At 38.8% G+C, this 65,316-nt stretch overlaps 1 protein-coding gene and 1 long non-coding RNA gene across 10 annotated transcripts; one reads left to right on the top strand and one right to left on the bottom strand.

Moving 5' to 3' along the window:
* Nucleotides 1-8,129: 8,129 nt before the first annotated feature.
* Nucleotides 8,130-33,855, bottom strand: PRP4K (pre-mRNA processing factor kinase PRP4K). Of its 4 annotated transcripts, XR_015705862.1 has the most exons (20): nucleotides 33,698-33,855; nucleotides 28,646-29,839; nucleotides 25,454-25,627; nucleotides 25,035-25,190; nucleotides 24,222-24,303; nucleotides 22,601-22,811; nucleotides 20,055-20,128; nucleotides 18,510-18,600; nucleotides 17,983-18,130; nucleotides 16,599-16,736; nucleotides 15,255-15,408; nucleotides 14,156-14,270; nucleotides 13,493-13,644; nucleotides 12,932-13,018; nucleotides 12,100-12,195; nucleotides 11,421-11,555; nucleotides 10,862-10,907; nucleotides 10,252-10,337; nucleotides 9,384-9,429; nucleotides 8,130-8,314 (listed from the first exon to the last, which is right to left on the bottom strand). XR_015705862.1 is itself a non-coding variant. In XM_087762601.1 (15 exons), the coding sequence occupies exons 1-15, from the start codon at nucleotides 33,733-33,735 to the stop codon at nucleotides 11,992-11,994; spliced, it is 3,018 nt and encodes a 1,005-aa protein (XP_087618727.1). In that variant the 5' UTR covers nucleotides 33,736-33,855; the 3' UTR covers nucleotides 8,130-11,991. The 4 variants fall into 4 exon arrangements, 1 of the variants encoding a protein (XP_087618727.1); XR_015705858.1 differs by having other exon boundaries at nucleotides 10,862-11,555; nucleotides 11,918-12,195; XR_015705851.1 differs by having other exon boundaries at nucleotides 10,862-12,195.
* A 41-nt stretch (nucleotides 33,856-33,896) lies between these two features.
* Nucleotides 33,897-58,610, top strand: LOC148057474 (uncharacterized). Of its 6 annotated transcripts, none has more exons than XR_015705878.1 (8): nucleotides 33,897-34,221; nucleotides 34,694-35,710; nucleotides 38,944-39,049; nucleotides 42,101-42,240; nucleotides 42,370-42,474; nucleotides 43,998-44,240; nucleotides 52,665-52,830; nucleotides 57,824-58,610. It is a non-coding gene; the product is annotated as an uncharacterized LOC148057474 (long non-coding RNA). The 6 variants fall into 6 exon arrangements; XR_015705875.1 differs by having other exon boundaries at nucleotides 43,998-44,244; nucleotides 52,707-52,830; XR_015705872.1 differs by having other exon boundaries at nucleotides 33,898-34,221; nucleotides 52,707-52,830.
* The last annotated feature ends 6,706 nt before the right edge of the window (nucleotides 58,611-65,316 follow it).

Raw genomic sequence — 65,316 nt, 5'->3', positions numbered from 1 at the left:
AGTATCGTTACACCCTGAGGATTCTTGTAGATACCGAAGTATACAGTCCATTAACCCCATTACCAGTGTAATTTCTTGAGTAGGTTCCCTGTATACTCTGTCTGATGCTGGTTTTCATTATTAAAGGAGTAGTATACAGCAGAGGAGATTTTTGTTTGGTTGTTTTTCTTTTATTGGTACTAGGCTTTCTCTTCCAATTTAGTTAAGACCCTAGAACTGTAACAACCACATCAGTACTTTTGATTACAAACAACATTTCTTATGAACCACATGTTCTAATGTATAGGAAATGTTTATGCAGATTGAAAACTTCAAACTGAATATTTCACTTACCTTGTTTTCCCTAAATGCATATGTAAATAAACTGGTGGTATCTCCAGTTTGTGTCCTTCGTGATAGTATACGTTCGCCTTAACCTTTTGCGATGGGTAGGGTTTCATATTTTTCAGCCAGTAAAATATCTGTTGCAAATATATTTTTCATCTGGGATTTTGGATAAAAAGTAGTATAACTAATCTTACAGATATGAAATAAGGAATTCTTTACCTATTGACATGAAGATTAATTTAAAAATCTGGAAAAGATTTGCATAGATAAAAAAAATTTAGAAATTACTTACAGAAATTCTGTAGAGTTTGTAACAACGTACCTAAAAGAAGATAATGAAACAATCTGTAAGTTGTTACAATTTGGATGGATTGAAGGGATATTTTTGCTGTCTCACAGCACTGCTGAATATTGTTCTATTTCTTTTTGACATTTAAAGTCATTAGATATGAGTAACTTTTAAAACTTAAAAAAAAAAGTATCTGAGCAACAAAAGGGCAGAAGCTAACTTCTGATCATATTGTTCTGTTAGCCCTGATCTTCTAAATATGTGTGACTTTACCTTTCTTTTGTGATACGAGGACAGAATGCTAAGGTTTTTTATCAAGGTCTACTATTGTATAAGGAGAAGAAGCAGAAGGTACAGTTAGTGGAGAGAGTTTCTTGGAAATTTCCTCCCTACTCTGCAGTAATAGAACAAAACATAGTCTGTATTTATCAAGGACAAACAATATCAAACTGATCTAATTTCCTTCATTACTGTGACTGGCTTGGTGTATAAGCAAAGAGCAGTGAATGTAATTTAAAGTTTAGAAAGCTTTTTGTGGTGTTCTGCTATGCAGCTGCCGTAAACAATTCCAGAAAATGTAATCTAGATTAAATCAGAATTGTAGAGTTGTAGAATTGGCTGGAGCACTCTACTAAGCAGTAGCCATCAGGTTATCACAGTGAGAGGGCATAGACCAGGATCTGACAGGAGCTTATTCTGGTGTTGCTTTTGCTCAGTGTGTTCATGAATGAGTTGGATGTGAGAAGAAAGCATTATATTATAAAATACTATAATGTGGCTAACAGCAAGTTTTAAGATCATCTTGGTGAGTTGGATTGTTCATAATCGACGGGATGAATTTCAATAAAGTAGTATGAGTGAGGAATTGTCCCAAGTTTTGCTATTCTGTGCTGTAGCTAGCAGAGAGCACACTGCTAAGTTTTTGAAGGGTTTTTTACACGCTTTTGCAAGCTTTTTATAAACGATATATTTCAAAAGATTGAGGAAGATTGCACTTCTTATTACAGGACATTCCTGTAGCAGTTGTGCCGTCTGCTTCTGTAGGAAATCAGGCAAGCCATGAAAATATGCTTGATTATCTCCACTGGGAGTCAACTGGAAACTAGGAGAACCATGATGGTGGCTTCTGCCAATCTCTCCTTCGCTACTCCGTAAAACCTTGTGGAAGCCTGGTGACTTAAGCAGTGCTCAGTAAAGGCAGATAATATTTCCCTTCTGTGATGGGCAGTAAACCGAGAAATGACTTCAACTTTTTTGAACTCCTTTCACTCGCGTTTGGTGCAAAATCAGCTTAAAACAAACCGCAGTTTCCCTCCTGCCTTTCAGGCTTCGTTTCCTTTTGCCATTCCTGTTGCAGATAAACACCTTGATATCACTTTATTTTCTGGACAGTATCTTAACACAGGTATTCATCGCAGGGCACTAGGCTTCTCCTTGTTATTGGAACAAAGGAGATTGGAGCTAGAATACTTCTTAAACCCAAACCAGACTGCTCTGGTATTTGTTATTTTTGACCAGTACCTAGCTGTGTTACGGCGGTTTGGATAGTTTTTAATTCATAACGTTGCAACGCATACTCTGAACAAGACAGTGGTTTGCCACAGTAAAATTTCTTTCACGGAGGGTCAGCTGGAAAGAAGCAGGGAAACCTGGAAGGCGATACATTGGCTGTAGTTTCTAACCTGTGTTTTGATGTCTTAGCCTATGCTAGTGTTTGCTTTGTTCTGTGGTTGGTGTATTAGAAAAGCAAAAATACGTATTGGGTTGTGAGTCCAGTGGGAACAGTACAGAAAAGGCCCTCTGCCTCCCCCTTCCCCCTGGCCCTAGGAGCATGAGAAGCTAAACTGGGCGTACACCTTCTTGTGGGAGTCCAGAAGAAACTTGGAATTCTGCTACACAGGATTGCTTTCAGTCTTTGGAGCTGAATATGGCTCGTGTAGACTACAGGAGTGAATGTTCCTTTTGGGAACACCCCTTTTCATGTAGGAGACAAAGAACACAGGATTATATTTTTTAAAAGAAAAGTCACATTACATTTTTTGACAAGAGAGTGGATGAGTTGCAAGTTGAATATGTAATACCCTGAAGAGAAAAACAGAAGACAGGCAACTCAGCATGACATTCAGCTTTTGATATTTTGATAAAAATAGCGATCTTGCATTTGTACTTGAGTGAGGGAAGTAGAGTTGGGGTTTAGTTGCTTGTAGGCATTTAAAAACAGTTTGAGCAGTTAGTCCACATTTATTACATGCTTAAACCAAAATAGCAGCAAATTCCAAATACATCTAGTGTAGTGCTGCTTTCCGTCTTCTATCAACATCTGCACCCTTAGCATACAGAGCATAACGAAGGTCAGGACCTTCACTGGATTCAGCGGGGAGTATTTCACCTCTAGTACATTTTCTTCCTCTGAATGGAATCTCCAGCTTATTTCTGTCTTTTTTCCTTCCTCAGACACACCAGTAAGCCTCCAGCGGAAACTCCAGCTCACATCATTCTTCAACTTCTTTGCTGCTGATCATGCACGGGGAGGTAATGTGAATGAATATTAAACAGCATGTTGTACCAATCTTCAGCAGACACCAACAGTAATCTGCTGGACAAAAGGAAACTGGGATATTTTTTTAATACTAGAACTGAAGTCTTTATCTCTAACTTTGAGCCTGCTACTGAATGTAGTACTGAAGATACCCTCTCTGTTTCCAAATGTAGTTTTGGGTTACAAAATGGTAACACAGAGGACAGTCTGTTCCATTAAAAAATGGAAGAAGGTAATGCATCTGAGAATGAAAAGATAAGTGATGGTTTGCCTAAATATTTCAACAGCATGGATTTGAAGTTAAAGCCAATAGAAAACAACAGAGGAACTAGTATCCAGACATGAAAACAAAATATTCCTCTCTCGTCCCTCCCCCACCATTCATTAATCTTTACAAAAGGTAGTCTTTTCAAAATAGGATAACCACAAGTTAGGTTTTGATCTGTCCCCAGAAAGGCTCTGATGTGAAACTGTTCTCTCCTCTACTGGAAACGGAAGGAAAGAAGCATCTAACCCCGTTCCAGGAGAAGGCCAGCACCTCACAGCTTCTCCCCTGACGGTTGTCAGCAATCGACATATTTCTTCAAAGTCCACGCATCAGTCAGCCAGGGCTATCTCGTTCTCCCTGTCTTCAGGCAGCTTTTAATCAAGAAAAAGATTCCAGCTGCTGTGCACACAAGCAGAGCTGTTCGAAACGTGTTTGCCAGCGCTGTGGGACAGGCAGGGGCGTAGCGGAACGCCCACCGCTGGCGGTTCAGTTGCGAGGGAAGTCGGGGCATCGCGCGGTGCTCCAGAGAGCTCCGAGATGCCCACAACGTTAAACTCAAACCGTACGCCCGTGAGGAGATCTTCCTCTTGCTCTGTTGCTGAACCGAGCTCTCCGTCGGCTGTTGTAGCAACTTCAAAGTTACAGTCACCAAATACAGCTGCCACCTACTCTTTCTATACCAGCGTGTATCAACAATACAGGACCCAAACCTCTTCAGAAAGAGCTCAGTAGTGAGTAAGCTTTTGTCTTGTCAAAAAGGTAGAATCTCTCTCTTGCCATGGCAAAGCTGAAACACTATTAATTTCTTGAATTCCTCCTGCTTGTTGTGAGTGAGTCTCATTCAGCACTGCTGGTTTAGTGTAGTTTGTAAGTTAAGTCAGTAAGTGTTCTCTTACCATTTAGAAGTAGAATCATAGAATCGTTTAGGTTGGAAAAGACCTTTAAGATCATCAAGTCCAACCATTAACCCAGCACTGCCAAGTCCACTGGAACTGAATACAACTGCGTTATTAAAAAAAAAAAAAAAAAAAAAAAAATCAAATTTCATTCATTTTACGTGCCAGGATCTTGAGACATTTGTAAGACCTCTTTATAAGACTAGCTGGCACATAACTGTCTTCCAAAGGGCTTATCCTTGCTACAATTACAGCTTTTTTCAAATCTTTGTAAAACAGTACCAAAATGTAGCATACAGACCGCTTGTTAATGTCAGCGGTATTACTTAGCATAAATACATTGAAACAGCGTAAAAGTGCTGGTATGACTCCGATACAGTCTCTGGACCACATTCCAGCTGCCTAAAACTGGTGTGGGCTGAAAGCTTTTCAGGCTCCAGTGGAATTTCTCGTGTTTACCTTGGTATAAATAGAATAATCTGTAAAATAGCTTACTGGTAGCTTGACTGTTGCCCGAGACCAAATAATGGCTGGCCTTGTAAATCAAATACATATGTGATTTAAGTAAATACATTTACCCCTCTCTCAGAATGTAGGACTAGAACATGTTCCTGTGGACTCTTGGATTTTGGAGGATGATGACTATTCCAAGAAAACCTCCTTAAACTTTTCTGTGTAAATTACATGGTTGATTTAATCTTTTTGGCTATAAGAGGGTTGTTTCCATTAAGGATGTGTTTAGACTGCATTCGTTTCTCTGTCTGTGTACAGGAGCTTCCCACACATGAATTTTGCTAGTTTTGTCACTTCAAAATTCATCCATTGCTTCAGGTATGCAAGTCTTCCGTGAGATGTCTTAAATTGCTCTTAATTCCATATATGCAATTACGGCGTAATTTACCACAAGAATTCCTGGATTATTTTTAAAGAAGAAAAACCTTAAGAAAAAAGCATGTTGGTCTAGGAGTTATTTGGGATCCTCATGTAAACATAGCTGAATTTTTTAGTAAGCCTTTCTGAATATAAATGGATTAATTACTTGTAAATAGGAACGGAGTTGGCATATTAGCTTTAATGAGCTAGCAGAGCAATTTGGGTCAGGTTGTGAAATCACCCATTTCCTATCCTGTCAGAGCGCTTGGACGTTCTATAAAAGAGGCAGGGAACGCCACGCCTAAATTTGCTCTGCCAGATTTATTTAACGTAAGCCTCCTAGAGGAAGAAAATGGATCGGCATTGTGCGTGTTTCCCATTTAGCTTACAAACTCCCAGACAGAGCGACGGAACTGCCATCTTCCTGCGCGTAGGAGACCATTCAAAGGAAGAGTGACCGCAGGCAGTCCTCTTCTTCAGCCGCGATGAGACCTCTCCATTCAAGAGGCTGAAGGGAACGGGGCCCTAACCGGGCTCAGCCAGCTGGCTTAATGTCTGTCTGGATCTCAAATCCAGACTAAATTTTGTAAAAAAGCCTATGGAATTCTGCGTGTTACCTTTCCAGATGTCTAGTAGATACACAAGTAAGCACGGAAGGAAGGTCAGCTTGGCTTTAGTTGAGCAGAACATTGCTCCTTCCCGTGGAAGGACTGCAGCCCGGGTGTAGGGCTGTTCTATCCCGAGTATCTCATCCGGATAACATTTTTAGGGTGAGCTTTGTTTTAACATAGGAGACAGACAGGTTTGTAGAATGTCTGAGCTTTAGGTGTATTTAGATAAGGTGTAAAGCTCCTTTTGTACGTAGCATGTGAAGTTCAGCTTCCTCATTTGAGAACAGGGTTTAGGAGCAGAAAGAATACAGCTGAATTCACAGATTGGCGAGGGTGACAGCTCAAAGCCACTGTCAAGAGTATTTGCAGGAGAAACTTGTTTTTCTCAAAAATCGTGAATATTAGTTCTGCTGCTCCTGCTTGTAATGTGTTCAGCACCATTCTTACTCTTTGCTAGAGTTCAGCTCGAATTCAATAAATTGCAGGAGGAATATTCTCCCATTTATTCTAACCGATCCGTTTTGAGACCCTTATACTACAGTCAGGATGCAAGTGGCTGTATTTCCAGCTTGTGCCGTAAAACCCCCACACGTAGCCAGGGAGTTTTGCAAGCGGCAGAGTTAAGAGTGGCTCCGGTACAGTTGGAAGAGTGGATATGCAGAATATCAGAACCAGACTACTACCATTTCTTCCGCTTAGGCAGCGGGTGGCTTTAAGGTGGTTGCCAGTCTTTCCATCAATGCAGAAATTCACCTGCGTCCTCTCTCTAAGAAACTGTACTTCTGCCTGACAGTCTATCAGGTTCTATGACAAATCCGCCCCTCCAAAGGGACAGGCCTGCTGCAGCTGCAGGTGTAAACAGGCTTTCAAAGACTCGTAGGACATGTCAAAGAGGCAGTTTACCTAACAGTCCGCGAGAAGATCCTTTTCCTGTAACAGGACAGGATTAGGGGTTTTGACAGGTTACTGGAAGCCAGAGTGCTTTCTTTTCTGAGGAGGAGGAGTGGCTTGCCCCGTGTGAGCGCAGAGAGGCGGCTTGGTCTGGGGGCACCACGTGCTGCAGGTGCGGGCATTCTGTCCTTGCTCCTAATGGGAGCCCCTGGGGAGAAGCAGCCCCCCACAAACATGCGGCACCTCGCGCGCGTGGCTGCTGGCAGGGCAGAAAGAGTTTTCTTCGCTCCCGGGTGGCTGCAGATGCCTTCTTGTGCCCAGTAACCTCCTTTACCAACTCCATGTTTCTTTCTAAAGCCATACAGGTTTTCTTTCCTTATCGTTCTTGATAGCAACTATCCGTCCCACTCCCTTAATAGCGTGTACTGTAGTCGTCCTCAGTTACCCCTCCTCGGTTTTTTGCAAGAACACAAAGCCACAGGTGTCGCATTCTCAGGTGAAAAGCAGCGCTTTTGAGGCTGAACCATGAACAGTTATAAAGCAGACGGTGACTGTGTCAGTATCTACTTTCCGGGTCAGGACCTATTTATTTCTACCTGCCCAGAAGTAGCTTTACATTATTTCTCCTTAACTTAAACTGAACACTGAATCTTTGTAAATATTCTCCCTGTGTTTTCGCTATTCTGTGAATAATTAGCTCATACCTACGTTATAGAAAGATCTGGGCCACAATCATCAAAACCAGTGTTTATGAGGAAATAATTGAGACAATGAAGCATTCAAAAGGTGCATCATGGGAGGAAGAGCCCAGTTTTTCATTTAGAGAAAAGAATTATTTGTCACAAGTTTAAATTAACTTTTGGTTATTTAAGTATTTTAAGATGTGAAAGTCTAGGAGACGTGTTTTGTAGTTTTGCTTCTGTACCCACACAAAGAGTATAATGAATTTACTTAGATTAATAATTTGATACATAATTCACAAGTTAAGAAATGAAAAGACGCGCTCCACCCCAGTTTACCATGCCGCTTCTCCCATTTGACCAGCCTCCAGTTTTTTCTTATAATCTATAAATACATCTGGCTTCCCTTCGCTGTAATACAACGTAATTCCTTCATCCCCTAACTCACACAGGCTAGTACCTCCCTGCAAAAGATAAAAACAGGCACGGGGAAAATCAAAGTGAAATCCACGTGAATTCTCCGGCACTCACAGGGCTTCCAAAATCAGCAGAGTGGCAACTTAACAAAAGCCCACAGCTCCATTTTACACGCATTCAGTGACTTTTTCACAGATTCTTTAGTACCTCTGATACCTAAGCAGACAACTCCATTCAAAGAACTATACTTTGTTTTCAGTGTATTTAAAAATCGTTCATTTATTTAGCAGCTTTGCGGCATGACGTTTGTAAACGCACAACAGAAGACGGGACGCAACTAAGTTTTAAGCGCACTTTATTAATTTCAAGCAACTGCCACTTCCCAACATCCTCCGCCCGAGTTACAATTTTGCACATACTGTAGAAGATCGCTCTATCTCCAGTAGTATCACAGACTGGTCTGCCTTCTGTGCACGGGTCAATATACACATAAAGGTTCTTCCGAGGTTTAATGCCACTTACCCTATGCATGGAGATAAAGTATTATTAAAAAGGTTTTAAAGGAGTCATTATATTCTATCAAAGATTCTTAAACAGTTTTTAGTTTTTAAATTAAAGTAGTATACACCAAGGTAATAAAACCACATTCTAACTGCATAGGGCCGGTATCTTGTTCTTTCTGAATGCTTGGCAAACTAAGTACGTTAAATGTGAAGCTCCTTGTCACCATGAGGGAGAAGGAAACAGAAATTAGCACACATTTAGCCAAACTTTCTGTATGTATGACCTCAGGTGAAGGTTCAAGTTAACATCTTCATGTACAGGAGGAAAAGATAACTTGGCCTCCCTCTTAGCTCAGCTGAGAAATAGTTCCAACACAGAAACTCTGTTGCACAGCCGTTCTGTTCGCACCGAGCTGCAGCCACTGGAGTTCAGCCGGCTGCAGTGGCACCAGCGGCTGCTCTGCTCTCCTCAGAGCACAGGCTACGGGGGCAGGTGTCGCCTAAAACTGGAGAGGCTCCTGAACAGCGTCAAAAAGTCCTCAATTCCAGAAGCTTCTGCAGCCAGAACCAGAGATGTTCTGTTGCTGCCAACAAGCAGCATCAGCTCAAGCTGAGACTGGGTGGGGGACTGAAATCCACTTGTCTCGAATAACCCCTGCCAGCTAGTCTCTGTCTCAACAAGGAAGCTTGACAGAATTAAAATAAATAATGAACCTGCTGAAGTTAAAGAAAAAAGTGCATCATCCGCTTAAATATTTACTAGTTAAAACACATGTATTTTAACCAAATATAATGGCAGACTTTATCCTGAATTTTATAGGTTTTGCACGGATCATTCTATCATCTTAAGAAAACTGCATTTAAACAGCAATGCTTATTTACCTACATTTAATCACAACAAAAAAATCTCTTCAATCAGAAATGAAACACACACATATCTACGTAACAAATTCTAATACAGGAAGTATGTTTCGGGAATTATCAGTACGGCAGCAGTGTTAACCAATTCTAAATTGGAATGCTGGAAACCAAAAGATTAAGACAGAACTACACGAAGAGTAGTTTTCATATCTTTTATAGGACAGAAACCTTTGTTCATGTCTTCTGGTAGCCATCATCTTCTTTTGAGCTGCACCTACAACACAAAGAACAAGTAAACGAGCAACTTTATGCTTCTCCAGAATAGCTTAAAACAGTTCTGTAGGCATTAAGGGGCATCTTTTCTACTGCTTTGTTTCTGTATCACCAACTCATTTCACTGTTTTATATTCCTATCGTAAGAATAAAGTACAAAGCAACAGAAAGAATAAGCTATTACTACATCTGTGTAAAATTGCCCTCCAAAGCGCTGCCTATGTTCTAAGAGTGCAAGTCACTTTCTGTATTTAACTAGCAAGCAGCTAGTACTTCGTTAAACGTGAAAGCTAATTTTTTTTAATTTCCTGTATGAACAAGATACCTTAATATGTGGAAATAAGGAGAGATTATTTTTTATTAAGAATTTTACGATATAAATTGAGAAGAGACAGGTTGAAGGTTCCAAATAGGCATACAAAACCACCCATCTCCTGCTTGTTTTCGTAGTTAGTTCATTACACCTCCTTGGTGGGGTATTCCCCACCAGCAGAATGACTGCTTTGTGTCATTTTTCCATTCTTGAGTGCACTGAGAGTGCATGATTGTTGCCATTATGTACCTAGATGGATACAAAAACCCTTCTTAGTTCAAAGAAGTATTACAAAGTACGTGAAACCAGTGGGGTTTTCACAGCTTTTCAGAATAGATTAATAAAAATGAAAAGATGAACTTCTCAATATTGTCAGAGAGAACATTACAACAGCAGTATGGACCTGAAAAGTTTGATTCTCGTTTCCTCACCCTGCATAACCGACTCAAATGCTTCAAGCTGTTTTAACTTGTTGCTAAATGTTTATCTACACATGCTGTCAGAAATAACCTTGTTAGGAAGGTGAAGTTGGTGTCTCAGCAAATCAGACCCATGGAGTAGGCGTTGAGTGGCCTGTGACTCGCTTTCCTTTTTCTCTTTCAGCACCATCAAAAGGAAAAGTGAGAAAAACAGCACAAACATTAGTTAAAGCCTGAACTTAATTCCATGTCCTACAGGAATAATTTCATTACAATGAAAGCAGACAGACACTATCTGTAGGGTTTTTTTGCTTTGCTTTTGTTTAAGCAGCGATAATTATATATCTAATTAACATAGCCTATAGCTCTCCCAAAGATCATAACGTTTAATAATCCCTTTCATTAAACGATTAATAGGAAAAGCAGGGGTGGTTCTTACGAATTACCTGATTTACCATCACTGAAGACAGATTCTTTTAAAAAGGGCTACAAATGCCTTGTTCACAAAAGACTTTATTATCTAATGATGCATACTGAAAACATACAGAAATCTGCATGGTCCACTTTACATGCAGCAGAACAATCTTCACTTTACAATAAGTAAGTGTCAACTGTTTTATGCAAGAGACAACACTTTAAAGTCACATTTCTTAAAGAAAAGCTTCATTTACAAAAGAAATAAAAGGTAAAGAAGCAATTACCGCTTTTAAAAAGCAGCTGCTTTGTTCAAGAGTGGAAGGTTTATGCCTGTATTGAAAGACAACATGATCACAAATAATGAAAACAATGAACAAATGAAACACTTTTAGCATAAAGCAGTACACTTTCAAAATGACATACAAATAGTTAAAAATTTCATTATGTTGTCTATCTATGCTTTAGATATAAGGTCTTTCGAATGAGATCCCAACATATGTAATTACTAAATGAAAACTCGTCTGTAAGTATTGGTTCTATGTCATAGTGAACTGTATTTAACAAAATGTATACAAAGTCTATAGCAAGTTGATTAAAAAAATTAAAGTAATAAGAAACAGTACACTGAAGGCGCTCTATCCATCAAGTGCGCACTCTCAAAATTTTAAATGTGATGAACAGAACAGAAGCTGTAACTATGCCACGGTTGCAATGCCAGAAAATAAAACAAGATCATTTATCAAACATGCAGGGAATTCTGCCACAATGCTATTGTCTCTCATTTGTCAGTTGTTCCAGTAAAATAACAGCTTAAACACCGGTGATGTTGATGGGTTAGCTTACCTTCAGTGTACTGAAAGTTGTACACAACCTGCTTTAAAAGAGGAGACCATCCCTGCGGGCAGGCTCAAGAAGGAACAGACCCCCTTCGGCACTGACTACACCAAGGGCATGCTGCTGTGGCCTGCACACACACACCTAGGAAAATGTGAATATAAACAGCATTTATGCTGGCCATTTTTTAAAGACAAAAATGAAGCCAAGTCTGCTAAAAACAAATCAACCACCCAGTATTACTGCTCTTTTTTTTTTTTCTTTCTTTTTTTTTTTATAACAGATGCTTTTTTTCTTTTTATAATATATACGAACTGCAACCATATACATTAGCATTGTACTTCTGTGCAGTCTTGGCAATTAAAACAGTTCTACAGTGAAAATTTTCACATAAGACACAAAACAGAATTACTCTAACATTTCTAAAAGAAATATCAGCCTTGATGTTAATTCAAATGTATCATTTCTTCCTCAACTTTGCAGGGGAAATATTTATGTTTATATACATTAATAACTGCTGTGAAATTTCTTCAGTCTTTGTATCTTAATTACTCAAACCCTTTGAACTTCTTCATCTGGTTTAAATTTTTTCCTGGATGAAGGCGTGCTGCAGAGCCTGGTTGATGCTAATCCGTTTAGCTGGGTCTAACATTAGAATCTGGTCCAACAAGTCCTTTAGCTGGTGTACTTTTTTACGCTGGTCTTCAGGGAGTCGCTGGCACCCAATCAAGTCTGCTAACAGGTCCTTGGTTGGATTAATGGTGCTCATAACAGTAACTTTCTCCTACAAATACAAAAATGGCAACCTTGTAGAACAGAAGTAACGCACAAACCCCCTCTCCCTTTTACAGAGCTTCAGCAGCAACTTTTCTGCAGGGTTCTCGTATCGGATCAGCGATGCCCTTCGTCATTGTATGGCCTCATAAATCCTCACGTGGGCAAAGGAAAAGAGCGGAAATAATGCTGTCGGGGGTAGGCCTGGCTGCATCTTTCGCCAACAGCAGCTGCATACACGAACCTAACATCCCAGTTCACTGAGACCATCGAAGTTCCACGCGGAAAGTTCCCGTATCTGACCGCTAATTCTGCGGTTCTTGACAAATATGCTATGTTAAAATGATACCGAAAGTAACAGTGACCTCCTACAACATAAGCACGTCATACTGAAGTTGGACATCCTTCTCTAAAATGAAGGCAGAATTTTTTTTATTAGTAATGTATGGATAGATTACGTGGAGATACCCTGTGTACCTACCAAGATTAAACTTAGGTTTCTCTTAAACACGTTCCCAAATCGTAGGAAACATCTCTGTTGCCAGTTTATAACTATGTAACCCGTCCATACTGCTGCAAAAGGACATTCTCATAGTTTATAAAATCTTATTTTTAGCTGCAAAAGGACATTCTAATAGTCTATAAAATCTTATTTTTAGTTAAGATGTCAAGATACGTTTGAAAGACCGTAATAGTAGGAAAGCTTGGAAAAAAGCAATAGGTTAGTCGACACGTTGAGGACTTACCCTTTCTGTCACTTTATCTACTTCTATATACATAAAGTTGAGATTTTGATCAAAGTGCTGATCTTTGAACACACCTTTTCGAATCATCTGAAAAACAAGGGAGAGGCAAAAGTTTCAGGCAAGTTCCGTGTCTTACAAATGCCACAATTAGCATCAATGTCTACTATTTATCGCAACATGGATAATTTAATACTAATGAAAAATATATCAAAAGGACAGTAAGAAATGTCTAGATTGAATAAAAAAAACACAGTTCAAACCAGCTGAAAAAGGACACAGTATCTTCCATTGACTTACGTATTTTTTTTCAGGTCAGTGCTTAGAAGGTTTCTGCTTTCACTTTATACTTAGTCTACGAAAAAGAAGCTGTATACTTTCACTTCATAAGATTTTAAATCAATATAAACTATACAGTCAGAGCGATGCCTGATATTTACTCGCTGTTAAGAGAAGATGTATATGATAAGAAACAGAATTCAGGGAGAAAAAAGAAAGTATGTTCTACTGTTCATTACAGTAGTTTCAGGTATTAATTAAAAATCATATACTTATTTTTCTTACCTTGTTCGGCATCTTTCCTTTGAGATCCATGGCTAGTTTCAACATATGGTTATTGGTTTTGCCAGGAAAGAGTATTTTTCCTGTATAAAGTTCATATAATGTGCAGCCTACAGACCACATATCTATACCATAGTCATAGATTTTTCCTATAACTGAAACAGAGCAAGTCCAGTTAATTCCATAAAGGCAGCCTTTGAACGATATAATATCGCAAAACCAGACAGATGAAAAAATTCTCATTCGTAAACTGTATGGGTGCTCCTCCTCTTAGGAATAAGAAGTCACCATAAAAGAAGGATGCAAGCCTTTTAACTTTTACAGTATCCCTGTTTCAGAAAGGGAGATTTTTACCTAACACCCAAACGAATCAGCATGAATAAAGCTAGTAAAAAAACAAGGAGTCGGAACAATAGCTCTAAATTAAAACATAACTATAACCAACCAGAATGACTTCTCCCTGACCTCACTGAGCTGACCACCAACATACAGGAAGAGTCACACAAGCATGCTTTCAAAGTCTGAATTTTTGACTGCCATCATATTTCCAGAGTGATGTTTTGCCAAGACCAAACAGACAGTAAATTCAAGTCAAATTCTCATTTGCTAGTACCGGTATATCCAGCTACTCCTGAAGATACATGTAGCCAATCCAAATGTACTTACTGATTTCTGGAGCTCGATAAAATCTACTAACTAGATATGGTGTGATGTCATTGTCTGCAACATGCGAAGCTGATCCAAAATCGCAAAGCTTTAATATCGTTTTAGACTCATTCACCTGGAAGTTAAACACAAGTATCCCTTAGCACTATTTGTAGACAGAATTACCAACAGCACTGTGAAAGTGACAACATATTTAAGTCAGAGATAAGAAAAACATTCAGCCTTTAAACTGGAAGTTCTTCCCATATTTCAATCCTTTCTCTCTGTGCTCTAAGGAAACTGTAAAACCTTCTTAAATTGAAAGTGACAGTTAATGTCTTCAGATCCTACAAAATACAAAAAAGGTCAGTTTCACGTACTTCTCCCTTACCAAAACATCCTTGGTGGACCTGGATTTCATTCCAGATACTGAAATTGTATCAGTTTAGACTTCCAACTCTAGTATCCAGAGTACCACTCATAAAACAGCATATTATTCACGTATCTCGTGCTTACGTAGTAAATTTTACTGCTGTGATGGCAAGAAGAGAACGTTTTATTTACAATAAAAATCTGAGTTTGTCACAGGAATGACCACCAAGAAAACCAGAGGAAACATGCTTGATTACTCTGATGTAGCTCTCGCTCTCTGCTAACCAGAATGTTTAATGGAAACAGAAGAGAAAAAAAAAAGGCATTAAGGACTTTTTCCCATTATCTCATTCACATAAACAAAATCTCCATCCAGACTCAACCAACCTACTTCCATTTCCCAGAAAGCAAGAACATTTTTCAACTACTGATGGAAAAAGTCCCAAGATTTCTCCTAAAAAAAGGATACTGTCTTACTGTGGAAGATCTGCTTTCTAAAAAGATACAAGTGGATGCAGGTTTGTTTGAGAAAGATTGTACTAAATAAAAGATTTTATTTAAATGTTGTACTACATTTCTTTCTTACTATTTATACCATGATAGCATTTTCTACCAAAACATGAACCTTTAACATTTTCAGTTAAAGTAAATTTTGACTTCACCTAAATTAACAGAATGATATTCATTTCAAATACTTAATTTTACACTACGGACTGTGCAAAATAAGTTGCAATTATTTAGTACTTACCAAAATATTATCTGGTTTAATATCTGCATGTAGGATATTGCATCTTTTAAGAAGTTTTAAAGCCAGGAACAACTGCTGGCTGTAGGAACGCACAGCTTTAATATGGAGTCCAACATCTTTCCCATACTTTTTCAACACCTCTCGTAAATTCATACTATTAAAAGAAAGAGAGGGAGAAAGAATAGAAAAGATCTTAGCAAAGAAATATATAGTGGCCTCTTAAACTGTAAGACAAACTTGACGAAACTAGTTAGCTTTAGACATTTTTGGAGAAAAGCAGCATTGAACTTAACATACACACTGCTCTGTTAGCTACAGCAACGAAACAAGAATGCTCGTCAATCAGATCTATCCTGTACTGTATAATTACTTACTAGACTGGACTTATTTAGGTCAGAACACATTTTTAATCAAGATTAATTTGAGAGGATTTATTTGCACATGAACGGCGTTTTCCTAACAACTGTCCCATCTTTGTACTCGTTTTCTGAAGAAATAAATAAAAAAGGAAGTACGCAAAAGATGCAAGTTGAGGAGGTGATTTTTTGATGACTTAAACAGCAGATAAAAATACCACAATTCCAGGACAAGAATATCACTGCATATAAATAATGTACAAGTGAGTTATAAAGAGAGTGTGCAGCACATGCGTTGTATGGCTTATTAATGAAAATATAATAGTAATTTCATAAAATTTGCATTGCTTCAGCATAAAACTTATCTTCACCTCAAATATGGCAAAAATTAAAATATGACATACACAGAGAACTTACGATATGAACAACTGATATCGCTAAGCAGGAACTAAGGCAATTAATATATCCAGATCTATCATAAAACAGTGTCTACAATTAACCTGTCAAAAGAGCCTAATTATTTAAAGAAAAAGTGAGCATGCGAAGAAAGCACTATAACAATTTTCTTCCTTAGGCTGTTGTTACACATGTACTCTTCAGAGAATACACAGAATTTGATGAACCTCTCTGGGTTCTTAATCCAAACCCTTAAAATAAAGAATTATGAAAACTAACAAAAATATTGTGACACGCACGCACAAATCATTAAGAGCAGCACTGGTGAGATGAACCATCTTTAATAATACATTATTTTGTTTCAAATATTGCCCAGGAAGAAAGTTCACAATGATGGTTTAAGTAAATCAGAAATAGTTCAGTAGTCTGTGGATTTGTGCTTCCAGATTATTTTTTTTTTAAGTTCCCTGCATTCTTGAATCTTGGCTATAGAACAAGGTATCAAAACAATAGGCAAAACCAGACAGGTAGGTAAAGATCACTCAGTAGTACTTTACTTTTTACAGAGAACCCCTAACATTTGTCATCTTACCTGAGTGGCTCAAATACCAGACAGAGATGTTGTTTGTGGTAGAAATGCCTGAACAACCGCAGACAATGAAACTTGTCATCGGGATCTGCGTCATTGAGCTTCTTCAAAAATTCCAGTTCTTTTAGGCCAGTTTTTTGCCTGAAAACAAAGAAATATGATTAGAAAACAAAATGAGTGAAATACTTTTTAAAAATCTAGACGCTCACTTGCGCAGTTATAATTATGAGGAAATGAGAAGTGTCTTGTCATTCCTTAAAGTACCACAGCTTAAAAAAAAAAATAAAATCACAACAGTGGTTTGCTGTCAGTGCCTACACATTGGGTTAGTTTAATTCTTTGATCTTCCCTGTGCCTTTGTAACCTACTTATCCTTTCCTCCTCCCTCCTAGTCACACGTAAAGCTAAAATTAGATTTCCTGCTGTAAAACACCACTTTGGTTTCAAACAAAACTGACTTGAGAAGTTTAGTTCTTAAAAAAAAGTAGTTAACCATATACATTATTAAAAAAAGTTTTAAGCTAATCTGACTATAGAGTCAAATACACACCCAAACTGATTATCTATATGACATACCAAATTGAAATAGTTTATCACCCCTCCCTTTTTTTTAAAACAACTTTTCTAGATACCTATTCATATAACTCAAAATAACCCAGGTATACACAAAGCAAGACAATTTTTAAAATTTCCGAGGTAAAACGCATGGAAAAGATTTTCATTTGAGTTGTCTTTAATGGAAGAGGACATAATACGTGTCTGTAGAATTACTGCGGCAGATACTGAAAATTAATATTATAGACAAGTCCTCACATATCATAATTTAATAGATCATACTTGTTCACGTCCACTCATACGGAAAGACCTCAAAATTTTTTTTATTTCAACAGGGAGAGTCCCATCCCTTTTTATGTATCTTATGTACATGCAAACACATAGAGAACATACAAAAATAATTGATGTATGGAGGTCTTTTTTTAAGTTGCAGATGACCGATTAGGATCCAACCCATAGCCTGCCATATCGATTTGGTCCATCAAAACAAAATTTTTACAGTCTGCGACTCCCATCTCAAAACTTTTTAGGGCTGGGCAGGCCTCATAATTAACTGTAACCTAGTTTCTTGCTACCACTGTTCCCTGCGGTTTTGCAAATGAGAAAGTGCCTGATGAAAATGCAAGTACCCTTCTCCTGTGATAGCTGTAAAGAAGTGTGGATACATAGTCCTCAAGCGCTTCCCATTATCTGGCTCATATTAGCAGAAAAGGCAGGAATCACAGCTGTAATCTGTTACTTCACTTGAAACAAAGGGAGATTCAAATCACATCATGAAAAACTTCCAACTGTTACATGTGCTTTATTATTATTAAACAAAAACATTACTTACATAAGTTCATTATTCCTGATGATTTTAACCGCTACTTCTTGGTTTGCTCTTGCCATGTCCCTGGCTCGCACTACGTTACTGAAGACTCCCTGACCAGTGTAACCATAGACATTGTAACGTTTATCTAGAACTTCACCTATATTAACACCTGAAGGATAAAATCAAGCAATTTAAAGAGTTATGAGTCACATACATAGTGAAACTTTTTTATGAAAAATAAACCATTCTGTATAATTCAGAAAAACAGGATAAATGGCATAACCACTTAATTTCATGGTGTACCATGTTTTACGTCGCCTAGCTTTGTGGAAATTATGGGGAACAAACTGCGATTCTGCAGGTCTGGAGTCTTTTCATAACCGAAGTTAAAACCTGCATGCTCATTTCATCCATCACAGTACACACTCAGTGAGGGCACTGTGGTGCATTCACATCAGAATAATGTTTCAGTACTTTTTAATGTGAGGATCTTTTCCAATCAGCACCCTCATTCTAGCTGCCCTTGCAAATCAACAAATACAACTTACGGTAATAGCCTTCCGCATCAGTCCAGTTATCCCTGAGATTGGGGTTTTCTTTGAAGTCTTTTCCAAACCCAGCAGCCCTTAGACGAGCACTCTGAAATAAAAAGTAACAGTTTGCTTGTGTGCTCTATGTTTTTCCTTGACGTTTACTTATCAAAAGCCCTTTTTTCCTACCAAAACACTGTTCCTCTCCACAGTACAAACACACTTATCTTGTAGGACAGAGAAACTACTGAACACAAAATGCTGTTTAGATACTGGTATCTAAAGACTGATGCAAGGAAAGAGGATGGGAACAACCAACTCTTGAACTATTATTAAACATAAACAGGCAAAGGTTCAATTAATACCCAGAAGAAATTTATACAAGTCATGTTAGCATGCACATTTTGGACCATCTGAATAAGACTTTTTACTTGCAGTATGTTTGTAGTAATAAATTTAGCAATTCACAGGGAAGATGTAACTGTTTAAGCCTTGAATTTCTGTCCATTCAATGCCACTTCACAGATTTCATACCATCATACTTACGATCATAAAATTACTACAATTGCTGTTGACATCTCTTAACAGATTTGGCAATACATTATCACAAATTCAAATCTATGAGTAGTAAAGAATATCTTCAATTGAATAACAGTTTATGGAGGGGGGAACTGCTCCCTTACAAGCCATTTAAGCCCCTACTTGTAACTTTCAAATTTTTAAAAGCACCCCCCCCCCATCCTTCAAGTATTTATCTTTTTCCAGGTCAAAGGGGGTTTGATTTTTTTTTTTTTTTAATTACCAGTGTTACTAGAGTGACACCATGGCAGCCTTTTGTCACCAATGCTTCTGTCATAACTCATAGATTATGTCTGCCATAAACCAGAATTAACTGAAGAATGTCTAAGTTAAGAAGAAAGTTGTTGTCTTGACTTATTTCTCAGTGTTGTGCATCAGCAACAACGAGGTAGATTTACAGAGAACAGCAAGTAAAGTCTCAAAACTAGTCACCGGACTGCCAAGATTTGCAGGCCACTTCAGCACATTTAGAGAAAAGCTGCTGGAATAGTACAAAAGTAAAACCAGGAAATGCACCTCTTCATCCAAAAAAACCCAACGAAACAAACCCCAAACCCACCAAACAAACCACCGTGTTACTCCAACACAGCATCATTAGCAAATTAAAATATCTTACATAGACACTTTTTAATTAACCATAAATGAACCTCTGAAAAAAGCACATATTTAGAACAGTGCAGCATGGCAACATAAAACGTAACTTACAAACTGTGTGCTGTTATAGGTTCTATTCAAACAACAGGTGAATTCCCCAATTGCTTACTCTGGTAAAACTCAGACTAATTTCAGCAGGTTTTCTTTCACTGAAATATTAATTAAGAACTCCTTTGTCTGCCTTGGCTGATCAAAAGATTCAGAATATACTATCCACTCAGTTGCACATATTTTTACAAATCAAAGTCGTGTGTCACTCAAGTGACAGTAACTAACAAAAATCAAGCAAAAAAAAAATCATCATACAATTCATCTCCAAGAATTACCTACATCAAAGTATGCAGCAAACATATCGTCTGATTCTGTGAACATATCAGGAGCTAGCAGTTTCTTCTGAGCTGAACCTGACAATGAAATTTAGATTACTCAACATGAAAAAGACAACAAACTAATAACTCTGTTAGCAGTGTAATTCGTGACTTGGTATCTTTACAATATAATCTAAGATCAGTAACGCTGGCAAACAGGTAGCTCTACTGTTTCTAGCAAATACCATTTTACAGACTAGAAATACAAAACTCAAACTGGATAAGTTCTTCAAAGTGCTCAAAAATTTACACCTCCTTGAAAAATTAAGTATAATGGCTTTCAAATAATTCACATGGCAGAAAGCAAGAAGTACATACTTACATGATCCCTACAGATAATGACTATATAAGTGTATAAAAAGAAATATAAAATGACTGTGCGTATACATAAAAAAACAGACACATTTTCAATATACATGCTTTTCTGATAATCACAAGGTATTTTACTAAAAAAAAAAAAAGCTTGTAAAGCGCAGAAGTTGTTTCTTTGGAAAATGTTTTCTTCAACCCTGTCAAAAAGGACCTCGTGTGTAGCTTTTAGTCTATGTTAACTATTATGTTTAAGAGAAACATTTTTGATGTGGGCAAGATTATACCTTTCTCACCTTTTAATCATCTTTAAAGTCCCAAAGACATTTTACTTGGTTGATAAGATAAAAGCAAAGAAATATAAATTAAATGCACGTTAGTGAAAGCAAGTAAACTTCAAACCATTTCATAACACACATTGTGGTAGCATACCTTCATGACCATGGTAAATCACAGACACTCCCTTCAGGGTATTAATCAATGGAAAAAAATAAATGGTTAACCTCAGGTGCTTCAGGTCTCATGATGCATACAGCCAACCACTTTCATACGAAAGAACTAGACTGAAATCTTTTGACAGCATCAAAAACTCTCATCCATCATGCTGACAACATTGTTTCACAGCACAGACCTGCCACCTGACCCTATGGGGAGACAGGTTACACCATTGTCTCAAGACAGAGACCCTTCCAGCAACTTCCTCAAATTTTCTTCAGTTCCAGTTACTCACACTTGCACTGGGCTACAATGAGTTATTAACTAGTTCCTTAGCAACTTACTATCCTGCCTCTACATGAGGTCAGGATATAAATAAAAAATGGCTCTTACAAAGAAAGATGACCCACTGCTTCCATCTGTTGTTATAGCCACCTCCACCCCAGAATCCTACCAATATATGAAAAATCCCAGATTTGAGTGTAACTGATCTGGTTTTAAAACTCATCTTTTTCATATCTTAAAAATGTCTACATAGTTAACAGTTATATTTTCATATACTTTAGTGGACAAAATTAGAAAGCACTACATGCCTCTGACAAAAAAAGGAAAAAGGCATCTTCTGTTACACATAAGAACACTAAGTCTAAACCTGTGCTATGCAAATAAAGGAAAAGGGCATAAGAGTTCTTTCCACCTACATTGCAGGAGAACGATCTGAAAACATACTGCTCAAGGGAAGCCCAGGATAAACTACAGAGCAGTACACCAGTCCCAAAGAGATGCAGCTTCATTACTTCAAAGAGAAGCATCCACTAGAACATAGCATATTTAGCCCCCAGGGATACATCCAGCGCATGACACAAAATGCAAGCTAACTGTCCAACCATTGCCTGAGGGGTCGGGCAGGTTTCGCAGCCCTTGTTGCACAGCGCGCTGTTGCAATTAAACTGTAAAGAGAAACTGAAGTAGTTAAAACTAGCTCCAGTATGACCACACGGAAACTAGTCACATCTTTTCACTACTTGGAAGATGTACAGTAATCCACTGTCCAAAGACCAAAAAAAAAACCCAAACCCAAAGGCAGATTTTCAATATTTTCTACGTTCCTTTTGGCCCAGCAGGCGCAAGGCAGGTTTTATATCAAGACGTATTTCATTTCAGTATTGTTGCACACTAGATTATGTGCAGGGAGGAAGAGGAGGAAATAGGCATTTCTTCAGTAAGAAGTTATGCCACCAGAATGGACTTACTAGCAATGACTCTCAAAAGCCTTAATCAGTCTAAATAACTACAGACGCACCTATATTCTTCTAACGCAGTGGCTTTGACCAAAAAAAGGGACAAAAGGGGTATGGTTTCCAACCTACCCCAAAGTAAAGACTAGGACTATATTAAGGTTCTAAGAAAACAACACGCATAAGTGAAAAGAAAAATCTGGAAGTTAAAAAGGGTGATTCTTAACTATAAAGACAGACATCGTTTTTCACTCTTCCAAATTTATAGCATGAATTGTGTTGTTTAGAAATACAGAGAGCATCTTCCATTCGCATCATCCTCCTCAACAAGCAAGCTTTATTTTAATGTTATGTTTTAAATACCATAATATTCACGGAAACTTTCTCAAATTCTGTCCAAAAAGTCCACCTACTTCCAAGTCTGGAAGTATATAGGGAAACTAAGCAAAATGTCTCTTTGGAAGTGCTCTGCTTAAGAGTGGAGCTTTCATAAATTGCACTATACAGTGAGACTTCAGATTCTTACCGTTGTTCTGTTCAACTGTCATGAGGTTGTGCTTGGCCTTTACTGATGCCTCAAATGTGTCCACATTTTCCCGTTCATACTCCTTAACATCAGCAGCTACTCTTTCTAGGATGTCGTCTGGCGAATTTGAGCGACTACGCGTACTACTTTGAGGACTGCTTGGTTCAGATGGTACAGATATATTACTGTCTTCCGTCTGGCCTTTGTATTTCTAAAAAGAAATTTAATTATTAATGTCACCATGACAGCTTATCACAATTTAAACATTTTTATACTCACTGTTCAATGGTTTGTGCTAAACTTTAAGCTGTGCTCTCATAATCACCTACATCTCTAATGGCAACAGATTTTTTGCAAATGGGATACAGATTTTGAAAACCTGTTTTGCTACAAGGCACCACAACCCAGACCATAAAAAGAAGACTGAAAAATTCTTCCTTTAGGCTTTTACATTTCTATAAAAACCGATTTTTATTGAAGATTAACTATTTTGTTGTGTGTGACAAAATGTCAGTGCCAAGAGATTTATCTAATTAATTTAACTAAACCATTCTGGCACACAAGTCGTGAAATGAAGTCTTTAAGGAAAAATGAATGATCTGCTACAGATGCACTAAAAAAGTTCAAGACAACACCTTTACAAATTATTTTTTTTAACTCAAGTAGTATGAAATTATACAAATGTCACTTCCTCTCACAAAAGCTAAAAAAATCAAACTGAATAAATGCTGATACCAATCAGTTATCAAGGTTGAACTATTCAATAATACAAGCAGAGGTCTCCCATTTAGGGAATGAAGGCCTTCAAAAATAGTTTACTTTATATGGTTTTGCTAACTCATAGTTCTGAAGGATTTTACAATGGGCTTTGCGTAAGAGTCAAACGATGAACAGCATTTTTAGTGCTGCTTAAAATAAGCAGCACATTACAACCAGTGTTTTTATAACCAAATATTAAGTAAATACGCTACAGCATTTTGCTTACTACGTTCTAACTGTGTGCCAAATCCCAACTTTAAAAAAGGATACCCGACTTGTGCTGTAGAATTACATCCCCTTTGGCCACAGCTCCCTTTCAGGGGTCTCAGTCACACGTTACCTGCCACTACTGTTACCTTCTTAGCAGGAATAAGTAGTTCATGGGAACTCACACGTGTAACTGAATACATTATCTGCTTTCATGAAGACGGAACCCATGTCAGTGGCTTTATGAAGATTTGGAAATGGACAAGGACAACTTCTACTTGAAACAAACTGACCAGTTAACCGATATGTAACTTAATGCTACACTGACACTATGATATCAATGATACAGCTACAAAGAAAACCTACAGATTAAGATAATTGAAGAACATTTTTAACATGTCATAGGACTGTCAGAGAACGTTTAACCGTAGCACAAAAATGACTCACAGAAGAGTTGCTTCCATCTTAAAAGCAATGCTGTTACAACAGAAGTGTAAAGTTTAACTAACATTTACAACAAATTAATTGGAAAAAATATAGTAATAGGAATTACTATTGTAATGTAGTAATAGGCTGAGCCTTCCTTTATCACAACATTTTACACTAAAAGCATAAAATTAGTTTCTGTAACCCACACAATAATATAACCGTGTACCTGAACAATTGCTTGCCGTTGTAATCTTCTTTGTCTTATCTCTGCTTCCTCATCCTCTTCTTCCAAATCAAAGTCTTCAAGACTATAAAAATGAAATTACTTTTTATATAACATCATAAACATAAGATTGTCTACTGAATTTTACCTAATGCAGTTCTTTGGCATAGAAAGCACACAATATATTAAACAATAGCTGTTCAAATGACTTAGAAAGCAAAGGTGTATTAAATCTCAGTGTGTATATTTACATCTCCTTACAGAGAAAATTTATCTTTTGGTATCTCATTGGGACTTTGAGTGTTTCATTTTTAACTGCAAACAATTAACAGTAACTGCTTTTGAAGAGAAAAACCAAAAAAACCCACTTGTTCATTTTCATTCCAGCATCATTCTTCCTTGATAATTTGATTAAGAATGCATACTCTTGTGCAATTGGATTAAGTAGATATTTAGCAAATATGAAAACAATTTGCAGATAGCAATTAATCCTTTCAGCTGTTACAGTTTTTTCTCAAGCAATAAGCTTGAGGAAACAGAGCAAATATTTTCACAAGATCAAGAATTTAGAAACCAAACAACATATCATCCCCTCAGGTCTGCCCACTAGCCAACAGGTCTTGGTATTTCTTGCATACTCCAAAGTTTTCCAGATCATCCCAACAGTAATTTGACAAGATCACAAGTACTACAGCATGATTAAGGTTTTACGTGACAACCCAAAAACTACACCATGAAGATAAATGTCAGTTCATTCTCCGTATCATTGGATCTGTATTTTTAGATAACCAGTGCAAGTTAGAAATCAATTCTTACTTTTCATCTGATGAAGACTCCTGTTCAGCTTTCATACCCTCAGAAAGACTACCTTTAAATTTGTCTTCTTTAACTTTGCTTCTGCTCCTACGTCTATGGCCACCACGTGACCTGGACCTCCTCCTAAGGCGAGATCTACTTCTTCGGCCTCTATCCCTGGTAACAATAAGAGAGGTTTGGGTTTTTGGTTTGGTTTGGTGTTTTGAAGAAAGGAGGAAAACACATTCATAAAACATAAAGGTACATAATGACTCCAAGTAACAAAACAAATGAATTCATGGAGGACAAAGTGAATTCAACTATGCTAGCACACATAAATGTGGACAAAAAATGCATCGTCTTTTTACACATAAGATAGCAATCTTTATTCTTTTAGTAATATTTTACAAAATATATTAAAAAATGCAGTGTGTCTTTACCTCCTCCGAGGAGACCTACTCCGCCTTCTTGGAGATCGGCTACGTCGAAGGGGTGAACGAGACCTCCTTCTAATGGGGGACCGAGACCTTCTTCTGGATGGTGACCATCTGCTGGGTGGGCTAACATCTTTTGATCTTTCACGTCTAGACAAAATATCATCTCTGGTCCGTGTTCTTAAAATAGAGGAAAAGAATAATAGTAAAATCAGGAGCAAGCTGAAAACAAAAATCACAATTCCCTCTAAAAGCTCACTTTAAAACCTTACTGCAGGTGAGGGACCACCAGACGGGCTTCTGAGGGAGGGATGGATAAGTATGCTGCAGAGCTGGCTGCCCTTCCTGTGTGTGTCTCCCCACCCTGGGAAATACGTGCCCATACATAGGTCTAGTTCAGGACAGCTCTGGGAACAGCTGTGTTGATTACTACCACAAAGCTAAGACAGGTTTTAAAACAAAGCTTGTGTTTACATCTTATATAAATAGTGACCTGTTTTCATGTTTACCAGAAACAGTATTTAAACAACAAATAAAACCTCAAAACTAATTCTTGAGGATTTTCTCAGCAACTTCACAACACAGTATTGAAATTTAGGACCACACTACTCCACAGCGATGACTTTAATGTCTATTTCAATTTGGGCACTAGAACTGGACGGCTTCAACATTTCACACATTCTAATACAGCAGCCGAAAACTAAAATTCTTAATTAACATGTAAACTAACCCTTCTCAAATTAAAAAATAATTCAAGTTTGACACTATATACTATTCTTGTCTACGCAGATTCACAATTGTTCAAGAAAAAAAAATCCTTGAGGGGACAACTACATTAAGAAGCTTAATTGTATTCGACAACAGCAAGACGTCAATCAAAAATTGGAAAGGACAGAAGTAAAAAATATTTAACAACTACTCTAAGGAGGCTGCAACAGAAATTCTTGGAAAATATTTCAACACGATTGTTCAAAGGAAGCGTTGCTACTCTCTTCTTCCTCGCCCCCCCCCTTTTTTTTTTTAAATCAAACTGGGACAAGTTATTTCAGGTGTTCTCTCTCATCAATGAACAAAATCTCTTGGATTTGAAAGATTAATTCCACCCATTCTGTAATGGTTTTCTGTTTGTTTTGAGACTGTTACATCAGCTTCAGTTGCCTTAGCTCTGTATAATGACCACGCATGCAGAACTGATGCAAAACAGTAAACAGTGGGACAGAAGGAAAACTTATGCTCATGCAGAAGTACTGGTAGTTTCTACAAGAAATTACTGCAGACTCAAATGCTGGAGCAGGCTGATCCCTTTAGCCCACTTAATTTACGTGACGTTCTTGGGAACAATGCTACAAAAAAAGTCACAGGATGAACTGACAGTCCCAGGCTTCCTGGCTAACAAAGTGGTTGTACTGCCAAAACCCAATCAAAATATCTGTAAAAAAAGTAAATCAGTTCAGGGATTCCAAGTATGAGATAAAAAGCAGAAGCCGATTAAGAATTCACAGTAACATCATATGATTAGTAACTTCAGTCAAAGACCTGAGAAGTCTCTTACATGATTAGAACACTGGAAACAAACATGAAAAATAAAACTACTGGGAATTTTTGGTTAAAACTGTTCATTAAAGCTCCTGAAATTCTCTGGCAGCCTGAGTAATTACAGGTAGTTAAAACTCCAACATAGTTGGAGTTAGTTCAGGAAGTTCCACAAAGAAAGATTATTCCTGCTGATTTGCAAACACTTCCAGCAGAAAATATTTCTTCGTAGTCCCCCGCTCACATGCTGCTTACCACGGTGTGACAGAAGTATGAATTTGATAGCAAAATTCTAGACACATGCATCACTTGAAATAGCGTCTAGACAACTAATTCAAACTGGTTGCAATGCAAGCTGTCATGAGAAATGAAAACTGAAAGATGCAAAATGCTACGGAAGAAAAGTCAAATACTATGTCAAAGAAACTTAGTGGTTGTGCCAACACATTCCTGATTCACCAGAGAGCAGTCAGATAAACTGCTAGTGTTGACAATACTTGCTTAATCTGGTTAACACCACTGGGGCCATCCTCCAAAGTACCTGCAGTATTGCTAAGCAGCAGTACAGACAAATAAGCTGATAATGCACCTGTAGAAGACAGCCCATACTTGAAACCAGAGTGACCTTCAGTGATGCAGGCAGAAAGACTTCCACATTAGGTGCTTATTTACTGAGCTAGATCTTTCTGGCTCCAATACATGGTTTTAAATTTGTACTTCTTTGTTCTTAATTCTCGGAGTGGGTGAAGCTAAACCCCATGATAAAAAGTTTTAAATTATTCATTATCCAAAAGTAATGCTGAACTCTTCTGCCTGTTAAACTTCTTACATTTAATGAATTAAATTCCAAAAATGTATACACTTATATTGTTCTCTGCTTGGGAACTTACCATCCAGGCCTTATCAGCTTCAGAGGAGGAGATGCTAGTAATTATTGTCTCATGGTTTATATTAAATTTCAAGGTAACTGCTTTCATAGCTAAATTGTCTTTTTAAAAAATGCCAAGACTAAAAATACATTTAAAAGATCTCAGTCTTTCTCCTTTAAGTGTATGCAAATTACAGTAGTGATATACAGCAGACCAATAACGAAGCAACACTACCATACTTCTAGTAAATGAAAAATACAAAATATTTCTAAGAAAAAGATTACTGTGAGAAGGACATCTTGATACAAAAGATTTGCTTACGTTCACACATGTTGACTCTATCATTAAGTTTTTTTTCTGAGGGGGAAAGGGGTTAATTACCCACTTTTAGCCAACACTGATATGTAAGAGTGGAGGGGACTCTCACTCCACAGAAATTCCTGAGAGCAACAGAACTATTAACTAAGAAACAAAACAGAAGCCAAATTCTGAATCCAAGTGAGTGACAAAAAGGAGAACCTGAGCTACAAAACTTGTTCCCGCTAATGGTGTGAGCAGCAAGTAACTCAGCACTTTAATAACCAAAGCTAAATTTGCATGTCTGACAGCTGGGGAGAGTATTTTTTAAAAACTGAATACATACAAAGTAAGCTTATAATATAATGCACCGTCTGATTACCTTTACAATACTATTTTCAGAAGGAAAAAAAACCAAACACCAGAGATAAACATTGAACTAGAAGATAGTTAATCCTGTAATGCATTTTTGTGATGGTTCATGACATCTTTAAGTTACCTGGGAGAAGAAAGACGCCTCCTTTCTGATTCTCTTCTTTTCCTTTCTGCAGATCTACTCCTCACTCTTCTAACCGGAGACCGGGTTCGAGAGGGGGATTTACTCTGCTTAGATCTACGATCATTAAAGAGAGGGGATCTGCTTCTTCTTGACTTTTCACGTTGTTTGGGAGATAAGCTTCTTCCTTTTGGGCTACGGCCAGGTCGTCTAGGGGACCTGTTTTCTTTCCCTGAAGAAGCATCTTTAGAAGGAGATTTAATTGGCTTTTTTTCTTTGTCAGTCTCTGATCTCCTAGGTTTTCTATCTTTGGACCGTGATCTTCTATCTTTGGATTTGCTCCTTAGTTCTGTTGGAGATTTAGATTTTCTGCCACGATCTCTGCTTTTGTTTTCATTTACAACTGGCGACTTCCTGCGATCTCTTGATTTACTTTTATCATCGGCCTTATTTCTATCCTCTGGGGGAGATTTAGACTTTCTGTTTTTCTCCTGAGACCGCCTTTTAAGCATTGGAGACCTAGATTTCCTTGTCTGATCTTGAGACTTACTTCTCTTATAAGGGCTTTTGGATTTCCTTCTCTCTTTTGACTTGCTTCTAGTTGTCTTCTCTTTGATTCCATCAACTCCTACCTTGCCTTTCTTTTTGTCAGATCTGTGCCTAGTCCTTTCTTTTGATTCACTCTTGCTTCCTTTCTTGGAACTAGTTTTATTGTCCACAGGTTCCAATTTCCCCTTAGTGTTTGACTTAGCTGTCGGTCTCGTTCCATTTCGCACTTTTTCATTAATCTCCCCCTCTTCTTCGGATCCTGACTCATAACCTTGTAATATTAATCCCATCCCAGATTGGACTTTTCCTTCCATTAACTCGTTTTCAAGTTCAGCTTTCAATAATGCTCTTTGTTTCTCCAAGTCTTCCAGAGGAGCTAAAAAATCAATTTTAGTTCTTTTAGCTGGTCCATCTTCTTTGTCAGAGGTATCGGCTACCTCTTTTCGTTTATGTTTCTTATGTTTGTGTCTGTGTTTATGTTTTTTGTCCTTATCTTCTTCTGAAGAATGTTTATGTTTCTTGTGTTTACTTCGGTGTTTGTGTTTCTTTTTTTTGTGTCGGCTGTGCTTGTTCTGAGGTTGGTCTGCCTCTGATACTTCCCCATTTTCTTCATTTACACTTTTCTCAGATGCATCAGCATCCTCAACCCTGCAAAAAAGAAAAACTACAGATCAGTACTATCAACTCACCGCAGTCCTTAATCTTCTGTTAAGCTGACAGTCTTTTTTATGATAGAAACTAACTGGCATTTAATTACCTACCTTTGGGAGAATTAAAAATGTACGACTAATATAACTAAGTTATAACAGCAGGCACACTTCCTCACGAACAGACAGCTGTGACTGCAAAAAGAAATACTACGGAAGGAAGATACAGCAAATGCACTAACAAAACAAAACCTGTGGGTGAAATCAATGCTTATGCTTTTAGGTTCAGTCCTGACAATATCTGTTAATCGCATATAACAGTGCTGCATATTTATGCATCCTGTCAGTCCATCATCTATCTTATTCGCTGCTCCACTCCGATGCCTAAACCAAGCTATGCCTTTTAAAAGTATTTTCAAATGGCAGAACACAGTTGTGCTCCAAAGATCAAAACTTATTTCAAGGCATGACGCTGACCACCTAATGAAACCACCTTGCAAAATCTCACGCAGAGCCGACCGATTCTCTTAACTCCCGTTTCCTTCTGTAAGTACACAAACCTATTACAAAATCAAGAACTGTTCTTATCATGCATTTCTATTATTTATGCAATACAGGGAACGCTACTGAGGAACAGAATAAATTAAGGAAGCATAATTTCAGAAAAACTTTATGATAATACACAGCAGTCTGTCAGCTTCCCAAGAAAAAAGCGATAATCTTTAGACCTGTAAAATGGCATTGGCCAAAAAAGCAGAAGTCTACAGCAGATTATTAAAATAATAATAATGTACAGTGTTCCTTTTAAAAAAAAAAAAAAAATTCAGCTAGCTAGTCACAGCAACAAGCAATTTAAACAGTGTACTTAATAACTTCAAAAATTATAAAATTCAGTCCTGACGTTATGCATGCACTTATATTATCTTCCTTAGAAGCTGAAGCTGGCTTACCAATAGATGTTTTACAGTGTTTAGCAAATATCTCCTGATCTCCTTCAGAACATCAACTAAGTTACTCTGTGGTAAGACGGATATTTGCCTTTTGAAATTTGTTGCCAGATATTATAGGTGCCAGTGTTCACCCTTCTACAAACTCACCCCATCTAAACTACAGTTTGGGAATTTACTAGCTAACACTTTAGTCACTTAAATATAGCTCTTTTTGTATCCCAGGCCTCATTCATTGAGAAGAAATTCCCTAAACATGATGGTCAGGAGTGGTGGGGGGATGTACACAGAAATGTAGAGATATCTTCCAAACTCTACTAGTTTCAGATGACAGATGTTTCTGAAGAATATGCTCAGTGATCCAATAGAATAAATATATCAGAGGTATTCTCAGCCAGGCCTAAAGGATGGCACTTCACTATAAATTCAGTTAGCGTCTTCCTAATTAAGGACAGGATCTTCAAACAGCGCACAGTTACCGATTCTCTCCTGCTGGAGTTAATGCAAATTCTAGTAGTAGTAAGTAATCCAGACTTTTCTGCTACATACACTAAAATTATTTGCTAAAACCATTAACACTTTAGTGATCTGAAATGAGAAACTCCCTAAGGGAACAAATAGTTTGAGTTAAAAATATGCAATATTCAGAGACTTAAGTCAGAATGCTGTATGCTTTTTCTTCTACATCTTTCCCACTACTTCTGCTTACTCAAACCATATAGAAAGAAGGGTGTTTTTCTTAATTGCTTCCTCCTGACACTCCACACCATTATGACAACAGAATATTGGGAAGAAAAAGGACAAGCTGCCCTAAAATAAGCTTGCTCTATGTGGCATTTGGTACAAAAGACACGAAAAAGAAGGAAAAGGTATTAAATGTAAAACTTTTTCAACCTGGATATGCAATCCAGAGCAAGTATGTCAATGACATAAGTTGGTTAAAGGGCAGACACGTCATCAGGAGAATTTTAAGGGAACGATGCATCTTTTGAGATTTCTTTTAGTCAGAGAGAGGATGGTGTACAAGACCCCGATTAACACATTAATTGTACTTCAATGCATTATAAAAATATTACAGAACAACAAAAATCACATCCGTTCAAGCTGCTCCAGATAAGTCTTCCTTCTCTTAATAGCAGAAAGTGACACTGAAATCTATAAGGAAGTTATTTGTTATTGTAGATATTTTAATGTTATGTAATAACCTCACCTTACATTCTGTAAAAGCAAGCTGGTAGCAGAGGCGCCAGATGAGATACAGCACCACCGCAGTTATCTCAGGCCACTACAGACTGCTAATACGACTGCCAGCTTTCTTTGCATTTGTACCTCAACTATGAAATGACTATTAAATATGCATTAAATATTTCAGAGTTTCTTCATGTACAGGAATCTCTTTATTTCAAGCAATTCCAACAAAACATGCATAAGCTTTTACTTCATTCAAATGCTTCAGAGGTATAATGACATGGATGAGAAAGAAGAGTTCAGAAGGCGATGAGGCAGATTGCTGTCTACACATTTAGGTGGTAATGGCTCTAAACAGGGAGGAATTGTGAAATGATCTTGTTATAGCCCCACTTCTTCTTACTTTTTACTTCAAGGGGAAGAACGATAGGAAGTTCATGAAGATTTGCAAAGAGATTTCACCCATCTTTTCCTACATTCAGGCTTCCTATCGGCAGTTTTTATCTTATTACTCTTAGTTATGTTTCTCTATACAATACTGAACACTCTTCTTCGTGTGCTCATGCGTTTTACGTGGTTCACATGTACCTCCACTGCTTTTCCTCACCTGTTTTATACTCCCACGATTAACAACAAACCTCAAACCACTACTTTTTAAGGGAACAAAAAAACAGAGAAAGCAGCTTATATAGCTCAAACATTTGTATAGTGAAGAGGAGGGATAAAATAAGCACTAGGTTGTCAACTCCGGGCAAAAGTTCCAGAGAAGAAAGTGTTTACGGGCTCCTGAGCGTCGACAAACCTAGCTCTCAGGATGCTAACCGGGGTGCCAGGAAAACGCTCCGGCGGGGAGGTGGCAGCTCGATCTTCGCTTCCCCACGGGAGCCGGGAGTTGCCAGTCATGTCGAGGGCTGGAAGGAGGGGCTGGCGGCAACAAATCGCTTTTTGCTTCCACCAGCGCAGGCACTTTTTATAACGCGAGAGCGCCCGGGACGCGGGGGAAGGTGGGCTCGCCGCAGGGCGGGCAGCGGCTCGGCGGCAGGCGGAGGGGCAGCCCCGAGGCAGCCGCTGGCCCGGCTCCCCCTCGCCCCGCTCGGACGGAGAGCCGCAGGGCGGGGGGGATCCGGGGAGCACCGGCCCGCCGCCTTCGCCTCAGGGATGCTCGAGCTCTGCGCGCCGCCGGGCCCCCGCCCGGCCCGGGAGGGCAGCGGCCTCGCAACCAGGCGAAGGGAGAGGATCCCCCCGCGGCGGCAGACCCGCTTCCCCGGGGAGGGGCAGGCGGCGCCGGAGCGGGAGCAGGGCGCGGGGGGGAGGGGGGCAGCGCCGGCGCCCCCCCCCTCCCCCCTGTGGCGGGAAGGCGCACGCGGAACTGAGGACACGCGCCCGCCGGTCCCGGCTCCGCTTCCCCTCCCCCCGCCCCCAGCGGGCCGCCTCGCGCGCGCCCGGCTCGCGGCCTCCTGCACCCCTCCCCCGCCCCAGTCCCCGGGCGGCGGCTCCCCCGCCCCGGCCCCGCTGGGCCGCCTCACGGCGGGGCGGCCGGCGAGCGGCTCCTATAGCAACCCCTCTGCCCCGGAGCGGCCGCCTTCCCCCACCTCCCTCCTCCTCCCTCGCCACCTCCACCCGGGCCGCTTCTCGTCCCCCTCCCCTCACTTCCTCTTCGCTTCCCTCCCTCCCCGAGGCGCCATGGCGAGGAGCCGCCCCCCCCACCCCAGCCGGTCTCTTACTCGGGCGCTCGCAGCTCGGGCTCCGCCGCGGCGGCCATTTTGAACTTCCAAACTCCTTCGCTGCCGCTGGGGAGACGCGGGGCCGCGGCGCACGCGCACGGAGGCGCCGCCGGGCGGGGGGGCGGTGGGTTGAGGCGGGGGCAACCGGCCGCCGGAAGTGAACCCGCGTCCTGGGCAGGGAGCGGGGCGGAAGCTCCGCCCCCTCCTCCCCCGGCGGCGGCCGAGGGGAGGCGGCGCTCCGTGCGCGGCGGGATCGGTGCTGCCGCCGGTGCCGGGAGAGGCGGGAAGGGGGAGCGAAGGTCGGGTGCTCGGCCCCGACACCCGCGTTCGCAGCGGCACCTCCTCACCCGACGGGGTGGGCGGGCCGCGGCCCCGGGCGTCTCCTCAGGGAAGCTCACCGGGACGTGGGCGCCGCTTCCAGCCGCTCCAGTTCGGAAAGGGCCTGGCGACGGGAGAGGCCGCAGCCCGGGGGGGAGCTGCCGGGCGTTTCGGCAGGGGCTCTCCGGGGGCAGCTGGCGGCTCTGGTGAGGCGCCGCTCCGCTTCGTTCGCTTTTCCAGGCGGCGCCGCGCTGGGCAGAAAGGGTCGGCGGGCCTGGAGCGGCGGGGCGCCGGGCCGTGTTTGGGGTACGCTGGTAGAGGGGGGCGGCCCGGGGGCTTCCGCGTGTTAGCCGTGCGGGTTTCTCACCAGCCGCCTTTGCTTCAAGAGTAATACCACCTGCTTCACAGCGGGAACTGTTACAAACCTAACACGAAAAAAAATGACGTAATATTATTAACCTGTAGTTCATTTTTAATTTCCACAGGAGATTTGAGTCATCATTTATGGCATCGTTTTTCTCCTGGCAAAACCCTCGCTCCTTTCAGATAGCCTTAAGGTCTGCAGACATTCCTATGACTGGAACGTGAATCTAGATTTCGTTGTGGCCTAGAGTTTTCATATAAGCCATTTGAAATCATAAAGTGAATTTTAACTGATTTGTTTATTGTCTTTTGTAGATTTACCTACCGGCAACTGTGGAAGATGAATGAATTTAAATACAAATACCAATGCCTTGCATCAACGAACCTGTATCGCCCTGAGGAAATTGCCTGGTGGAAACGTTTCTGGTGGAGGTATACAGGTGCAAGCTCTGTCAGTTCACAAGCAACAGCAAAAGTAAGATCAGGACACACCCGGCTCACATGCATGAAACAGATAGACCGTTTCAAATTTCAGGCCTCCCTAAAATGGACCAAGGTGAAAATGAGTCATATAGCATGGGAGATGAAGCTAAATAAAGAAAACAAAGAAAATCTTGGAAAAAATGTCTGTCTTATTATCTGTGTATCAGGTGCTTCAAAATATGAGTCCTCACTGTTGTGACACAAGCCCAAGGAGTCAGAGCAATAATCCTCATGCCTCTCGCTCCTGTGAAGGGAACACTTTGTTTGGAGAAGCAGCAGCTCATTTGCAGCTTGAGGAGCCCTGTTCTGCAGTGCTGACTTCTCTTTCGTATTCCAAGAGCAAAGATGAAGCAGCAGCCCAGTCTGTGCATCTTGGCCTCTGTCATGTTCCTAGTGTTAGAACTCGGACCTTAGCTACGGAGATAAAAACCCTTAAAGCTGAACCAAGGTATTAAAATTACAAAAATCAGAAGAAGGCTAGATGTGGCAGTAAAGGGTTAGCTCATCCTGTGAAAGATGCTTGTGCCTTAAAGCTACGGTTCTGAAAGAACTCGGCATTTCTGCCACGCGTGCAACGTAGCACGGAAGTCAAAAGATGCTTATAAAATCCATGAAAAGGGTCACGATGTGGATCGTGGCTTTACATGTGTTTATTGTCGCATGACTGAATGAGACTTTATGGAGAATCATTTCAAATCACGCAAGCGGCTAAAAGAAACCTACGAGTGCCTCACTGATGAAAGTGTTTTTATGTCACAAAGTGCCTGGAAAGTGCGCAGAAACAGCCATCAGAGGACACCTCGTCTCTTTCAGTGCACAATGTATTCATCATCTTTTGAAACTGAGCAGGTAAGAAATCTTAATGTAGCTTGACATTATCAGGGTATGTTTAAATGTCCACACAGTGATTTTACCAGTAAGTCAAGTTTTATTTTTTATTCTCATACAATTGCCTCAGCTATAAACTACTCTGTGCACATAACTTTATTTGGGCAATGCAAATTTTATTAGAGAGTTTCATCATAAGCTGTAAATGCTATCATGAGAAGCTACAGTAAAACATCTTCATACTAGTTTAAACAGAGAAAATATAATAATTGCAAAAATTCTAAAAAGTGTTGTAAATGTTCACTTTTTGATGATGTTCATTCTGCAAAATCCTGTCTCATACTGTGGATTCTGAATGTTTTTGGTAGTAGTTGACTATCATATTCCAATAATTTCAATATTATTAGTAATATTGTAACATTACTGTAAAGGTACTCTATCAAGGTTAATGCTTTTTATCTCTTTTGTCATCCTGCTAATAGCTAAATATTATCTCCATTATATTACCTCCAATGGAGGATCTTGGCAGAGTACCATAATCTGTGTCTCTTAAATCACAAAAGGACATAATTCCAGTATTCTAGTGCTGTTCTCGTTTGTATTGGCTACAAATGTTGCTTTTGTACCAATACCAATTGTACTTTATTTAAGCAGGGAGGGAAAAACGGAAAAATTTTTCTGTTACTAATTGCAAGTGTGTTGTCCTCAGTAAAGCCATGCATTTAATGCTTACCTTCAAGTCTGTAAGTAAAATCTTCAGATTTGTGTAGGAAGGTAGTCTGGGCATTTCAGTGATTGATTTTAGCAAGGTTTCCATGGCTGCTACTGCTAATATAGACCAAATTCTTGCTGTCTGGGTTGAACTACTGATTTGGTTCTGATTGCTCAGTAAGACCAGTGCAAAAACAGGTAATTTACGTGAAATAAGATGATGGCTCACAAGAGTGCTCTGCAGTTTGTGGCAGTGGTCAGATAAGAAAACAGGCAATGTTCAGAGCATTGGGGAATGTGGAATAACAGGGCTTTTGTGATCGTAGCCAGGCTGGGCATTACATCTGTGTTGTGGTGTTGGTTTTGAAAGGTTTAGATTAGATTATGTGTTAAGTCTTTGTCTTTGGGATAGGTGGGGTTGTTCTGAGTTTTTCCTGTTTAAAAGGGCAGGAGGTAGAATTTTCATAGAAGGTTATTGCAGAATTTCTGCAGGAAAAGTAAGTAAAAAAAAGGGTCATTTTTAGAACTAAAAGCAAAATTAGTGTCTTATTTGCTTCAAAACGACATACAGTGTCTCCACTTAATTGTATGACTGTAAGCCAACAACAAGACTGAGGTCCAGTCTAACTTTTTCTCTAAGAGGTTGGGAAGGAGAGCACATAGAAAGACAGCTGAAATTCACGGTATTTCAAACTAGAGGTGACTACAACAGTGAAAAGATTTATGAGTGCTTATACAAACAATGTTTTCTTAAATGAAAGGAGAACTGTTTGTATTGACAGATTTTAAGTTGTCTTTTGAATGAGTAATTTCCTTCCATTTTTTGGGGGGGGAAGGGGAATAAAAAAAAATAAATCTATCTCCCTTACAACTGTAGTGAGAAAACAACCTGGGACTAGGTTTTCTGGGATACTTTTTTGGCAATTTCCATCACATCTGAGGGCAATGAATTTTGAAGATTATAGCCTGCTATTCACTGTTACGTTAACATATGCAGAAAGTTTACTTAATTTTAGCTTCCTGTTGAAAAATGTAGTCGGTTAAATACTTAATAACTTTTTAAGCTATTGGTAGTATTATAGAATTGTAAATATTTTACATTTGTTTTGAATATTATTTGCATTTTTGTGATAAATGTGAGCAAAGGAAGCCTTTCTAAATACCTATTTAACACCCTGCTAACTTCAATACTTTTTTGAGGTGGAGAAGAAACATTAAAGAAATTGTGAGAAGTCTTCAGCTTGCTAGTATTTTTCAGATGTTTCATTCCATCAAAAGGAGTTTTACTGTAGCATTACAAAGAACTGTTGTCTGCCGATTTATTATGCTTGTGGAGCTGATACAATGGGTATGCAAGCCTTCCTGCTTGCTATAGGGATAGTTTTTGAAATAAATTTTAACTGTAGCTTCTTAGTACCAAGCTTGTGTTTAAATTAATGTCAAGTTTTAGTTGTAATTGCTAACATTATTTGCTAGAGTATGCTTGTTATAACTTTTAACCTACCTGAAAGCCTAACTGGTTAATGGAAAACAATGTACAAATTGCTAAAATACTTCGGTGGAGTGTACTGAAGTTTCTTCTTAATTTCTTGTTTAGGACAAAGCTATCAATTTGTCATGATGAGAGATTCTTGTATGCTACCATGCAATGCTGTTTCTTGTTCAATTATCTATATTAAAACAGTTATCGATATTTGTATAGGCTGTATAGTGACAGTTTACCATCTGCATCAGGGATAAAGAGGCGAAAGACCTGAATGACTAATCATGCTGCCTGTCATCATTTTTGGCCTTTGATTCTTAAAGCTTAAAAAAGAGTCCAGAAGTTGCTACAAAGTTTACAAAGTTGAGTGATGTTTGTATTAAAATCTTTACAGGAAGGGGTTAGTGGTCTTAATTGCGTCTCCCATTAAACAGAAATCATATATGCAAAACCCACAACCTGCAACCAGGACTTTATCCAGACCAAGTTTAGACTGTCAGCAGACATAGAAGAAAACGGACAAGCAAAGTGTATTGTATCTCACCATTAAAAGTAATCCTTTGAAGCTTGGGTATTTTGATGTTTCCTAAGTATCTGTTCCTTCAGTATTTTTCATATGCTCCATAATTCACATCAAAATAACTCCACTGCAAGTGTATATTTTGCTAACTCATTTTAAATTTTGGTTTGAAATCTTTGAGAACTGCTTGTTACCCTCTTTGTTTTTTCTTTTTTTTTTTTTTTTTTGTTCTGTTTTGACATTGGGGAGAGGAGTGCATTGAGCATCCTTAGAGCTGAGCTAACCTTGCTTTTGCTGCCAAAGCCCCCATGGTCAAATTGTGTCCTCATAATTAATAATCGCTCTTTCTTCTGAAATACTGTGCATCTCAGACAAATTCAGCCTCATATTGCTTAAATAAGCACAAAACACTTTAAAACTACGTAGGAGTTAAGTTTGAACGTTTATGTTAATAATTGTTTAATGTGGAGAAATGTCTTCTATTTTAATGTATCTAATCCGATTTTAACCTATTAAAACAAACTGTGGCTTTTAATACAGCTAAGGAATGGATCAAAGTCTACAAGCATCTGCACAACCATTGTTACAGTTTCAAACTGCATCCATGTACTGAATGTGAGAGATGTGAGAGATGTTTTTTCCAAATGTAGGTGGATTTCTTTTTTTGTTTATTCCCCCCTCCCTCCCTTCAATAGGTCTCTTTCTTTTACTTTTTTTTTAACTGCTTGGTTTATAAAGTGTAACGAATGCTTTATAAATACTATAAACATGTACTGGATTTCTGATTAAATGTTCTACTTCTGTCTGTTATGGAATGGAGGTGAATTTTCCCGTGCTAAATATTTGCCTAATGCAAGTGTGCGTACAAGTAAATTTGTTTTAATTGGTGGAAGAAGGCTTTACAATTCATTAAGCTAGATTGAAACCGTGGTTTGAGGGGGGGGAGAAGATTAGGGACTTCTTACAGCTTGCTTGAAGGCACTAAACAAGGATCCTCATCTTCAAAGGCTGTTGGTGTCGGTGGGATGTAGAAGCTGCATTGAGCTCGCAGCTGAGCAGCTGTTAAGTAGATAGAGGAGAAAAGAAGATGACAGTGACCCTCAGTGCAGGGCATCTGGATGAAGGACATGACGAGATGCTTGGGTTTTGGATACGTTTTATGTTGATGTGAGTTTCTGTTGGGCTTATTTTGGCAGTTGATAATTGCTTGGTTAGATAACTAGTTGTCTGTCAGTTTAAAAGGAAATTCTTCTTTGTTAAGTTAGCAGCAGCAAGTTTATCTTCTTTTATCAGTCTTTCTCCATCTTACTCAGTGAGAACTTTATTTCCATCTGCAATAGGTAGAGATTTTTGTTTCATACAAGGAAGACTCTGTAGTACCTCACAGTTTTATTGTTTGTTTTTTTTCTTTCTTATCAAACTGGGCCCTTCACTTGGCGGAGGGGTACACCGTACTGCTTAAAACATCAAAGGTGAAGGATGCTTCATGTCTGAAGCTTTTCTGACTTTAGCTTTGTGTCGGTGTGACTGGAATAACACCAGGGTTGTAATACTCTGAATGACAGCCAGCCAGGTTCAATCTACAATTTGGGTCTTTTTTGACCAAGAGTTTGGTCTCTTTCTGATTCCTCTTTTTGACATTTAATGATGTCAAAAGCGCATGTTGCAGTTCATACTGTTAGCAGTTCCGATTCCTCAGACCTTGACCTACAAAGTCCTAGACTGGTGGTTAGAACAGAGCTATGTGGAGACACTTGTCCCTGTGCCTCTGATTTCTGACTGCTGTCTTTGGTTAATCTCGTTAACTGAAGCAGGGTGAATCTGATGGGGAAATGTATAGCAGCCTATCAATCAATATGTATTTACCTCAGTTCCATCAAATGAGCAATATTTACGGTGAACTTCAACACTGCTTAAATCCTAAAGGAACTTTCAAAGGACTCTATCCACCTTTCTCTCTTGCAGAGTGAACAAAAGGAGGGGCAGGAGCTGTGCATATTTACACCACCAAATCTAATTTTGTAATTGATTTTTTTAGTAGTGGTAGAGGCTATATGTCCTAGCAGCAATTCCTCTTCATGCTGATAAATATATTTTCCCCAAGATTACGTTAAAGAAGGCCCCTTCCTCTGAAAACTTCATATTTAGTGTTATAAAACCAGACTGCATTTTTTTAGTACTATAGGTGCTCTGCTTTGTTACCGTTGTTGCTGTTTATTTAAAAGATACTGTTTTCACTTGCTCACCTGTTTTGCTTTTTTGTTTGTTTGTTTAAACTGTATTGGCTGAAATTTTTTATGTTGGTTCTTTGCCTCCAACTGATGCTTTTCCTTTAAAAACAGATCAACCAAAATGATTCGACCAACTTTCTAGAATACATATGGGGGAAAACTTTCTGTTCATAATGTTTTCGAGTAGAACCACTAAGACTGTGGATACCTTTTATTTTAAAAGCCCTAATGTTCCATGGCTTGCAGGAAAGATCTAAACTTTTTTCAGACGGTGTCTTCTGTTAGAATAGACGAAAGGCACACTCTTGATGCGAAAGTCTGTCGAGATTTGGCCTCTTCACAGCCTCTGAAAAATGCAATGAACAGTGAAGATACCTTACTCTGCCGGAAGCTAACGGTGACAGGCTGTTTTATGGAGGCAGGGACAGGAACTAAGAAAACTTGTCAGTTTTCTTTGGTACCTGGCTGCAAAGGTTTTAAATTCTTTCATAGAGAGCATATAAAAAAAGTTGGATACTAAACACCAATGGGGCTGGAACACCCGTGAAAAGTTGCTAGAGGACATGACGAGATGAGGAGGTGAACTCAAGCAGAATTTGGCATATTAGGAAAACTGCTAGTGGGACAGGGCATAGTGAGCAGAGAATAAAGTAAAGTGGGGAGTCTCAGAGAATGAAAGTAACTTGGGCAATGGGGTGACCTGAAGTGGACAGAAAGGATTTAGAGTCTCAGGTACGTGAACCAGCATTAATATAACAGGGTACACAATCGCTCTTATTTACTATTGCTGTCATTACTCAAATGGCAACTAGTTCAAGCATCAGAGGTTTCTGGTGTATCTAAGGGTTTCAGCAATGCCAGTTGGCCCAAATATAATCCACCATTGTGAAATTTGGAATTTATGTTTTATTTTCTTAGATATTTTGTTTCAAAAAATAAAGCATAAAACATGTTAAACGTGTTTTTAAAAAACCCACAAAAAACTCACGATAAAGGTTGCAAAGTCAAACACACATCATCTGTGTGGGTGAGTACACTTGTAAAATCTTCAGTTGCCTGACTTGCCTGTATACATTTATTTTTGTCTTTCCCCACACACACGATCCTTCCAAAATTTAGTGTGTAGAATGGGTAGTGCTTCATTAATCTTGGTTTATTGTTTAGCGAGCATAGAGTATGTACACAAAAAGTAACAAAATTAAGGTTACCAAGGCAACTTTAATTTTGGCAATTCTTAATTTTTATTTCTTGGCTTAGCAATCTTAATGAGCTGGGATTTTGTTTGGTTTTTAATATAGGATTTATTTTCTGTTGTGGGAGATATGTTGGGAATCTACCTTAACATACTGAAACAAATTACCAAAAATGTCATCATCTTTAGCGGTATGTGCTGTATGCTCTTAATTACTAGGCTGTGAGACCATACAGTACATTGCTATATAAAAGTTCACGTATTTCTTCCTTAGGTTCTGTGGCGTCTAGACCCTTTAGGGTCACTGGCTTCAGCTCTGTCATGACATCCTAACACATACTGTGTTAGTGGTGATGCGTTGACCACCGAACCACACTGAAGCATGGAGCCGGTGTGCACTGAATGGAGGGTCAGGTAAGTGGTTGTTTATTTATAATATTGTCTTGAATATACCATCTCAAAAAAGCATAAGATATTTTAATTTTTTTTTTTTTAATCTATAAATGGTCATAAAATTGGCAATTTATTCTTCCTTCTCCCCAGGTCACTAGAGGCTCCATAATCCAACAGGGTTTGTGATCTGATACTTGCTGTGTCATCACATTAAAAGGAACTGGCAGTTTCATAAATAAGGCTTGATGACCCTGGGTGAGGAAAAATCTTTATTTTTTTTCTTCTTCCTGTAAACAGCAGTGTGCTGAAATGTCTTACATTACCAAGCCCTTGCACGGAGCATTTGATACATGCCTCTTAAGTTGATGAATTTTGCAAGTCACCTTCAGAGTTGGTGCAACTGTGTTGAGATTGGTTCATTTATATAACAGTTAACATCGCCTTTTATATCTTGTTTGTAGGCTTTGGGGAGGGCAGGGGGCAAAAAGAGAATTTTTAGTACTTTGTTGCTAAAATAATTGACTCATACAAAAGCAGTAATATGCAAACTATGTCAGGACCAAAAAGATTGAGTCAAATTAAGTGATTCTGTGGCAAATTATATTTTCTGTGGATTAAATTATTCCCCTTGCTCTGAAACAAATACTGGCTCTCTTCTCAGTCATCCAACAGGCTTATTTATTTTTTTCCCCTGGTCTTACACAATATGCTATATATTTAAAAGTGTATGCAGCACTGTGTTTTTTAAGTTTATATTTTAGGTTGGAAATGGCTGTCATTTCACTGATCTTGGTATTAGTCTTAACAATGTAATTAGAATTTTATAGTATTTTAACAACAGTATAAGAAAGGAAACTTAATATTTGGATATTCCTAACATAAAAATAAATTAATTCCTTGCAATGTAATAGTGATGTGAATACGTTGCTTGTTCTTTATTTACATGTATAATGATCATTGGAAGTTTAGCTGAGGAAACGTAGAGAAGACAACTATTTAAAATGTGCATTGTTAGATAAAGCTTTTGTATGACAAATACATTGTAATCTGGTAAACCCAAGGGATTCAGGTCAAATGAGATTCCTGAAAATCATGGTTCTCCTTCCTGCTTTATTACTTCTGAAAAACAGGGATATTTATTGTGGTGGCAAGTGTGTCAAACACCGTAGTGACTTTCCAAATGCTATAATTTTTGTCATTATAATTTGTGGTTATTTCACTTTGTTTTTCTCTTTGTGCTGAGCAGCACTGTGGCAATTTTATAATGAAAGTGTGCATCCAAGAATGATAATCTGTACTTCTAGGGTGGGTGTGAATGGCACTTAAACGTTGCTGTAAGTCATTATATTTACAATATATGCAGAAGTAAAATAGAAAAGTTTTCCTCAACATTTACCTATATTTAACAACTTGAATCTAATTCTACCCTACAGTTAAAAAACCAAACCAACCAACCAAAAAAACAAAACCAAAAAACCCCAAGCAAATGGCTTGTCTAGCTTTTTTCGGAAAATATTTTTTTTCTCTTTGTGTGTGTGTGTGTTTCACAAACATAACGCAGAATGATCAGCAAGGTTTTTTCTTCTCTGTTAGTGGACTGAATTATGAGGGTTACACTGTCTCAAAATTCCCTCTACAACTTTGCCTTTCACCTGCAAGTATCTTATCTCAAATTCTTAAGTCTTTTGAGTCACTGATGGTAGTGTAAAATAGTGGTTAATATTATATTTTGGGTTTCTTTTTGAATTAGTTAACTTATTTCTTAATTTACAATCTAGAGCAGAGTCGAAAGAGCATATGGAAAATCACAAAACTTCTATACAGCCCTTCTGTCTTCATTTTGGGATCAAGTACTGAAAACGGTGTCAGATGAATGGACATCACAAACAGATCCATCAGGAAAAAAAAAAAAAAGAAAAACACATGAAAGAGAAGAAAGAAGGCTGAAGATAATCCTTTGTGCTCCAACACAAAAGCAACTGGAAAGAAGAGTTCAAGTTAATTTGCATGTAGTACCTACAGTAAGTATGACCCGTATTATGGCAAAACTTGCATTTTATTTGTTGTGCTCCAAGTACTTCTGTAGATCTTCATTGCAGAACAATTGATAATGTGGTACATTTATTTATTTTCTTATTTATTTTTACAAGAAAGTTGCCCACAGATAGCCTGAATAAAAATAAGGTACACTATTCAAATAGCTGTCTTTTACTTGGTTTGGTTTTGGATAAAGTAGGCAGGTGCTGATCAAAAGGTGTTTCTAAAGGTATTCTCTTACATTTTCTTACAAACAATAACAAAGGAGGGCTGCTGAGATGTGCTCTTTGAAGAGCCAAGAGATGTGTTGTGAGACTTCTTGGAATTCTGCATGTAAACTAGGTGAAAAAGCTGTGACAACGTACAGCTTCTTTTGCAGTCGTGGCTGCATTTTTAATAGGCGTATTTATTGATGCACCAATTTTATCAATTAATGCAAAATTCCACTTGTCTGCATTTGTAAGAGTTAATTTAACACTTTTTCTGACTTCAAGTGCATCCTCTCTTCCAAAGAGATCTTGAGAAGGCATTTGATGCTTTCCTGTTATCAGAAAAGAATTTTTTTTTTTTGGTAAAGAAGGTAGTGATCTCTGGTAGCCACCCGTCCACGAGTTGACATCATGCAGTATTCTAATAATACCTTTTCTAGTATTTAGCTAGAGAAGTTAGTGTACATTCTGTGTCTCTAGGTTTCTTCTAAGTATGTGAGTTTGGTTTTGGGGATGTTCCTTCTTTGTTGCTGTTGTTTATGGCCATACATATGTCTGTCACATTATTAGAAAATACTTTCAGTTTAACTGGAGAAATCACTTTCTGACTTTTAAAGTTGTGTATTATAATCTAATTAATGCAAATTGTCAAGTTTTTTCCCCAAATAGCTTCTTTACCCCACTGCTTTCTAGGACTGAATTAATTGTCTATACCGAATCTGGATTTCCTGGCTCGAAGTTGTTACTGCTCACATGGAAAGAAATAAATACATGTTTTAGTAGCCTGCTGAAATTGGTGTAATAAAAAGAAAGAAAAAAAGGAATTTGTGTTTGGGTAGTCAAAGGCCTGATTACTTGTAGCAAGCTAGTAGGTAGGGAGTAGACCGATGTGCTGATGATGTACCTTTCACATAGGCTTTTTTTTTTTTTTAAATTAAGTAGGCAGTTAACAAGGCTTGTCATAGTCAAAGCACAGTTCAGTCATTACAAATTCACAAAGCAGGTGGACAAGTTGCTCCTGTGTTCACAGTGAGGTATTTTGAAATAACCTGTCTCAGTTTTAAAGAAGTTGGAGAAGTATAAGGTTAAGCACTTTACATCATGATATCATCACAATAGTTATTTTTGAGCCAGTGGAGTATGGCAATCCAAATTTAGTCTGAGGTTACATATGAAATGTGTCACTATGTGATGAACACGTTACCGCTCTGTTTTGGAAGTAAAAAGAGCCTTTACAGGCTGGGTCTCTGGAGCTCTCCTTGGAACGATGCTTGTAATTACTGCAAAGATTAAGAACTGACTTGAACTTTTCATACCTAGTTCTGACTTGAGTTTTGCTGCGCTATCAGTACAGCAAAGCGAACTTCATGTTAACACTGTTTCTTTCTTACAGCCTCTTTGAAGGGCGAACTAACGAAACGAGCAATTAGCCGTATTACCAGCCTGTGGCTGTCTCTGATTTCTTTCCACTGAAGGCCCTGGCCCCACGGCAGAACAGAATCTGTTGCGAATCGCAGCCAGTTCAGTGCCGTGTCCCGCAGCTTAGGGTGAATAGTTGATGGCAGAATGGCATAAAGACAACGCCGCTATCCTGCCTGTGGCGCTGAGCGCGCAGCCTGTGCTGCTACGCAGAGCTCCAGAGTGCCAAAGCAAGTAGCCTCGTTTTCTCTTCTTCCTGGAATCCTCTCCCATTATGCCTAGATTAACAGACTCATTTGGGAAGTATATTTTAGAGTCTAAGTTTTAATTTTAAAGTATCAATAAAAAAAAAAAGCCTTTAAACTGAAAAAGATCTGCTGTCGCAAGGTTGAGTTATCACAGAAGTGTAGGTAACGGTATGCAGGGAAGGGCTGTTTCCCTGGCTGTCTTGTGGTGCTTTTTTTTGTTTGTTTTGTTTTTTCCCCAGGAGGGGGCAGCAAATGAACAACATCACGCTGGCTTGTACTTTTCAAATTTTTCAGTGCTCCTCTTTGCCTGATGTGAGAGTTTAAAATGATGATTTCTGCTGAATTTATTTGCTACAAGGATAGCTGGAATGTATGAATTGGAAGTCGTCATTCTTTTCAGTATTAGGCAGTAGAATTTATTTAGTAAAATCCATTTCAAGTTTATAAAAAAGGCAGTTCTGTATGAAGGTTTAAGATTTTTATGACTATGGCGTTAGGTGTGTGTATATTTTAAAGGATAATATAGCCAAACAACCGAACCCTATGACGTTATTAGTTCATGTCACGTAAGTCTTGCTTACATCTTTCAAATACTTATTTTCTATATTTCAAGTTAAATTAATGTAATATTACACTTGAAGATAATGTTCTCGTGGGCATTTTTCTCCCATCAGAAAATAAAACAGAATACACTAAATACAGTGATGCTTTTAATTAATATATTAATTAATGCATTCATGTACAAGGATGGCTTGTGCATTCTGCTGACAGCGCATGCAAGTTAAAGGCCTCAATTCACAGGGAATACTAGTGATACTAAATAATATAACTAAATTTTATTGTCTTATTTCAGCAGCAAAGTACAATTTTATCATCTAAAACTCTATGGAAGTATACCATATTACTGATTTGGAGTATTGGGGGGTTTTATGACTATATGGGAAAATGCTGATTAACACCTACTACTGTGAATTTCTTGAAAGTGTTTGGCCATAATTCGAAGTTACAGATCAAGTAGTTAGCAAGAAGCCACAGAGAGAGGGCAGTCTAACCTTTCCAGTTGCTGAGTTTTATCCAATAGTTCATATAAAGAAGGGAAAATCATAGTGGTGTCTGTGAGGTTCAGCTGCCTATAATCAGCGTTCAAAAGCTAACTGGTGAGAATGAAACTGATTCCTAACAAGACAGGTTTATTGATAGTCTTGCCTGACTGTTTCATTAAAATCACAAGTGTTCTAATGCACATGGGACCTTTATGGAGCCTAAAACTTGATCAAGAGTACTCAAGACCGTTTGGTCTTAATGGGTCGGAATTTCCCAGTCTCAAATACACCTTATTTACATCTGAAGGATGAAAGGTTCAATCATCCATATTACAATTCCAGGTTCCTTTGGACTTTTGCTCCTTAGCCTTAGAAGATAGAACCAACCCCCCTAGTAACAGTATCTTCTTTCTTTTCTCCTTAAAGAAAAAAGAACACATCATTATTTGTAGGGAGTTTGCACCATAAGCGCTGCATAAGATAGGCACTGCCCTCAGTATTATCAGAATTCTTAAATCTGCATTTAAAGCTATTACATGTGCTGGAAATAGGCAGCTATGCTTACACATTTTTTAATGAGTAATTCAAATAGCTAGAAAATCCAAATAGCTCTACTTTTCTACAAAGCATTTAATCCCCTGACAAAGGAAGGTGGTTCTGTTACGTCATTGTGAAAGACGTCCTTTAAATGTATAAAAAGTACGGGTTTAATTCTGTTTTCGATGAGTAGAAACGGTAACAAAGAACATTTTCCTAGTTTTTGAATTGGTATGTTATACCTTTGAACTACTGTACTGGGATTGGATTCACAAAGATACAACAGAAATTAGCCTCTGCATTTTTGGTCTGTGCTTCATAGCTCTAAAAAAGTTCCGTCTGTCCTGTAGGAGTTTAGAATCTACATCTTTGACAGGTTGGTTTTTTTTTTGTGATGGTTTTTCCTCTTGAAAGATCACAAATGTTTAGGGAAGAGGGGAAAAATCAGTACAAAGAGTTATTCCAAATGGCACAGCTTGCCTTTTAGAGTTGGCTTTCATTTTGAAGCCTGCTGTTTAAATCCCAGATTTTTCCATATAGGCCCTTGATTCTACTGAGATCATTGTTTCAGCTTTCATGCCTTCTATGCATGCAACACTTCAACAACTCCCCTGAGTACTTAAGTTCCCTCATGCAAGTTAAGGGCTTTTATTCTTTGAGCACTGTAAGCTTTATTTCTCTGGTGCAAGAAAGTATTAATCCACACAAATAACTGAGGATTAAATCCCCTTTTGCATCTTTCTTTTGAATACTGTTTCATAAAATAACAGCTGTATGATTCACTCAATTCAGAATTAGCAGGAATACTCTTACCAGTAGAAGTCTTGAGTATAATATAAACTAATTTCGTTGTTTTCTAAAATACTTTGTTTTCAAAATAGCAGGATTTTAATTACCTTCACAAATGTGTCATGAAAACAGCTTTTTTTTCATTATAGAGTGTTTAAAGAATGTAATCCTGTTTATTACATCTAACATGAATGTAGTGTGTGTATGTGGAAATAGTCTTTACTTAGTAATTAATTATTTACAGGTATGATTCGAAAGGACATTGTTTCCTTTTGCTCAGTGCTGATCAGTAATCTGGATAGAGATGTAAGCACCTTTTAAACCTGCTATAGCTGACTTCCACAGGACAAGGATTTTAAAGTTGTTCTTTGCTTATATTTCTCCCTTTGAAATTGTTGTGTGTTACAGGTGTGACTTTACAGCATTACAGACTTGTCTGTGAATTTGTGAACAACCAGTGCTTCCTCTGTTGTTGCTAAGTTTTGAGGAACTTTAGGTGCTTAAGACAGTTAAATGGTTTTGAGGTATTCTAAGTGTGGTGTGGGGAAGAATCTGGAAAATCACGGAATTGAGGATCTCTGTAGGCCTTTTCAAATAATTTACAGTTTTGTTCCCTAGGAATCCTCTCTTGGCATATAAGCACATGTATAATTTTCAGATGTATTATTTTTCCTTCTAAATAAGTTCCACTTGCTGGGCTGAAAGAGTAGCATGTCATGCAATTGAGAAAGTAGAATCTGTCTTTCATCCAGACAAAAAAATTCTAGAAGACTTAGGTGGACCATTCAAACATCAAAATACAACAATCCAATGTAATCGTGTTGCATTATGCGGTACTGGCTGCTAGTAAATTAACGCAGCAAAGTATGTCATTCTGGGAATATAAACAAACAGTTGAAAGATAATAAAATAATAACTGAAGTACTTGATTGTAGACAGGTCTGATAGGAATCTTTGTGCTCTCCTCCCTCCAATAATGATATCATTCTTTCCTAATTAATAGCTTTAAACACTCATGATACAAGGCATTAAAAGCCTAAATTAACACAGTAACTGAGAAATGTCATCCCTTCAGACCACTTACATAGGAAGAATAGATGATGATTTTCCAGCTGTGACAAGGTTAATTTCCTTTCTGACAGGAAGCGTTCTTATAGTTGGCTCCGCAGAACCACATGGGAACACATGCTGGCATCAAAGCCTTTCACTGCCAGCACTGCAAATACAAATCAAGGCTCAAGGCCTCTCTGACAGAGCGTACGTTAATGCATCCAAGTGGATTACATGTGTGTCTTCTTTATGTTACCACTTAGATAAACTGCTTAGGGATAAAAAAAAAAGTACTGTACAGTTGAATATTGAATGCTGTGTAGGAGTGCTTCTTTTGTGCTGTGAAAAGGATTTCTGGAGAAAAGGGGTATTTTCTTACCTATTGCTAGTTCTCCCTCTTGCGTTGAATATGCAAAAACCAAACATTCCGATCCTGATTTAACAAAACAGGCAAATTTTTAACTTAAATGTTTTTTTGCGGCATTGAGGGATATTGATCTTTAAGGATATGTTTGATTTGCCTTCCTGAATATGGGTATATTTACGGAAATCCTGGTTTAGGATCTATATTCAGAAGACACCTATGTAAAGGTGTGCATACTGCAAGGACAAGGACAGCTTATGACCCTGGCTTGTTAGCTGAGAAGGATGCCTTTGCTGCTTCAGATGGATGTGGACTTCAAACAGTTCATAATTTTTTGTTCTCTACTGGTACTCCATAGCCAGGAAAGAATGGGGATGTCTGCTCAAAACTTTTAAAATCAACTTGCACATATTGGCATATTTCAAGATTTTTAATATAATAGACTGTTGTTTGTCCGACTTGATTACATTCTCTTTTGTTTTCTGGAAAGCTTCCTGCTTCTGTTTTCTGTAGTAAAGTTTAATGTTGAACCTCTATCAAATGCTCAGCCTCTCTGTGACTGATGCTCTGGGGTTCTTTCTGTCTTGGTCAAGTGATTTGTTTACACAGACTTTGCATTGTCATGGTTATATTAAGTTGATCAGTCTGCCAAAAAAGGCACTTGCATTAGAAATTCTGAATTTACACAGAAGAATGTACTTTGTATCACTGCCTGCCTGGAACTGTTGGATCTGTTCCATCTTCTTGGTATTTAAAACGAAGCCTTTCTCCTTTTTTCTGAACTGAGCATTTTACAGGATTAGAAAATAAGTTTAACTGAATGAATAGGATGGGAACACGCTATGTTGCGTTAATGGCTTTCTGAAACCTGCTACTTGATGTGTGCAGTGAGTGGGTGGACAGGACGGTGGGGAGCCAATTAGCTGCTTGTGATAATATTTAAATAAATCAGCTTGTGGAGAACTTGTCCTGTAGGACCTGGCAGCGTAGTGAATAGGGAATATCCGCCTTTGTCCACACTGGCAAAATGAACTTTTCAGCAAGTTGAAGAAATGAAATACTCTTGCAGTGGTTTGGCAGGAGTGCGGCGCTCCGACACTTGAGCGACGTGGGTGGTGCTCCATCCTGCAGCGTTGGAGCCGTGGTATCGCTCACGGCGGCAGAGGAGAGTAGGCAGATGTCTGGCAGGAAACATAGGTGTGACGGGGGCTGATAGACGGCTCATGCTACTGGGACAGATGGCTCTCAGTCTCTGGGGTAGCAAGTATGCCATGTCTTCAAAGACAGACGTTTGCTCTATTAAACATTCTCAGCTTGTGTAGAAGGCAACTGACAGGGCTTCAAAAGGTACAGGAAAAGGAGAGTGATACCCAAAGAAGAGATAATTGACTTCTAGGAGGTTGGCTAGGCAGTGTGGCCGGGCACTGTTAATGATGTTCAGGTGCATAAGTAGACAAGTGCCCAAAACCGTGCAAAATAAATTAAGCTTTTGCAAAAAATGAACAAGGTAAGTCACTGTGTAGAAGAAGGATTGCAAATCCAGAACTGTCTCCTATTCCTTGTTCTGCAGCTGACCTGCTATGTAACCTACAGCAAACATATTTGATGAGTTTTAGGAAGCTGCTTATTACCTATGAAAATGTAATTTATTATCTAGTTATTAAGCCATTGACAGCTGCTCGTGAAAATGTCATCAGCCTCTTCCTGTTTGCTTCTCCATTGACAACTGGAGGTAAACATAAAAAAAACCAGCTTTGATTTCCACATCATACTGACTATGCAGTGATCATGCAATGTGATACCCCCTGCATTAATTCTTACAAGATAACACTAATAAAACTGGAGCTGGAGAGTTACTTGTAATAACGTTGGCGCGAAATGCTGTCTTGAGGAGAATTATTGCTATACCAGGGTTGGTGTTAGGACTTAGATTCTTAAAATATGTTCACTTTTCATTATTTTTTTTACTCAAATATATTTATTTGGTTTGTGTTTTTATTTTTGACTGAAAAAATGAAAATAGGTTTGCCTGTTTGGGGGTTGGGCCAAATGACCTCCAGAGATTCCAGTCAACCTCGACCACTTTGTGATTCCATTTCATTTTTTTTGTCAGTGGTTTCTTTCTGGTTAGGTTCATTTTAGGTTCTCTACTCTAAGGCTAATATTTCAGAATTTTAGTACATCAGAAAAATATGAAGATAAATATTGTAAATTAGAAATTGTCAACGGGAATGCAGATGAAAGGGGAGGCTAGTCCTTTAAGAATGTACCTCTCAATGTTTTTGTTATTGAAAGTCATTGTTTTCTTTTGTATTTGTGACCTAAATGTCCTTGCTGTCTTTACAGAAAATTCTTTGTGTTTTCTTCATTAAGTTAAAATGACTTTCCCTTAGTGTCATTTCCTTTTGCTTCTTGAAAATTTCCTGTTCTGCTGCATTTCCCGTTTCTGAGGGATTTTGTTTGTGTGTTTTTAATTGGTGAGGTGGAGTACGCTGAGAGTTGGCCCTGTGAACTTTGATTCAGAAAAAAAGATCAAAACTAAATTTGGAAATGGTTCTGGCCAGTTTTTCTTGATTAGACTTACAGTGGGAGCCAAATTTAGATGCAGTAGGCCTCCTACTGGTAAAACACTGTAACCTCTAAGTGCCTAGATCATGTGAAAGATGAGCTGTGGCTTTGAGGATGTGCTGTAAATGCTAATCCACTGATATTCTTTTGAATTTCCCACACACGCTTTGTGTTCCCATAGAAGATACTACATCCTTCGTATTTGCTTTCCGTTTCCTGGTAGGTGAGAAGCCTTTCAAACGTGAGATCTGCTCTTACGCCTCCATTGAGGCAAGCTCTCTGCAGCGGCACTTCTGAACATGCGCTAGTGAGAGGCCCTACAAATGTTGACTCTGTTCATACAGTTGGTAAGTGTAAATAATCCCTCTGTCAGACAAGTTCTGTACATCTGTTGGCTTTTAAAAAAACAACAACACAACCGCACACTTTTAAGGTATGCACTCCTACCCATTAATGAAAGCCAAGTCAAGCATTTAAATATATTCCCATTGGGAGCTTGGCTCTATGAAGGCTTTTTTGTTCAAAGGGGTTGCTTTCTGCCCCCTCTTTACAGCTCTTTCTCTACATAACTACTGCATAGACTGTGCTGGAAGATGTATGGAACACTAATGTGATAAATACAAAAATATCCGGTAGAAGAAGGTGATAGTATCTGTGTGTGTGTGTGAAGGGGTACTGGGACAAATGGTAGTGACTTGTATAAAAACAAAAATGTGTTTGTTCACTAACTGTATGTCTTAATTTGCTGTATTAGGTGCACCATGCTGCTTTTTCACACTGATTTTGTCTGCAGCTTTGTTTGTAGTGTTTTGATTCCACCCTCCCGCCCCCACCGATTGAGGAAATGATCACATTTCTGACAGTGCTAACACATTTCATTTTGCAGTGTTGGCAGAGTGTCATGTGATGAGTGGGAGCATTAGCCAGTCTTAGTAAAGCCGAAGTATATGTTGAAAGTATGTACTTAGCAGCCTTAGAGGCTGTTTAAATGTTAAATTCTTGTGTGTTTAAACTCTGTACACTAAATGATGTAGTTTGCTTTGATTTTTTTTTTAAACTTGAAAGGTTTAAACTAAGATAAGCTAATGTCCGCAAGTCACTTCTTGAGGTATCCAGTGGTTGGTGGAGAGACGGCTTGATTAGTTTGGGTTTGTTACTTATGTGGGAGAAAGCTTAATTTACTGTTTCTTTATCTGTCATAAAAAAGGTAATTCTGATTACAAAACTGCTGCTCCTTTTGGAGAGTCTTTTGATGCCAGAATTAAAATCTGAAAATGCAGCTATCAAAAGTGATAAGATACCTTGAGCTTAAAGTAAGTTCCTTCTTCACCAAGAGCTTTTCAGTATCTGGTAATGGAATAACAGGGAAAAAGGCTTTTTCCTTTTTTGTGGCAGCTGTGTAAAAATGCAGAATTGTAAACATTATCCAAATGTTGTAACAAAAAATGAAGGAAATTTGTATAATGGCATGGTCACTTACCGGCCTTGCTACAAAGACAGCTATTTGTTTGCAGATACTTACTTTCTAGGAAGTATCATGTATGTCCTAATACGTGAGCAGGAGAAAATAGTGGTTGGAAAATTTGAGGGGAACGGTAGTCATGAACTCCAGACTATAGAGCGGAACACTGGTAGCCTGTATGCATTACTGTAGCAGGCACAAGAAATCCAGTTTCCTCTCCTATCAGATAAGCTTTAGCTATAGGACACAGCTAAGCATGACAGGGGACTGTCATTAAGTCCTGTACTACTAAAAATCTCGTTTGTTAATAAGCCATTCTGTAATACCTGTCATAGTATTTTGCCTCCTTTTGCAGTATTACTTTACAAGCATATACTTTTTCATTTATTTGTAATAAGTCAGCCCTACTTACAGGGATCAAAGACTTTGTTGCTTGCAAATTAACAATGTGCCTCCTTCCACCAGCCTACTTTGCCCTGTTAGATGCATATTAGCCATCATAATATAAACATTCGCATTCTTAACTTCTGCTGTGGAACTAGTTCCATTTGAAGTTAATAGAATTGTTCTTTAATAAGTTAAAAATTTATTGCATAATGAGTCTATGAGATGAGGAAGTGAATGTTTTAACCAGTGTCTGTAAGAGTAAATGATAACACTGTCTGAAAGTACTCTTTTCTTGTATGTAAAATCTATGCTTGCAAAATACTTAGTTCCTGTCTTCATAGTGGTAACTGCAAATGCCTGCATAGTGTTCCAGATCCTAAATAGTTTGGATGTTTGAAATTGCCACTTGTGAAACAGTTTGCCTGAATTGGGTAAATACAGTTAAGGTTTTGTTTTGTTTTTCCTTCAGTAATCTATTTCAGGTCTGTAATAATCTTAAGCACGCTAGAATATAACACTCTCTATTTCTGAAATTGTATCAAAAAGACAACAAAATGTAAGAATACAAAAGAAAAAAGACAGACATGCCCCCCCCCCCCCCCAAGCAAACCCAACCCTTTTCCATTCCCCAAGCATACACTTTACACCCACATAGAACCCATTGACTGATTCAGTGGGCTGCGTTCAAAAATGAGGTGTAAAAGTGTAGAAATCATACATGAGCACGCAGATCTGAATGTAAGCAAGACTAAGGATGGCATAACTGCAGTGATGAAATATACAGAAAAGTGTCATCTCTAAACTTTTCCAGGATTCTGATTTAGTTTGTGAATTAATATATATTGTTTACTGATACTCAATTAGAAAAGAGTTTCATTAGTCAAGCTCTCACCCATTAAGATTATTTGTGCTTTGAGTTTACCAGAGACATTGAAGGAAAAGCAAGACAGTGAAATCTGCAGTGACAACTGCTCATCAAAATTCAGGATTACAGTGAAATTTAATTTTAAAATGCATCTCTGTGTGTATTGGTATACATACACACACATAAATACATACACATAATGAACTCAAGACTTAAAATGTGTATGTAACTGGGCTGTTTATAACACGTAAGAGTCCCTTTACTTCAAGGCTTTTGTCATATCAAGACCTCAGAGCTATATGGAGAGAGAGATGTAAATTTGCTTGAGATACCTGCCTTGCTTAGTGACTGTGAAGAGTCAGATGACTGCTTTTGATGGCACAGACTCCGACAGGTTCAACTTTTTAGTAGTTTTGCTGTCAAAGGCTGCAAGAGGATTTCCCAAAAGTTCTGTGTTCCTGATGATGATACAGATAGGGATTTAGAGAGTTCTGTGCTGCTTTAATAAGACTGTATGGGAAAATATTTCATCTTTTGTGTAAATCTTAGCTCGAAACCTAAAGTTTTTCTAGGCTTCTGTAGTAATGTATTTTCTCACATGCTAGGTCAACCAATTACATTTTTTGTTAGCTGTGAATGGAAAGGAGAGTTAAGGTGTACTTATCTGATTAAGGACACTTTAAGAAAGTCCAGTCTTTTGCTTGTTGCATTCATATAAATAACACCACCACCTAAGTACCCCAACCCCGAATATAGAAAACCGGTGAATATTTGCAGCACCAACCAAGAGGTCTTTAAACTGGTATGATGTATACATTACTGAGTCTAAGAATTAATTTTAGCCAACTTAGTCTTTTGTTTAATCTGTGGATCCCCTTCTGTACTCAATGGAGAATGATGGGCATTCCCACAAGACATCTTAATGTCATATGAGACAATACTTAAATGTGTGGGCTAATTCACCCCCGTTAGGGTTACTTACTGCCCGCCTACAGTTAACTTTACAGAGGAAATCTAGAAGATAATATGCCTGTTAGCTAACATTATGTGGGATGAATCCTACTGTAGGTGATTGTTTTAATGTTCCCAGCTCATAGGGCTGCAAATAGTTGTTTCCAAAATAAACGGATCCTCAATACCTGTTTAAGGGAAACCTTAAATTCAGAGAAGCTTACGTTACAAATTGGTAAGTTTTGAAATCTGATTGTTTGATGTTAAGTAACAAATACTGAGACTAACCTACAAGTCTCAGTTTGGATTCTCTTACAGCCTGTAGACAGTTGTATTCTAGGCTGGCCTTGTTCAGGGGAAGTGCCAAAACCCAAAGATTTAGATCCTATATTTGGTATTCCCTGAATCTGAAAGAACTGAGGTTTTGATTAGGACCAGATGATAATTCCACTGTCTCGGGGCAGGATTTGGACCCATAGTAAGTATGTAGCAGACCTCACATTTTAATATAGACTGAATCCTTGACAGTATTTGTGTTATGGTTAAGTTCTTTATTTTGAGGTACATCCCTTTGTCATAATGCAAAATAGGTAGAATGAAATGGCAAATGCAAGATCAAAACTTTTCAGTATATTCAGGCTGGTTTGCAGCTTTTACTATGTTGACCTGGAATCACATGCAGATTCACATGCACATGTGTGCCTCTGTGGTGTGTGTGGCTGCATGCTGGTGCAATTGTATCCTAAGAATGTAAATGCACGTCCTGGTTTTGGCTGGGATAGAGTTCATTTTCTTCCTAGTAGCTGGTATAGTGCTGTGTTTTGGATTTAGCATGAGAATAATGTTGATAACACACTGATGTTTTAGTTGTTGCTAAGTAGCGCTTACACCAGTCAAGGACTTTTCAGCTTCCCATGCTCCGCCAGGTGCACAAGAAGCTGGGAGGGAGCACAGCCAGGGGGGCTGACCCCTCCTGGCCAAAGGGCTATGCCATACCGTATGACGTCATTCTCAGTATATAAACTGGGGGGAGTTGGCCAGGAGGGACATTGCTCAGGGATGGGATGGGCATTGGTCAGCAGGTGATGAGCAATTACATCACGCATCACTTGCTTTGTATATTATTTTTATTACTACTACTGCTACTACTATTTTACTTTATTTTATTTCAATTATTAAACTGTTCTCATCTCAACCCATGAGTTTTTCTCACTTTTACTCTTCCAATTCTTTCCCTCATCCCACCAGGGAGGGGGGAGTGAGCGAGCAGCTGTGTGATGCTTAGTTGCTGGCTGGGGTTAAACCACGACAATGCATAAAAAGTAAATTGGGACATATGCTTGTAAGAGTTTAGATTCTTAATGCCTGTACAGAGGTTTTATTTTCAAATAACAGGTATATCCACAGGTGCACAACTGACACTAAAATAGAAATATTACTGAAAGCATGGTGCAAACTCCACTAACTTGCTCCAGTGGTAGGAAAAAAAAAATGTGTTCTGGTCTAGCCCTGCCACTGGACAGAGCCATGAGATCTTGCTAGGGATGACTTATTCCCTGACTTACTGTTTGGCTATTTTGGATTTGTGAACACTCCAGCTAGAGACTGCCTGCTTGTGTTTGTGCAGTGCTCACTAATGGTACTAATGACTGATACATTTTTTATTTTTTTACAGTATTCAGAAGAAGAGGTTGGACCTTCACATAGGCCGACATCACACTGGTGAGGCATTTGGCTGTAGTTCTGCTGCTGTTCTTCCCCTGACAAACAACTTCTCCAAAAACAAAATAAGAAATATCACCTGGGTTCACAAACCTCATTAACCAGTTCCCAGCCCAGTTTCGCCCTCAAATTGCTTCCTGTGGAACATTAGGTTCTCAGCTTAAACTTCCACCAGAGCATCCCGGCAAATAAAGAAGCTGTTGGCATTGTCAGACTTTTGTGCTGAAAGCCAGGGGTTATCTGGAAGAAGAGAAGAAACAGTCTTTATGTGACAATTAAAAGCACTTAGGATGGTCTTCCCAAAAAGCTTTGTGTGCATTATTGTACAGGTGGTAACTCCAGTGTGCTGAGAGGAGCATGGAGATTTGTGTTGCACAAAGGCTGGACATGTTGATTTTTGTTCTGGTTACCTTTTGCTGATATATTCCACTTACTTACAAATGAAGAGTTTGGTGTTTCAAGGCAGAATCTGTTGAAATGTACCAAAGCTGACAGTGAACCCTACAGGTGGTTTCTGTGCTACATCTCTCATGTTTAATACAGGTCTCTATATAAAACAGCAAATGATTCCTGAAAATCTTGATGGCGTAGCACTCATAATATGGTAAAAAAATTCATTAAATTTCTTCTTGGTTATTTTTTATAACAGAATGTGTATATTATCATGAGCTAATCCAATGTTGAAGTAAAAACACAAACTGTTGAAATATGACACCAAATAAACGTGACTTGAAAATTCAGTGATTAAATACATCTGTACCTTATTTAGCCAAATAGAAATTGCTCACTTTAAAAAAAGATTAAATTAGAAGAATGGAATACTGTCTAATTTTAGGCTGTTAGAGGACTGATTTTACTCTAAGACTCCGCATTTATTCTTTGACTATGGGCATTTTGTGGAGTCTGTTATTAGCTATGAATGTTACTCAGGAAATGTAACTCTTGCTAAAAATAAAAAACCTAACATCACAACTTCCTACCAGACAGAAGCAAATAGTGACTGAAGTGTGCCTACACTGTTCTCTTAAACATAATTGTAAAGAACATACTACTTCAACAGGATAAAAGTTTCCCTTCAGGTGAGTTTTAGATTTCTTGATTTACAGGAAAATGTTAGTAAAAGAGTTATGTGGAGAGTTGCTACTGGCAAATCGTAGGTAGGATCTTTAATAAAGAATTAAAGAGAAACTTTTTTCAGGGAAGAAAATGGTTATACTGTTAGAACCTGATGAGCATCACAGACCTCATCTTCCTGTTGTACAGCTGGAACAGAAAAGGTTGGAAATGGATACGAAAACATTTGGTTCCTCTTCGTCTGGAAGTGTAATAGTTGGACATTTGCAACTGAGCACATACATAATTACTAATGGGAAATATTTTCTTTCCTTACTACAATTTACATTGCAGCATTTTAACTTGTTTGTACAACAGTCTGATGGTTCTTTAACTTGGAATTGCTTGAACGGTAAGTACTCATTTAGGACAACATCTCTGCTTTACTCTGAAGGATTGCAGCAGCTTTTCACTAACTTTGCCTTAGGGAAATATTTTGATCCCTGTTGATGTTAGGCCCAGAGGACATTGACTTAACATGTTGGTTGTTTAATAGCATTTAGCAGTAGCAAAAGATGTGAACTGCAGAGGGGATGTAGATATGTAGAATTTAATTAACCAAACTGGAATTCAGCCAAAACTCAGATCAACAGTTCCAATCTTGCAAGAAGCGCAAGGGGACTTCTAATAGTTGGTAAGTGAACTGAGCTTTCATTTTGCTGTCACCTTGACAATTGTGGTGTAAGCAATCTAGCACCTACTATTTTACAGAATTTATTCAGTAATGTTGTGAAGGATGGTCTATACCACTTACTAAATTACCAGTAATTACTAGAGATTACTTCTGGCAGCATTCTATCCTGTTTTCACATCTGTCATGTAAGCACCAAGCTCAACCTTAGCATTTGAGAACAGGCAAGAGTACAGCTTGGAGCAGCAGAGCTGCAGGCATAGCATGGTGCAGTTGCATGCCCACTAGAATTTTTAATGTGCTGAGCTTTTTTTTCCCTTTTTTTTTTTTTCCCCACTGTTGGTAGTACGGGCTGTATAATAGGCTTGATAAGTTAATTAGGAATGGGATCTTGAATATAAAGTAAGTGCTTTATTTCTTTTTTTCTATACTTATTAGCCTATTGTAATTGGGCGGAAATATTCAGCGTTAGCTAGTTTACTGAAAAGACTGACTGCTGATAGCAGTTTTTGTACGTATAAGGTATGATTTATAGAGCGAAATTCTAATCTGTTCTTTATACTAGCCTCAGGCAGTACAGTTACTGTGCAGTAAAGTGAAGGATTTTGGTATGTCCTTGTAAGTGATCTTTCAATATGAATATGACACGGTTTATCAGAAATACTTCTTTGCTTTCTAGAAAAAGAACAAAATTCAGATACAGAAAGTAATGACCTGTTTCTTGTTTGTTGTGTAAGACATCTTGGAATGCTAGCCTTTTATCAAAAGTCCACACACCCTGGTCATTCAGGAGTAGCTATTAATGGAGGACTAAAGTGGCTATCATTTAAAACTATCATTTATTAATATAAAATATTTTAAATATAGTTAGATCAGTAAAGAATTAGTTTCTAGTTCAACTGTCACGTATATTACACGTCTTTCAAAGTCTGCGTCCGGCTCCAAGGACAATTTTTCTAGGGATATCTGCGTTAGTATGCTTTGTTGTGTTCTTTCTGTGTAAACCAGTAAACATAAGTGGTATGTGTGTGGTTTTTTGAATGTCAACTTAGGCGAGTCCGAGGGGAAATTGAGGTAAGTTTTCTGTGTGACTGTTATAAAGCTGTTAAATGAACTGTGCTTCCTCTTGAACAACCATACCCTTACATTCCCTTTCCTCCTTGCTTCCCTTTGCTGTCAGGAAAGATGTTTCATAGAGCAGTAGTTCCACAAAGTGCAGCCTCAGCATGGGTTAGGGGCTGTAACAGAGCTGACAAAGGACTCTTTGTCACGTTATATGCAGGCAAAGGTTCTACTGCTATAAATAATGCATGTTTTAATTGGAAACTGCAAATGGAAATATCAGTCTCTGCAGGCTTGTTGATTTCGGTATAATCTGTTAGGGGCAGATTCTGCTTACATGCCGAACACGACACATTCACCAAATTTGTGGTTGGTTGTTCTTACTAGTACTACTTGCGTTAGTGAGTTCCTTCCTATAAATTAAGGCAAATGTCATATCTAGTTAATCACCTGGGAATTTCTATCACCATATATTATGAAAGGTGCCTAAAACGCTACTACAAGACTGGGTACCCACTGATGTCAAGAGTTTCAGATTGCATTTCCCTTGGTAGAATTAATAGGACCGTTCACTGTACCTACTGAAAGTAAATTTAACTATTAGTAGGAGATGAGTTTAAAAGCAGATAATAAACATACTCCTTTCTTACCAGATTTCCCTGGGATTAATCACACTGTGCCTGATGTTAGCCACAGGTTTAGGCTTGCATGCACAATTACTGTGGCTAAGCTGATACCTGGCTAATTCATGAAGCTGGAACACTAATTGCATCTAAGAGGGTGAGCACAACTTTTTGTACCATTTTAATTAAATTGGTTTAAAACCACACCTTAAGGCCTCTTCTAAACATAACGTCCTACCAACTTCAGTAAAGGTGTCTGACAGTTACCTAAGTGGTGCCCCAGTCTGTGAATACAAACCAATGTGAAGGCTATCGGTTTGCTTTGGGCTAGATTGATTTTTGCTTTAATTTGGGTAATTTCTATTTGCATGCATTCACCAATCTTGTTTTAAACTCATTTAACAGTGTCAAGATTAATTTTGCACATTTTGTAGTAGTTTATAGATATTAAAATAGCAAATGAGCTGCCCCCTGCCCTCCCCTGCAACTTGCAGAACTGTAGGAAAAAAGGGAAACAGATTAAGGTGGCCCAATGTCATTTTATTGCTGTCCAGTTTGGGCATCTCCTGCTGTTTGTGGGCAAGCCTGAGCAACATATACCTAGAATGCTTCCAAGAAGTAGAATTTAGAATTAAAATAGGTTTTAAATGTGTAGAATTCCTAATGCGATGTGGAATCCTTGCAGAAGTGACTGAAGGCTGATTTCAGAAAATGCTGTAGCAACACGAGACCCCAAGCTTTGCGTGCCTGGAGCAACCCAGCGTGCGTCCCAGCATGGGTATGTATTGAGCTACAGGTGAGCTGGGTGCCTCAGAGTCCAATCCAGAAGGTGCTGACATTGAGCAGGGAGCCTTCAAGTTAAGAGGCAAGGCTGAATGTAGGATTGAGTTTTACCCCTAATCTTCAGACTTGGGTACCTCTGGCAGGTCATGATTCACTCATGAACTCTTACCTCCTTGTTTGATGGCTGGAGTTTGCTTTGACAAAACACAACCAGGGAAAGTCCTGGGGCCCCTACTTTGACTTATTTGCCTGGGTGTAGATATCACATGGCGGTTCAGATCACTCCTTTGCACAGGAGAAGAGGGTTTCATATTCTGTGTTTCCCAAGAGAGTGCAGAAGGGTAAAACCTTTGGGAAATGGGGTTTATCGAGTGCTCCTCTGAAGGTGTTATTTATGCATGAGGAGACCAGGCTTCTAATTTCTATTCCAGAGAATATTTAAATCTTCTGTATTAAATGGAACAGGGATTAGGTCTTATCATTCCATGTAGCGTGTCTTAAATGTTATGTTGTATAGACATTCTCTTCTTTTTCTATTGGGTAGTAATTACTAAATTAGTCTGTGTGCATAGCAGTGGTTTCAGATGTTCTTCTAGCTTTATGGTCAGGGCCCTTTCTTTAGGGGTGGTGGGGGTATCATCCGGCATAAGAGGTTTTTTGTTTTTTTAATTCTTCCTTCACTGAGGTTACAAGGAAGTCAGGGGCAGGGAGTTAGGCAGGGAAAAATACTTGTCTCATGCATCAGTCTTTTCAAATATAGCTGTCCTTTTTAGGACAGCAGAAAAAATAGAGAAGAAAGGTAACTTCCTTCCTGTCTTCCCCTAGAAGATTCTTCTTGGAAAACAAATTCAGGATAGCTAATAAAACTAGAAGGGTGGAAAGGAGAAGTCTGACTCAAATGGAATTGCTCAAACCTGATTTTTGTTGGAGGACCAACAGTTAAAGCATTAACTCTACATTCTGCATTGTGTTAGTATGTCATTCTTTTCTTGGTCATAACTAAACATGACTTAGTGATATACATGATGTACATTCTTGGATTGCATTGCTTGAAAGCATCTTGCATAATTTTTCAAGTTTATTGAAAACCAAAATCAATGTTTTTAACTTGACATTCCTCTTTTGAAAGGTCATTCTGCATATAACAGGAAATGCAAAAGGCCAACAGAAATAAATCGGCTACAAACACAGCAGCAGTGTTGGCAGAAAATATCTCAGAAACATTTATGGATTATGTTTCCTCATTTACAGCGCATTATTTTCACAATAAGCAGCTGCCTGTGGACTCTTAGATCCAGAAAACATGTGCCAAGAGATGGCATGTGAAGATGAACCAGCAGACATGGGGTAGGTGAAAGTTCCACGCTGTGAACTGATATTCAGCATTCTTTTGGGTCATTGTCTTGGTAACTCCACACCCAGTGAGTAATACGGTCATATGGCAGTGACAAGCCACTATCGCCCAGGGAGATGGAGCTCTTTTTGTCTTCCTAACCAGGCATATTCAAAGGTATGCCCATAAGCTGTTGCTGAAAGTGCTGACTGCATCTAATTGGTGTTAATTTATTCTGGTCTGAATTGTACCGATTAATTGCTTGTTAGCAGGAGCAGAGGAATTTTCTTCTTTATAGGTGGGGCTCAGAGCCTTGTCGATTCAAGTCTTGCTGGAGGACAGAGTGTGCTGCTGTAATTATTAGTAATTCTTATCCCTGGGGAAAGGAATCTGTAGCACTCCTGTGTCATGTGGAATACTTTGGCCAGAATTTTATTCCTCTTGCCAGTATGGGCTGGCAAGGAATCGTGGCTCTTTGTCCCGTCTGTCTCCCCGTTGGCCTGCCACTGGGGTTATCTGCAGTAGCGGCTCTTGTCCAGAATGAGATTGCTCAGGCGGCCGATGTTCCCAGAGTTTTGCTACTGACACACTTGCTGTGAGACAGCATCTCTCTTTGGCTCCTGGTTTTCAGGGGTGGGTGTGTCCAGTGTTAGTGTTACAGGATTAGAAAATGCCATGCAATGGTAAATAGCCGCATTATGTTTATTGTCATTATGCTTTGTTCATACGCAAATACAAGGAAGCAACAACCTAATACAATCTTTTTTACATACTGAGAAAGCATCGCTTCCTCAGCGTTAGTTGGTGTGACTGGCTCAAGGCGTTTGATTGTTGTCTGAATTTCGGAAATGACGTCTTGGTGATTGGAATGCCTTTCCTTCGCTTGCCAGCTGCTGCGTGGAGGTGCACCAGTTCCGTTTTCATGTGGCAGCTTTAATTTCTGTTTCCTTAGCAGAAAGTGAGCAATGCAGCACACCTTTCGCAGGATGCAATTAAACCCGCCTTAGTCACTGCTGGAGGAACAGGCAGAAACAGGTCATTTAATAGAAACTGTCTCTGATAAAACTGAGGAAAAAAAATGTCCTGTTAAAGATTTGGGGAAATCTTTTTCAGGCAAAAAACCTGCTTCCTAAGGATGGACTTTGCATGGCCTTCCTTTTATTGTACTTTCCTTCCTGTAGATGACAGATACGGTTAAATGCTGGTACCAGTCATGTTATTGAGAGTGAAGCCAAGATTTCATGCGCTATGTCTGCAGGCAATGGCTTTACTCCCCACCCTGCTAAAAGGAGTCACGCTGGCTGCTACCGAATCTTCCCAACCTGATCTTGTATTAATTTCCAACTCTCCTGGAGCCAGATGTGTGATTCATCTTTTCAGACTTTTGTAGCCTCAGAAGTCATGCATTCCATCTAAAAGTAGGCACTTGGATTCCTGCTAGAGCCAATGGAGGCAGTATTTCTTTCCTGGGAGTAATTGTTCCCACCCTAACTGGGGGCGGTGGGATAGCAAGGTGGTTGCTTCTGGGATGGAGCCACTGCAGGAAGTGGTGTAACAGCCGGCGCTGCTGCTCTCTGCAGACCTGACGTTGCGACAGGATCTGCCGAGGGATCTCTTTCCAGGTTCGGTTTTCAGTAAAATGAAATGCTGTCAGTACTCAAACTGACTGGTTATTAAAACTCCTTTTTGGGATCTGTCTGAAAATTGCAATGGCATTTAAAAAAGAACAGACCCTGCGGTCTAGTGCTGAATGTGGAATTCAGATGAGTAAGAAAAGCGCTGTTGTCCATCATGTTTTTCTCTACTATGTTTTAGAGAGCTCCTCAGACTAAGATTGGTGAAAGACCCCTACTATATGACAGATTTGAAGAAAAAGTGACACACTAATATAGATTTTAAGG

Source organism: Nipponia nippon, unplaced genomic scaffold, assembly GCF_047370975.1.
Source record: "Nipponia nippon isolate SJK-2023a ecotype South Korea unplaced genomic scaffold, ASM4737097v1 scaffold_1, whole genome shotgun sequence".
Lineage (NCBI taxonomy): Eukaryota > Metazoa > Chordata > Aves > Pelecaniformes > Threskiornithidae > Nipponia > Nipponia nippon.
The sequence above is the reverse complement of the archived record's forward strand: the minus strand, read 5'-3'. Positions and strand labels throughout refer to the sequence as shown.

Excerpts from the sequence above, each read along its gene's own strand:
- PRP4K (XM_087762601.1), bottom strand. The coding sequence starts at position 33,735 with ATGGCCGCCGCGGCGGAGCCCGAGCTGCGAGCGCCCGA. Across the intron at positions 16,737-17,982 it reads ATCAGGAATAATGAACTTAT|GCAAAAAACTGGCCTAAAAG; the intron begins GTAAGTAATGTT and ends CTTTGTTTTCAG. Across the intron at positions 13,645-14,155 it reads TTATCGAGCTCCAGAAATCA|TTATAGGAAAAATCTATGAC; the intron begins GTAAGTACATTT and ends GCTCTGTTTCAG.